A 72,089-nucleotide genomic window follows, 5' to 3' on the forward strand; every position below is an offset into this window, starting at 1 on the left:
CTGTTAGACTGTCTCACAGAGGTATATCACTTGTCATGATGATGAATGATATTTTTCTCCCTTGAGGCCATTTGACTTCATCACATATTTTGACAGCTACATGATTCTGAAGACAGTACTTGCCAAGAGATGTCATTATAATTCACAGATACTTTCTCCACAGAGGAAAAAGTTTAGTCAAAGTTCAAAAAGAAATTAGGAGAGAGAAACTGCTGCATGGCTCTGGATTTTTGGTTGGTGCTTTATTACCACAGATAATATCACAAACTAGCAATTAAACTGAACATCTAAAAACTATTTAACATAAAATTAAGTAAGAATACTCCTCATGACTTTGAAAGCAAGTAAAGAAAAAGGGTGGGGGGAAGATTTCAAGCAAGACTTCACTTGTTTGTGATTTTTTTTTTCTTTCTTTCTTCTTGTCTTCTGGAATTGCAAATTCCCACTGTCACTGCCAGGAATTTCTCTTAGTTTGGGTTAAATTCAGGTGATCTGTACTATGGTAAAATGATATTTTCAGTCTGAAGGACAGAAAAAAACCCCAAGTGGCTTCAGAGCACTGTCTTTCAAAGCTATTACTTTGTGGTTCAGTATAATCTGCCATTTCTTGTGCACAGTATGTTTACAGTTAGCTATTCTGTACTAGCCTATGTTTAATCTGTGACCTCCTCAGGGCAGTGCATTCTTACTTTACCCAAACACCTGCAAGCATGGTGATGCTGGTTTACATTTCCAGCTCTCATAATAATACAAATATCCCTTCAGAGCTATATTTCAACTTGAAACAATGGAATAATCAAACTCCATTTGCTACCACACTGTTGATGTATGAACATTTAATTTACACAGCAATGAAACAACACTGGAATTACTACTGTGAAATGGATCAGAGGATGCCAGGTGTAATATTGCTTTATTGTTTTTTTTTAGTATTATACCCTATGTCCACCTGCACCTTGCAGTGTTTTGCAGAATTCATGTTTGAAGTCAGAAATATCAGTCTATTTGTACTTGTCAGGTCAGAAAACTCCACCTGAGAACATGATCAGTCTCAATGGTTCATTGTCCAAAGTGACCTATCTAGTGGAGAGAATCACTTTGCTGCTCTTGAAGGGCAAAATGCTAAGTGTGGAGCAGGCCTAGTTTACTGAGCATATTTACTTTTTTATGGTAATTTGCAGGTGGGAAGTGCAGGAAAGCAGTCAGAACATTATAATACACATTCCAGCTGAGCAACAAAACAGTAAAAATCCAATTATGCAAAAGCCCCATCTTAAGCCCAAGTACATATTTTTGCTAAAACAGTTCTTAGAATCCTTTCTAATTTACCCATTCTGGAATTTCATATCAAGAAGCTGGGAAGAAAGTCTGAAGCATATACACTGTTATTCCAATATAAAATACCTCAATCTTTAAGCAATTTCTTGTGAGACTTACTTGAAATTCATTCACCCTTCTCTACCCCCATGTTTTTGGGATATCCAGTTAATTCCTTTCACATATTACAACTACTTCCAGGTCATATTCTATCCTGACTACTCCCAACTTTCTCGCCACTTTACAGACATAGAATATGACTGTCTTCTAAATTTTTCACTGTTTTCCTGGACTACTTGAACAGCAGCTGGTAGATGATGCAGTAGCCCTTTCCCTTAGGCATTCAAAAGTTAGGCAGTAAGACACAGAGCTTTTTGGCATTTGGAAGTTTTGATGGTTGGGGAGGGGCAAGAGTGCTGTGGCAAGCCACAAAGGATTGCATGACCACCTGAAATATTTATGAGGTAGAGAAAATTCCCAGGGAAATGCTGCTTGCTTGAAAAGGTACACAGATATTTATGCTGAGATTGTGGAGGTAAAGATTTTCAGTGGTTGTTTCTGTCCAGGGACCAGTGTATACAGCAAAACTGAACAAGTTCTACATACCAAAACACCCACAAAATGCCTTCTCTTAACATCCCTTTTCCAGAAGGCCAACTTACTATCCCACCCCTCACCCCCAATATCCCCTGCTCCTCAGCAGTTTCTTGGGGGAGGCATTTATGTTTTGATCTGATGATTCTGCCTCTCCATTATGAAATGGATTTTAGCTTGCACCTGCCAAAATTGTGATGTAGACAGGACAATCACTACATACTACAGATCACCATATTGAAGACATGTTCAATTCATTCTGTCAGCCTAACATGAAATCACTTGACTTCTCCTCACTCAATAAAGGCTACAATTTTCTTTAAGTAGGCACACTTCCATTATTGAGGATCTCAAGCAGACAAGCAAGAGCTGTTCCACAAGGGAAGGAAGCTTATACAAAACCAGTTTCATAGCAAAGCACCTAACAACTTTATTAGCAAAAAAAAAAACACCCTGCCATTTAGTCTTTTACAGGTCCACTGTTTAAAGGCAACACAAATAATCTGCTGCTTAGAGGGAAGTGTTCATTTAAAAATGCACAGAAGCTAGAGATGAGCTTTTATGATAATGTCAAGCTGGTCATTAAAAGCTGCAGATTAACAGCAGTGAGATGAAAGGTACTCTTGGGCAATCTCAGGTACTGTATTTCTCAGTGTTGCATTTCTCCAAGTGTTTAATGTTTTCCTGGATATAAAAGACTATTTATGACTTCATACATGGTTAAAATTAAAGGGCTCAAAACACTGTTGTTTCTTTGATTAGCCCCAAGGCCTCATTCACTGGATAGTTGTTAAATTCTTGGCCATCTGTAAAGGTGTAATAATAACACAGGTGACACCCCTACTCTTCCAGCATTGCAGCAGTCTCAGCCATATGACAGCCGAGAGCCTGCCCTGGATTTCAGTGCATTTTTATGTGTGACACAGAAAGGTAACATCACACACTATCACCTGTTGTGTGCTCTTCTGGAATAGCAGTTGAATGAACCTGAGATCATGCTCCACAGATTACCCACACGGAGGGAGCTGCCGTCACACACAAAAACCTCTTCTGACTTCAGGCCTGCTGTTTGTCTGAGAAACAAGGGAATTGTCACTTGAGTAAGAATCTGAAATTTATTTCTGTGGTACAATATGACTTCTGATGTCATTTGCGCTATGTAACACTTTAACAATGTGAATGAGTATGAACCAACATCGATGTGAGCTCCATATTCCTTGCAGAAGTCTCTTTCAGCTAGGTAATTCCTACGAATCTCAGTTGACAGTCATGCTAAGGCACCTTAGGCAACAGTGAAAATTTAAAATTCTGAGTTTCAAAGCAGCAAGCAAGCAATAGTATCAATGCCTGTGATTTTATTGAGAATTTCATCGTGTTCTCTAGAGGTTCTGTAGAGATACAGAAACTAGACAAAAAGCTCCATTTTCATGAAGAAGAAATAAAGAAATTTCTAGACTTCCCAGCTGCGTGGGAAGGGTGAAAGACACAAGAGCTGCAACCCAAAAGCTCTGAAAGTAGAGAGAAAACTGTCAAACTGTGCTGTATGTTTTAAGGCATCTGGTGATTTAGGGGGCTTTAAGATGTTCTGGCAAGACTAACAGCAAAAGGGGACTTTGTATGTGACAATGTAGGAGTTAAGAAGCAACAAAGAAGAAATTCACAAGCTGGCTAAGATGCTCAGACCTCTGAAAGTCTTTTGGAGACAAAAAAAGAAAATCCACAGTGAAAATTGGCTGGCATGAAGCCTAACATAATTTTGGAGGGGAAAAAATTACAATAAAAAGCTATAATAATGTGCTCTTGCTGAAACCTAAACCCACTGGGTTTGTGGTCCCAAATGTTGCTGATTTCATCCTGGGTGTTAGCTTAACTTGTTTACTTTGCAACCAAAAGGGAACTCGAAGATAAAAAAATCCTATTTCGGGAAGTAGCAACATCATAATTCCAAGAAAAACTCAACTGGGGACTGTCTGGCTTGTCTTATCAAATATCTACCCAGAAACAGACAGCTTAGAAAAAGAGAGTTGTCTAACATGAGCACAGTGAAAATGCTGCTAGGGGTTGTGTAGATGCACATCGAGGTTACTCACAACACCCCAGGCTGACTTCTCCTACCTGGGTCTGTCTCCTGGCTACTGTGCCTTGGTGTACCACCAATTTCATTCTGCTTAGAAATAAAACTTCTCAGCCACTGTCTGTGCTGTCATTCCTTATACCTTCCTCAGTACCTGTTTTTGTCCAAACAACACCTGTTTTTAGGACTGTATTCAAAAGTGTGAGAGGAGACCAAGAGCTCTCTCCCAGGGAAAGAAAGCCGAGTGACAGAAGTCACATGGGTGAAATACTCACTCTGGACTGGAGAATACAATGCACTTATTTACTCCAGCACACATACCCCAGTACCACCCCTCCAGGTAAATTCATTGTTCTGTTACAATACAGGACTTGTGTCACTCCATTTTACTTTTTAGACCGATAGCAAGTAAGAATTTCAGGTTTCACTTCAAGATGCTTCTTGGTCTTTTAAGTATGCAGCTTTAAACATGGAGTACACCCAAAAGACTCAAACCAGAAATCAAATACAAAAGGACATGAAATTTATACATAACTGTATCACTGTGTTGCCAGATGAATAACTGTTTGCTCAGCTGGTAGGGAAAAGACAATGATTATTTTGTAAAATCACTGGCCTATGGAACTGCATAATGGGTATTATGCTAAACATTAACCAAGAAAGGGAGGTGAAAAATAACTAGATTAGTTGTGCCAACTCGGCTCCATATTTGGGGAAGCAACATTGAGCTCTTTGGGTGGTCAGATTTAACTTCAGGATCAGGAACCACCAGAGACCACCAGAGTGACCCCTGGGACAGAAGAGTGCATGTGCAAAGGAGAGGGAATGCAGGTTAATGACTTCAGGGAAATGATTATCATATACATGTTTATACTGGGAAAATCATTGAATATGTATATAAAATATGGAACATAAACAGGAGCTTTTCTATACTCAGTATTTATGACAGGCTTGGAAATATCCCCCGTGCATCCTGTGCCAAATAAAGAATGCCTGCTTTCTAATACTAAAACCATAGTGTTAGAGAGGTTACTTTTCTGACCATTTTTCAGTAACAAGTGCGCTTAGTGCTATTGCAAAGTTCTCTAGTCTAGAAAAACTCCATACATTCAGTAAATTCTAATTTATTGATTTAACTAACTAAGATCGCAGTCAACACTTTTGCCAAAGCTACATGCCAAAGCTACAATCAGCTACATGAAAAACATGGCTTGGTCTTGTTTTTCCATCCAGCCACTTTACAAGTCATGTGTCAAATTTGTCCCTAGTGCAATTTTACTAATGTGGGTCAAAATCCATTGTGGAGGAACAAGAAGCAAGTTTACCTATCTATATTTCCCTTCTAATGGTCTCTCAGATTGTATTCTGGCCTAACACTACTCTGTCATTTATAATTAATATCTGCTTTAATACCTGACATGGCTGGCTTGTGCCTCTCACCCTCTAGGACACACTGAGGAAGCCTCCTGTAGAAGAGAATTCAAACATCAAACTCCATCCTTGCTAACATCAGTGGGTGCCTGAGAAGCCACCTGATTTAGTACCCAAACTATTCAGGTGGAAAAACATGCATGTTCTTGAAAACAACCGGACAGTCAGCCCATGAGTTCATGAAGTCCTATGTTCTCCAGCATAGGCTTTCCTATGCTCTTCTTTTTGCACTCTACTTCTTAAGTACACGACGCAAATCCACTTGTGCAGAGGCAGTTTTATAGTTTATGATTTTATGTGAGCAGCTTGTAATGCAGTGAAAAGCCAGAGTGTGGTGCAAGTTTCAAGATGCACAATATAACGCTAAAAGCTCACCCACGAAGGTGATCAGGAGACAAGAAGTATTTACTGGGAAAAAAAAAATAATTGAAAAGTGGGTAAGAAAGATGCATATGTTGTGCCTCCATTTTCCTGTTTGAATAGATGTTAACACATTGAGAGTTAAAGATGAGCAAACCAACATTGACTTTCCAGTTAATGCCAGTTCTGACGAGGGGAGCATCAGGAGCCCTGGTGTCCACCATGGAATAAGGAAGCTGCTGGGGGAGGACAGAGCTGTGCAGCCTGATACCTTTTCTCATGGCTGGAGTCGAGCAAACAGAAACAGTACGAGGTAATGGTACCAGGCCTTGTTCTGAGATGAGACCTGCCTCAGAAGTCCTGCCTGGGCCATTGAAGACTGCTATCAGACGTATGTTGCAGCAGACAGCTCATTAAACCTTGTTTTATTTTCTTTAGCTGTTTTTGGACCCCACGACGTAGCTGCCCACAGCCCCGTCAAATTTACACGCTGGTGCTTTCATGCGACCCTTCCAAAACGCCTGGAGTGATAAGAGATGTGCCACCAGGTGTCGGGTTGAACACAGCACAACAAAGACGAGAAACCCCCTCTGTGCGATGTGCAGGCAGAGGAGTTGCCCCCGTGGTGTGTCCACAGGGCGTGGAGACGGCGCATCCTAAGCGGAGTCCGGAGGTAACGCTGTGAGCCCACGGTGGGGGGGTCGAGTTCCCACCAGAAGGAGCCCAAACAGGCTGTACAAGGCTGCCCGGAGCCGGTCTGTGCTGCTCATGCCATCTACTGGCTACACCACGACCTGGCCGTGGCCAGGGGAGAGTCTGCAGACAGGTAGGTGTGCACCTCACCTTCTTCTTGCTGCGGAAAGCTGGCGCGCCTGGAAACCACGAGAGAGCTGACTGTGGGGGACAAACAGCAAAAGACCGAAGTATGCATGTACAGAGAGCCCCTAGCCCTCCTCCATCTGCCCTAGTAGAAGTCTTGGGAAATGAAGCTTAGGAGGGATTTTTTTTCCCCTTAGCTCGAAGCAGCTTCGAACGTTCCTTCCTTATATATGCAGCATAGGTCCACTCATGGGATGCAACTCACCAGAAGTCAAGCTATTCTATGTTGGAAAACTGTGCTACTTCTGAAAAGAGAATCTGTTCTGGCACCTGCTGTTGCTGCAGGGGTGGTTTGAAGCTCTGGCAATGCCCTCCTGGCAAGGGCAGTGGGTGGCACAGTGTGGGCAGCTGGATGTGCTTAGTCCTGTAGTGATCCCACAGCGGGCTGGATGCGGGACAGCGGGGCAGGGGACCACTCACTACTCTCACTGATGTCCAACACTCGGTCACTTCAAGGAGCTCTGAACAAAAAGGCTTCCTGCTGAATGAAAGAAATCTACAGTACAAGCAAAGCAACATTGCAACTTGGAATCAGATGTTAGCACAGCAGCTCTCCCAGAAGAGCAGAGAGAAAGAGGAAGAGCAAACCCGAAGTAACAGGGTAACCAAACCAGCATACACATTAAAGAGAAGATATTCAGACAATGTTAAACCTAAATTACCAGACAATGAAGCACTCCAACAGTGTGATAGAAGAAAATTCAAAGCATCTGGTTTTGAGATTCCATGATCATGAATGACTTAGATTTTCCAGTCAGTTGTACTGAACAAAAGTTTAAGATGTGGTCTGCATGTATCTTGGAAAAGAACAGAGGAGTTCCAGAAGAGTGGTACTACTGAGTCTCATTTAATAATGGGATTCAACTGCTTTTGAGAATGTCTACTCTAAATTCCATTTTGTGACAGTAGCAGTGCTGATGTGGTGATCTAAGGATTTACAGAAAGTTATATTATATTCTACTAGGTGCACCAGCCTCAGCAGATTATACCACTTTGCTTGGTTTCCCACCCCACCTCCCCACTCTTTGCGTGCTGTGTGATCTTTTGCAGACAAATAATCTGGTATCTGGGACAAATAAACTTTCCACAGTGTTGCAGATAAGGTGTCACAGATGTGATGGCCTCAGCTGGTACAACCACTTGTTCCAAAGACAGTATTACATCTCCCTATGACTCTGACCTTACTTTTACCCACAGATACCTTTTTAGGAACCCAGCCTGATCTCCCTAGTACTGCTGGTGCAGCCTTGCCCGGGCTCAAAAAATTCTCACATGAAAATCAAGCTTTATTTATGTATATTGGCTCCAAATGTCTTCAGACCTGGTTGCTCAAGATAATGGCCAATCTCCTACTGTGAACTACAAGATGCACCATCTGCTACACTTAAACTAAAAATGCCTTGATTAAAGAAATGCTAGTAAAATCATGGTAATTAACGAATAATATCGTAATCCAAATTTGTATTGCCTGCCATTCATTAATTGTGCCCTTCTGTCTTTCTCTTTTTTTTAAATTAGGATGCTACCTATATTCTGTTACAAGTTCCTTTATTCTTGCATACTAGCTCCTGACTTACTACTTTAATGTATTGGAATAATTCTTGAGACACTAAGTTGTTGCATGTTATTTTTTCCTCAGCCATTTCCCTTTTCACAACCTCCCTTCTTGCTGTAGTCCATCAACTTAGGCTGACGGATTTGGGCACATAGAGAGAAAATCAAGATGTGTTGGGAATAAAAAGGAGCACAAGGAGAAAGAGAAAGCAGAGTTGGTTCTGCGACAGATTTCTGTCGTGACCTTAAGAGTGCTCCTGTGTCCCTTCACGTTGTCATACCTAACAAAACCACACTGGAACTGAATCATCTCTTAGAATCTACATTTTTAGATAACCGTGTGTAGAGGAATTATGAGTGACAGGAGTCTCAGTACATGAGTTTCTATATCAGTCAAACCATACAATTATTTGATCTGCAATTTCTTGTGATGTGATGGTGCATTAAGCATTTCTTCACATCAGTGTTACCATGTTTCATACTGCATAATAGGGACTCCAAACATTGCCAACAGGTGGTTGTAAGTACATAAACCAAAGTTCTGTGAAACTTCCAATAGCTTCAACACTATTGGGCATGAAAAATGATCCTCAATTAACATGAATCAAAAGCAATTGTGATAAGCCACTTTACCACAGCAAATAGCCCAACATTCTTACAGTTGCATTTTATTTGGTCATGCCTAGTGACCCTCAACATCACTCCAACAAATGCTAAGTTTTACAAATGGCCAAAGGGAACATTGTTTTCTGACACAAAGTGACCTGCCCTGCAACTGTACTTTTAACAGCTAATTTCATGGAATAGTCAATGGAGCAGAAATGATCTACACCTCTTGAAGTTAATGTATTGGGTGCTTACATTGCAAGGTTCCAAGAATCACCTTCATGCATTGTGATCTGACACACACAAAGGTAGAATGTCTGATGGCTGCTAGACCACCAAGGGGAACTGCTCAGGACAGAACTATCCATCACAGATGACCCTTGTTTAAATTTTGCTTACAGACTCAGGCGAAATTAACAGCAAAGCAAAGGTCATCAAGTAATTTAAAGGCATTGCTACTGCTGTAGAATGAGGTGCTGTTAGAGATCATGCAACAATTTGGTTTTATTTGCTGATCAAAAAGCCACTCAGTGAAGATGCTCCTTTCCTTTTTTGGGAAAATAAGGCATTGCTGTGTATTTCTTTGTTCATTTGATCGCTATTTATGGAGTGATGTCTTACTCCGGCTAATAACACATATCTTATAAGAGACTAAATTCAAAGTTGTGATTTGAATACCAGTTTCAGCATCAGAAAATAAGCCATTTCTTTCCCAAATAGGATCTTAGGAAATAGAAAGAGCCAATGTGATGTTGGCTTAGAAACACGAAGATCTGCTAAAACATTTCTGTGCTGGACAATGAAAAATAACAATACAAATTTGCTTTCATACAACAGCACAGGACCATAGATATACCTTCACATTTAGCTGGGACTTTAAAGAAAATGAAGTGTGTTCCATCTCTGCTTCGTAACAGTCTTTAAAACTACATAGGCCAAATCCATCTAAATTTGACTGCAAGGTAAGTTCTCAGTCATGTCTTCAGAGCTCAGTTCTAAAAGATTTGTGAAAAAGAGACAGCAAAATAATGCTGCCAAACACCAATCTGTTCCTCTAGAAAAGGCTGGATAAGTGTATTATGAAGTGCTAGAGAACTTCTACAGGAAAAAGGCTTTAGGAATCCCACAGTAACAGGAAAAGGCTCAGGCGCTACACATTTTCAGACATTAATAAAGCAACCAGAAGAAGAGAGACCTCCTGGAGGGTATCAAAAAGGAGACCAACAAAGTGACTAAAAGTGTCTAGAGCACAGGTCTTATGAGGAGTGGTTGAGGGGATGCTTAGCCTGGAGAAAAGGGGACTTGAGGGAGTCCTTACTGCTCTCTACAAGTTGTAGAGAGGTGGGGTCTCTTCTCCCATGAAATTAGTGATAGAGCAAGGGGAAATAACCTCAAGATGCACGATGGGAGTTTCAGTCTGGACAGTAGGAAAAATTTCTTCACTGTGAAAGAATGGTTAAGCACTGGAACAGGCCAACCAGGGAAGTGGTGGAGTCACCACTCCTGAAGGTATTTAAAAGACATGTAGGTGTGACACTCAGGGACACGGTTTAGTGGTGGACTTGGCAGTGTTGGGTTAATGTTTGGGCTCAGTCTCTTCCAACCTAAACAGTTTTAAGGTCCTATGATACCGTGAAACTGTACTGCTGTTTTTGAAGAAGTTGTGAACAGATCCGTGAGTCCCTGCTCTATAATTCAGTGACAGTAGTAAGGACAGAGATGTACTGATTTCACTGGGCAACAGGAAAGAAAAAATCTAAAATACACAGCTGAGGAAAAGCAGCAACTACAGACAAAACTATAATGGAGAGAAGAGATGTTCTCAGTCCTGGGTCTGAACAAGAAAAGAATGCAGTTTTTCGGGACAGAAGAGTATTCAGACAGAATATTATGACAGAAGTTGGGCTGGACTTCCTGCAGGACCTTAAACTGTCATAGCAACAATCAGATCATCTTTTAAAAGACTGCAGGTCATTACTGTTGTGTTCTACTGTTTGTGACCTTCATCTCACTGTGAACCAAACTTTATCAACACAGACTACCTTTCTACCTTAAACAGCATTTAAAGTCAGGATAACCTTCTAACTGTCATCTGAGCATGAACTAAATATATATATGCACGGCCCAATTTATGGTGATATTTATTCCTGAAAACAATATAATAAAGACACAAAGCATAGTTCTAAATCCATAATAGAAACCAAGGAACAAAAAAACATCTCTGTTCACTACTCACTGTGTTACTGAGGAAAATTGATGACTCCCACACAGTAATACAAGTCACCAGTGCAGTCAGCTTATCAGTAATTAGGCTTGCACAGACATAAAATAAAAAGAAAATTAATTTGTGAGTTCTAAAGCTTCTGTGGTGCTTTCTTAGGGACAAATTGTCTCAGCATGTGGGGATGTGTGTGACTGACAGAGCCATCTTAGTGTTCAAGAGAGTTAAGACTTTCCTTATACATCACTGAAAATACATGGTAACAGCTGATTGACTGCTTGGGATAGAGGAAACCCCAGATTTATATTTCCAGATGGCCTGTGAAGCTCTTTTTCATATGTTCTCTGGGCATAACACCTCAGTATTTGATAACTTCTTATTTCCTAGCTCTTTTTCTGGCTTGCAAGGGAACCTCATACGAATAACTTTCCTAGTGCCATTAGCTCATTTTCTCACCTTCTAAAATGCAGATATTTATGCTGACTTCTTTTGGAAAATTCTTTCAAGTCTGTTAGGTTTTTGCAATCAGTGTTTTCTCAATTACTTACACAAACACAGATATAGATTCCGGTATTTCAGCTTGAAAACAAATTACATGTCTATGTCAACAAAGAGGATGTAAATCCAGTGAAACAAAATCTATAATGAGTATCTTAAAGCTGAGGAGTGTGTTTGTGCAAAACAAGTTTTCAGAAGCAGTTCTGACTCCATCAAAATATGTATTAAAGTTTAATATGTATATAAGTTTAAAAGGCAGTCAACTACATGCAAATCTTCTCTTCTAGCAATGCAAGAAATCTTCTTTCTGCCAAAACCAAACGTATCCCAAAGATCACTTCAGAAATGAGTAAATGCAATAACAGACCAAACATAAGGTTAAAAGTGAGAGGTGGGAGAGGGAGAGCAGTTAATTAATTGCCAGTGCAAAGCATTCAGTCTGAAAAGAGAGGGATCCATATTTAGACTTTTACCTGTGGCTCCTGGGAACCCAATGCCAGTGGTGGAGGAATCACTATGCACAATACTGCCAGAAAGCACAACTTTATCTCCCCCTCTGCTGACTCAAAAGAAAGGATATTTTAGATAGGTGCACCCTGGTTTAACACTCATGAGGGAGGGTATTTCAGTCACTGCTACTTTACACAGATTTGCAGCTGACAAAGCCTACCATTACAAAGGAGATTATTGAGAAATAATGAAGAGCTGGGCCATCCATCTTATCTCTTTCAGACATAAATTTTTCAGACTGTGGGACATTATCTGAGCAAAAGTCTCCCTGCTATCCACAGGCTGCTGATGCTGGCAACTCCAAGTGAAAATGGCTTTCACAACACATGGACAGATACAGGACACTGAGCAATACGAACAGTGAGAAATGATCTTGTTGCAAGAAGTAAAAGGGCTGTTGGTCTTTCAGATTCGAAATTATGTCCTTGCCCATTTAGCACACATGTGAATAATAATAGCAGAGAGTCAGATATGTTAAACATTTGTTGCTCGTTTTGAAGCATTCAGTAAAGAAAAGCTCCCCAAACATCCTATTTGCCTGTCACAGAATCAACTGGATTGGAAAGGACCTCTGAGATCATCAATTCCAACCCTTGATCCACTACTGCTGTGCTTACCAGACCATGGCACTGATGCCACATCCAGTCTCATCTTAAAAATCTCCAGGGACAGAGAATCCACCACTTCCCTGGGCAGCCCATTCCCATGTCTGATCACCCTCTCTGTAAAGAATTTCTTCCTAATATCCAACCTAAACCTCCCCTGGCAGAGCTTAAGACTGTACCCTCTTGTCCTACTGCTGGTTCCTGGGAGAAGAGACCAACCCCCCCCGGCTCCCCCCTCCTGTCAGGGAGTTGCAGAGAGTGAGGAGGTCTCCCCTGAGCCTCCTCTTCTCCAGGCTGAACACCCCCAGCTCCCTCAGCCTCTCCTCACAGCACTTGTGTTCCAGTCCCTTCACCAGCCTTGTTGCTCTTCTCTGGACCTGCTCCAGCCCCCCAAATGCCTTCCTGAGCTGAGGGCCCAGACTGGACACAGCACTCCAGGGTGGCCTCACAGTGGGCTGAGTTACAGGGGAAGAATCACTTCCCTGGTCCTGTTGGCCACACTGTTCCTGAGCCAGGCCAGGATCCATTGGCCTTCTTGCCCACCTGCTACCACAAATCAAAAGCAGCACCTGGTCTTCTACAATATTTTACCTACCTCTACAAATGCACACACGGCCATCCCACAGTTGCTCACCTTGTGATTGGCAAACAAAAAAAGGAACCTTGTTATGGCCAGGTTTTTATACCATGTTTTAAAAGCACACTGTCCATTTTTTTCTCATGCCACCTTAACTCTTGCTTAATATAAGCACTGAGCACATGAATAGAATACAAAACACAGATAATACAGATCGTGTTAAAAATCAGACAGAATGGAAGATAACGTCTAACTTGCTGATGCACAGGCAATTTCCAATTAGTGCTACTGTGCTTCAGTACACCAAATCAATACTTCTTTAAAAGGATATATTGGTACTCTTTTTAGCTCTATACTCAAGGCTCTCTGGCATATTTCCTCCCTCCACTTGCATCCACTTTTTATAACAACAGAGAAGAGATTAATTCTTCAAATTATAAGAAAACACTCATTTTTGGTTATGGATTCCACATACAAGGACTGGCAACTGCACAGGTAAGGAAGGGTCTTAACAGCGTTGTGACTTTGCTCTTTAGGTGAGTTTTGCAATGATTTTAAATCACTAGATGGCGATGTAAGAAGCAGCTTTACAAGTACTGCTGATGCTCTCGAGCCAGAATTTTTTTTTGTACAAGGAAAGATAGCTCATTCCAAGTGAAAGAAGTCAAAATAGGTAGAATGAAAGGGGAGAATACTGTAATTTGCTTTAAGTGAACAGGAATAAAGGCTCCATTTAGATGAAAAATGTCAGTGGAATATTTTGAGTTATTAGACTTCTCCAAAACCTGTATAAAAAGAATATTTTTAATACAAGACCTATTTTTTAATGGTCCTAGAAGGGGCCATGAAGTAACAGAAGAAATACTACTGTTTCTTCTGAAGAAAACACAGAAGCAAACTGTTTTGTGTCACAGAAGCAAACTGTTTTGTGTCACAAAAACAAACTGTGACACAAAGCTTTCCTGAAGCAGACTATGACACAATGACCCTATTCACTTGTGTGGCTGCTCTTTGAAATAAACATGCTTTAAAACAATTTCACATTCCAGAATTCTCTCAGAAACAAGAGACAAAACCAAAATGAAAATCCAAGGTACTTTTCCTTAAACCCCAAAATAACCAATTTTTCCATCTGTCACTCCTAAATTTAGTATAATTGAAGTGATGCTTTGTAGAGGTTAATGGGATAACTTGTGGGCACTCACTTGCCACTGCCAATAAAGAAGGGTTATATGCTGACTTAAACAGCAAGTACTTGGCACCTGTAAATGGACTGTGGGAAATTACTTCTGAGTATGGGACAGCAGCTGCTGCAGGTCTACATAAAACTGCAGAAACCTAAGACTGGGGAAAAAAAGGAAGAGGAATGTGAGGCTCATTCCACAGTGTGAGATGCATACTTGAAACTCAAGACAGAGAAGATGTACTAGAGGCTGAAGTCAAAAGATAAATTATAATTCCACATAACTCAGTATCAGAGAAAGCTACAACCCATTCAGTGTCTGCAAGTTCTGGGAGTGAATACTGTGATTTTTCTGTGAGTCTACTGTGAGCTTCTTTTCTGGGCCACCTAAGGAGTGTGCATCAACTAGGATAGATATAGATGTCTGTCTGCAGACCAGTGTTCTGAAGCAGCAACTCCACATGTTAGGTTCTTCTGGAACACAGAGAAGCAGCAAGTTTCTACAAGGGAAAGTGGAACGGGAAGCTCCCAGGACCAGATAAAGAGGCACATTGTGCTGGCAGCATTCACTACCATCACAAAGAGAAGTCAAATGAGAAGGGTTGTGTAGGATCTGATTATTAATGTCTGTAGACTCATGTCCCACTCTTTCAACTGGTACCATTCAAATAGATCCTTGCCTTAAATATCGTGTAGAAAACATGCATGAGGATGAAAAGTTTTCACTGTCTCTTTGATAGTGAATGCTTAAAGTTTCACCCAGGAAAAGAAGCTTTTGGCTTTTTGTCTTTCTCAGATGGCTTCTGGTAGAGTTCAAGGAGAAGAGTTCAAGACACACTGCTCAACTTCATGCTAAATTATGACAACTAGCCAGTTATTAATGGCTTGTACAGCTGAATCGGCAAGCATTTCTTAAGAAAACTTCTGCCAGGATTCAGCTGACTGCTATGTTCCCTTGATCAGGGGGAAGAAACAGAGAAATGCAGAATCTCCTAAATGTACATATTTCACGCTTCACAGTCTGAAAACCTAAGTTAGGTTAGTGGAGCAAACCAAGGTCATTAATATTTTCTAGTAGCCGAGGCTTCTGAAAGAGAAATTAAGGGTATCCTCCTGTCTGTCTTCTAGTTTCAGTGGATTTGTTCTGACAACAGAGAAATAACACTGAAATCAGTCTCCAATTAGTCCCACCAGTGACTCAGGATTCCAGCACGCTCCTGGAGGTTGTGCTAGAAGTTTGAGAATCACTCCCCAGTGTAGTATGGTCAATTGGATATAGGTGATGTAAACACAAGTGTACTGGTTTGGAGCTACACAAAAAAAAGTAAGAAAATGTCAGTAAAGGAAGGTGCAGAGAGGTAGGACGTGGATTGTCTGCGGTCACTGTGTTTTCATACACAGAATCTGCACACCTCCTGGAATATTAGTACCCCAAAGCACTTGATAAACTTCCTTCCCAGCAACAACTTGCACAAAATCAGATACAGGAGCAGGGCAGCTCTGGGGAAAAGGAGTGAAGTAAGGTGAGGTCAGAAACATCGCAGTTATTCCCTAGGGAAATAGTTAGGAACTGCCTGTGCAGGTGTAAAACCCACATTGTCACCAAATCCCACTTTCTCGTGTTTTTTGAAAGATAGGCAGGTGCTTGAAAGTATAGGAAAACCGATAAAAAGTGATCCAGCTGAGCAGAAAATTTTGGGAGTCCTGGTTCCTCTAACACCCTCTAGTCATCTCTAGGTAGGTCATACGTTCTCCATTACTGTAAAATACAAATGCCTCATAATTTTCTCTCATCAGACTATGAGAGTAGAAGAATCTGTGTATACATTTCTCTGTGACAGAAAAGCTTAAAGGTATTTAAATGCTGGTTCTCACTTACAGATTAGACTAGAGATATGATCAATGATAGTTCAAAACATGAATAATCTGGAGAACCTGAGACAGAGCCCACAGAACCTCTTCAGCTCATATACAAACACTGGAGCTGGCCAAAAAAAACACCAACAAAACCCAAACAAAACCTCAAAAACCATGATTACCAACAAACCCAACAGTATTTTGGTTCTTTAGGTGCTGTTTAGCCACAATATTCTAAGAGTGCTTGGAGTCCAGTTCCCAGGACTCATTTCCACCAGCTCATCTTGCTCCTAGACCAGGTTCCCAAATTTTTTTGTGGTGTGGTATATCTCATTAGATGAAATGGGAGTCACACGTCTCAATATGTCCATAAATCCAATTTTAAATTACCACTCAGCCACTTTCTGTAGATGTCTTTGTTTAACATAGATGCTGTTTTTACTTTCTCAGAACACAGCCCATGCCTCTGAGTTAATTGTTTTCAGTTGTGGTACAGTTGGATCTGTCTGACTTTTTTCTGTGTCAGAAACAAGAATGGAGGATGTGGCACCTTTCCAGAAATCTGTAAAACCAACAGAAGAGGCAGGCATCTCCCAGACCTCTGCAAAAGTGATTTGGAGAGCTCTTAAATTGCTTAAGTAAATTAAGTATTGATCACTTTTCATGCAAATTTTTTTTAGTCTGAATAGGTGGATCAGACAGATAATTAGGATTGCAGTTTTTCTCCTGACTTAACCAGATTGTGTAAATAACAATTTACCAAAGAGGGACAACCCAAGTCTTCACACAAGCTTATAATTTCTGAAATGGAAGGGAAATGTAAAGGGGAGTGAAACAGGAAATCAGCTGCATTTATTCAACATGTGGGGATTAAATTTCTGTGGAAGAAACTAAATATTGTCAAAGATCCAACAAGGAAATTTTCTTTCCCTACCATAGATGGGTGTTGACACACAGATCTCATAACACATGCAGTGATACATCTTTCAGCTGCAGGTGTACTGAAACAAATCAAAAGGTTGAGATTTAGCTCTAACAGGAAAAATTCTGTTGTCAATTACTTCCCCCTTAAATCACTAGTCCAGCAATGTCAAGGCATTTTTCAGCCCCAGCCAGACAAAAAAAAAAAAAAAAAAAGCCATAATCTACATGGAAACCACTGTGGTTTTTTGCACACATTTCTGTTTCTGTTTCTGTGTAGGACTCACAGATAGCCAATGCATGGAGACACATACAGACACATACAGAATTTGGCATAATAGTAGGAAAACCTAGGGGCTGGGCAAGGCACATAACTTGCAAAAATGGTGAGACTTTGTAATATAATGGGTGTTCAACACCAGACTAATCACTGAAACCAAAACTGTTAACAACTACAGGCCAGGTGCTACTCATCACAGCTTTTGTGCCTGGATCATCTCTTTCCTGTACATTATATGGAGCAGAATTCAGCCTTAACAGTCCCTGATAACTCTGACAACTTACGGGTAACCATTAATCTCACAGCAACGTAGGCACACTAAAAAAGGAGACTATGTTCAGTTGTTCAGCTTCACGTTTAAGTACTGAACAGCTGGAACTGATGTGGCACAAATATGCCATTGTTAGGCTTAGGTGATCTAGGTCTCTGACCGGCAATGCAAGGAGGAAACAAAATTGCACAGAAAGGGAAAAGGTAACTAAATTTTTCCTTCTGCATAGGTCCTCAGAGTTGGAGTTTTGCAAGCCTTGGAAAACATGGTGACACTGTATTCTGCTTAATTTTTGGTGAGAACCTTCACCTGTGTATCAGTGGATTGGTATTTCTAGTACTCCTAATCAGCTTTCTTTTTCCAAGCTGATTTTGAAAAAAAATTATACTGATTGATCATATATCAAAATCAACAATTTTTCCACTTTAGTACCTTGTTAACAAACTCCTGCTATTTATATAGTCCAGCAGACTGGTGCAAAGCCCTTCAAGACAGACAGACATAATCGTTATGGACCGACAGTCATGCACCAAAGCTGGTCAAAACTGACCTGTGGGAAAGGTTTCCCTTCCAGCTTGTTCAGAAAGTACTAGTCATGCAGAAGGTTGAGCATTGGTTGACAAAGCCAATTAAAATGTGCTGTTTGCATCACCAGGCAGTATGATTCCCTACCATTTATTCAAAGCCATTCCTCCAGCAAAAGACAGGAAGTGTGACAACTGCAGTGCACACACCTGTCAGCACTCTCCAACCGGTTCTTTAAAGTATTTGTAGTGCCAAGCAGACAATATTCTTACTAGACCATAGATGATAATTGATCTGATAGGATACAAACTAGCCAACTACAGTTTTTTCTCAGATTCCTTCATGATTCTGGGTTTAGCTGCCTTTTCCTGCTTATCTCCTACCTCTAGAGCAGGACTAGTCAGTGCTTTAATAAAAGAGAGTTCATTAAAGCCTACTAAAATCAAGAATCTTTGCTCATTAATTGCTTTGAAATTGTCCAAACTGATTTTCAAGGTGCTTGTACGCACATGGTGAATTATTCCATATTATGTTGCTTGTCATCTTTAAACAGTGATTTAGGCTATTACACAGATTATAAACACAGCAATCAAATATACAATTTGAAACGTGGAAAGTTGCATGAATTCCATGGCTTTTTTCTCTAATCACGATGGGATGATTTATGTCACCAAGCAACTGAAGAAATGAAAATTTTATAATCGGGGGAGGTACTTTGAAACTAGCTTTTTGTGAATCTTCAAGCTCACAGTCCTCTCTTTTTCCAATTAGCTTATGTCCGTATGGGTAGAATATACAGAAACTGGAAAAAAACATTTAAAAAGCATGGGAGATTACCTGCATAACCGAATCCAATTTTTTTTCCAGCATTTCAATTTCCTACATTTTCTATTATATCTTTGGCTCTCAAGCCTAGTGTATAAACATTAAAGGCAGATGACTAAAGCTAAGCACATTAACAAGCCAAAAATATCTTTCATTATTTCAGTTTTGTCTCTTCATTATACTCAGTTCTAGTTCTGAGAAACATTACATGTATTTTTTAATTGGGAAAGAAAGACTTTGCTGTCTTTGATAAGCAATTCCTCCAACATCCCTGTAATGGTAAATTCAAAGTTTCAGCAGGCTGCATTCTGGGAGCAGTGCCAGCAACAGACTGGAGAATCTAGGGTAGCTTTCAGTATCTCTTCACTCCCATATGGAGATAATTCAAAACAGAAGCAGAGGTGTGCAATTTATAGTCACAGTATAGGCTCGGTCCCCCCCACTGAAGTGACACATAGAACTTGGCCACTGAAGGGACCACATGCACCACCCACTCTTCTGCTGTGTTGCTGTTTCCTGGTTTTATTCAGACATCTGTCAGTGACTATTGGCCACAACAACTGTAAAGAGCTAGATAAAATTTCTGTTTAAAGAGTGCTAAGTAAAAGCCCATTTTTGGTTCAAATTACATGCACAGGCTTACTGGGTGAAAAGTAGCTGTCATCATCCAGGTTTATGAGAAGAGCTGTTGAGTGCCTTCTCCTGGCAGTGATGCAGACCGGGCTGGCAATGTGGGCAACATTTCTCCCAAACAGGACACAAACAGGATTTGGCAGCCTCCAGAATTGTTCATCCCCTATCTCCTGCTACACCACAGCTTGCTTGTGAAGGACATGCACAGGAAACCTGCAGGACTCCACCATTGTCTACTGCACACCAAAAGTCTTGCTGTGAAAGGCTGGTGGTATTTTCACCTCCTGTGAGAAGCTTGATTTCATAGCTGGTCCCAGAGTCAGAGAAAAGTGAATAGTCTGCTCTCTCATCAGAACACAGAGGAGGACCAAAGTGCTTCAAAACTGCCTCTGGGTCAGGCCCGCAGCCAGACCCTGATGTTTGCATCTGGCAGACACCTCCTTGTTGTGTCTGTGGCTTTGCCTTTGTTGCTTTTGCAGCCTAGGTGTGCAGGGCTTTGCTGTATGGCTCCTGCTGGTAGTTACTGAAGGAGCACGTAAATCACGCGGCCTCTGCACAGCCCACCCCGTCCTTGGTGCTGGGCTGCTGGTCAGTGCTGAGGGGGGCTCAGCATATGGCTTCAACTCCAGCCACTGAAGAGACAAAGTAAACCATATCCTCATTATCCTGAAGGCTGCACAGCATAGGAGAGAGAAGGGCTTTTTCTTTACCTGCAGGTTTTTTGCATAGATTTTATCCTCTCAGAGTTATAATTTTCCTCATAGTTACAGCTCTTTGAAGCCAGCCTATTTGCTGTGCTAAACCCTGCAGCTCTGCCTATCTGCAGCAGATTTATCAGATACTCCTATTAACATAATGCATTTTAATGTCTTTTGCTGAAGTTATAGGGAGAACAGCACTCTTGGGATGAGCTATCCAAGCCGTGGATAGCTGTGAATATCCAAGCTGTGACATGAGTCACCCCCAGCAGAGAAACAGAACATTTGAAGGTGCAACATCTTTTTCTTCAGGAAAAAGATCAGCTCTGCTGGTCCATGGGAAAAAGCTTTTGGTGCCTGTCTTAGATGTGCAATGAGCTGCACAGCTACTGTGTTATGCTAATTTTTCTATGATTGATAATGGCTTAGCTTAAGAGGAAACCCTTCTGAGAAAAGATGAGGAGGGCTCAAAAACCATGGGAAGAATAATACAGCCTGAGAATATAAACACATGATCTGGAATTCAAAACACTCAAGAAATGAATAACTGTCAGCTAGTAGGACAATCCTCCTTAACATTTCTCCTGCTTCGTGTGAGAGAAACAAGCATAACAATAAATTCCCTCTACAATACTTAAAGATTGGCAAAGGCATGGTTCTTAGCAGAAGATTTAAGGGCCACTGGAGAGCTCTGTGTGAAAAGCATCTCCCATCGCTCACTTTTCAGTATGAAGAAAGCCTGACCTACTCCCTGTCGAAGTCACAGCAGACATCTTTCTCATGGTATTTCCTGTTCAGTTCCCCTGTCAGCAGACCTCTGCAGTCCATCTGGGTCTCTCAGCCCAGGGCTGACAGCAGGTCCAGCTCCAGGGACCAGATGGTTACAATATCTATCAGCAACTGAGGTCACAGTGCCTTTCACCTTCTGTTCTCAGTGCCAGGAAAGCGAGAATTTGCTTTCAAGTCCACAGAGAGTAATAGGAAATGTTTCATCAAATCAGTTGAGTTATTCCATGGATTAAAGACCTAAATAGTGTAATTTTCACTCCAACTTTTCAGGAATAAAGAAAAAGCAATTGTACCAGAAAAAGAGGGGGAGGATCAGAAAAATGCTGTTGCAGGGATGAAGAAAATAAAGCCGAACAGCAAGGGTTATGTAAGCATGTAAGGACTTCACTTATCTGCCTTTCCAGACACCTGGGAAACCTGAGTTTGATTATCAACTCATCAATTCAGCATTCCCGTGCACAAGAAGTTTTCTGAAACATCAGGCATAAATCTAGCTTGGATCCCAACAACAACAACAACAACAACAACAACAACATCATTAGGAAACAGACTCAGAACAGTCCTATTTTGGTAGAAAACATTACTCCAACATGTTCCTTTGGAATAGGATTTATTCAGCAAGTTAGGCAGATTGGTCCTTTGCAAGTAGATTCAACCACCTGTAAGTTCAAGAAGGCAGGCAAGCTACAAGCTGTGGCCACAGGCCAGCAGGTACATCCTGTTTTCACCTTTCCCAACCACAAACATGGCTGTAACACCATGAGAGCTCAGCTCAGTTTGGTTCTGGAACAACTGACAGGAAATGCCACCTCTGGATTAGGAAACTCACTGTCAAAGCATCCAGCTAAGATATCTCATGTCCCATGGGCACTGGGCTTGAAAGTTATTTCCAGTTATCCTCCCTGCCTATTACCCTTAAGCATTTCTCAAACCAAAGTCTACATCATTTTATAACTCAGTCTGTCCGGTCAGTGCTACTGACATCTGATTTTGCCCAGCAAATGCAACACTTGGCAGTGATGTGTGTTGCCTGCCAAGGCATTAAGCAGCTGAGGCAGCTGCTGCAAGGTGAAGCAGGAGAGCTGTAGTCCACTGAGGGCTAATGCCTTGCAAACTGAGTATCTGCGCAGACTTCTGGGTGACAAGAACACTGGAACACATACTGCTCTTATCCATTTCTTCTTCACTTCAAGAAAGTGGGGGCTGAGCAGCAAAGGCAGCATGTCAGTTAGCAAGGATGCAAGAAAACTGTGTCATGGGACAGGACACAACACAAAGCATTGTAAGGCATTCCTCAAGGAATAGCTTGGCAGAAGGCAGGAGGTTTAACACATGTGTAAGTACAGAAAAGATCTTTCTTCTTATATAGTAGAGAGAAGAATATCCTAACGAAGTATTTCTACCTCCAAAATGTTCACAGTGAGCCCCTTCAAACTCATTGTGCCAGCCCAGGAAAAATGCCATGTTTTCTGTCTAATGGCTGCTTATTGGCTTCCATTATTCAACACAGAACAGTGCCATTTTAGACCAGTAATGACTTCAGTGCTCAGCTGCTGCAAATGAAACTTTAAAGGCAGATTCTGGACTTTCCCTGATGGATGCTATTGGCAAAGACTTTTGAAGAGACTCAGATCGTTCCATCGGATGGGATTCACACACACCAACATGTATGTAAAGAAATAATTTGTTCAAGTTCAGACTTTCAATTAAACTGGCACTGTGTGCTTCCACAAGTGTATTTCCTGAGTGGTACCCTTCCCATTTTTTATCTTTTACACTAGCCTCAGAGGTTATATGGGGAGCTGTGAGAGTCTTGCAGGTCAACTCTGAGAAATATTTATAAGTTGTAGTTCTGGTATGGGTGATGCAGCCTCCTAGGACTGATGACTGGATGGCTTAAAGGCTCTGATCTGTGCTTCTGTGGGAGCTGCACTACCAGTGCAGACCAGCTAGACCATCACCAGAAGCAATGTTTGGAGGCAGCTAACTGGGAACATGTTGCCCCGTGGGACTCTTACTGACATTACTGAGTGTAAGACTCAGGTACTTTCTGTGATTAAGCCTTCATACAAACTTAATTATTTTAATACTTTGAAATCAAGGACTGAAACCCAGCTAATTAATGGCAAGCATGAGTTGACTTACTCAAATCCCACATGGGACAATTGTCTCATTTCATTGCAATGATTTCATTAGAAAATGAAAACTAATTACAGGAGAGCAGACCCGAAAATCTGAGAAACGCCTGCCAGAAGAGAAGGTTGGTGTCTCATGGAACATTTTTGGTCTAGAGCAAATGCTGAGCCCAAAATGCTTGTTTCCTGCAGCATCTTGTCCAGAAGTGCAGCTTCAGGAATGGGGACAGTCTTTGGAGACACCCCTCTGGGCTAGCACAGCCCAGATCCCTCGTGTGTGGGTGATGCCTGCATGGTGTGCATGGACCTTCCTTCCCTTTAAAGCAGGTGCTACAGTTTAAAAAGGCAGAGGATTTCAGCAACAGCTCCACAGCACAGTCTGTGGGTTTCTGTCCTGGACTCACCCAGACTGTTTAGCACGACAGTTCTGCTGAGCACCTCCCTGTTCTCCCAAAGCAGTGCCTTTCCACATAAAACATTTATGGTTCAAGGGCAGCAAGACTGATAAAGCATACAAGAAGCATGGCCTAGAATTGCAGGGGAGTAACTGAGCAAATGGAGAGGACAAAGCAGCTGCTCCCCTGAGTAAGGATGCCCGTGTACCACAACGCTGCCTGTGTGCAGCAGCGCTGCCTGAGTGCGACTGAGAAGATTGCTTTGAGGGCATGCTTTTCTGAAGGTGCTTTCCTCAGTCCACCTCCCATTTGCCCATCTAAACATCTACTTTCTGAATTCAGCAAAGTCCTCTGGCGTTGCTATAATAAGCAATGTCAAAGTACTGACAAAGAAATTAATTTATAGCTTCAGTTGTAGGAAGCATTTGTTTGTCCAGATGCAGGTAAGTGTCAGATTACCATAAATCTCTGGGTATATGAGTTCTATCCTCCCATCCCAGATGATGTGAGGGGCAGTGCATTCACCCACTTCCCACATCATTTCTTCCTGGTCAGCCTTGTGCTTTACTTTCAGGGTATGACAGACCTGGGCCTACAAAGCAAGTAACTGAAGCACAGTAGCAGGGACCAGCAAACAAAATCTCCACTGGGAAATCATCCAAAGCAGCACCATACTGGGGATTGCCTTCATGACAAACATTGTTCTTCTAAGACACAACCTGAGACTGAGTTATTTAAATGGCTTTAAACCACAAGTAAAGACAAAGAGAGGTCAAAAATCCAAGCATAAGAGGCTCATAAGAGCTAACCTGAATTCACAGACCACCATCTGAATGCCGCTGAGAGAACACAGCTCAAGCTCAGGAGTCAGAAAGATGTTGCAGAGAGCCCTCTCCTGCAGCAGTGCTTTGCAAGAGAGTTCACACAGCTTGCCAGGGCCATCGCCTCCACATGTGCACAACCCATAACACTACTTTCAAGAACGTACAGGGCAAGCCACACTGAGCTTTGTGACTATAACTGCAGCTGAAGCAGGGAGAGAAAAGGACTCTGGTACTTGCCTCCACAGGATGGATGTTGAGGAATACATCTGGTGCAGGTAGCTCGGTTTGCAAACTGCAGTTCAGGATGCAGACTGTGCTCTGGGCAGGAGCCCAGAGAGACAGGAGGCTGTGAACTGCCAAGTTTTTGCACAGAGGGAACAAACACGGGTGGCACCAGCCAGGGGAATGGACACTGAGAGCAGCAGCCGAGGGGACTTCTGTGTGCTTGGACTGTGGGGGTATAAAAGCCCAGGGGTGTCTTGGTTCAGGGCCCTCCTCGGAGACACCAGCTCGGGCTGTTCCTGTGTTACTGCACACTGAATAAATTGCTTTATGGAACGAGACACCAAAGGCTCTGCTATGGGAAACTAGGGGTCAAACTGGTCAGGAAACCTGGTCTGACTGTGTGAGTGGGGTGTGCAGGGAGTCAAGGGGGGGGCACCCGTGGGCTCACTGGAGCCTCACCTCCTGCAAAGAGGCTTCAGTCCCGGCAGTGACAGTCTCTGACCTTGGGAGTGTGACTGCCAGAGCCCTGTGAATGGTCAGACTGGGAAGTTTCCTTAACATGTGTAATGAAAGTACCACAAAGGTCTGGTCATTTGTTTTTTAAAGAGTGTGAGAGCCTTAAGGGGTCACTTTTGTAAACAGATCAGATACTGCAAGGCTCTGTGAATTGATGCCTTAATACATTTAAATCTTGGAGTCTGTATGTTAGCATCTTGGTGACATCAGTCAATGCTCTGTAAAGCAGCTTTCCACGTGATATTGCTATTTCAGCACTGCCCCAGTCTTATACCTCCCTTCCTTCACTGTTTAATTAACCAAAAAAAGCTCTGCTGCTCTCTAGCATAACCCCTTGTGCTTCCCCTGAGCATTCAAGGCTGTTTGGCTGCCTTTCTACTGCAATCACACCACACTTTATGTGTACAATCCATTTATGAGATCTGTCCTCTCAGGACCTGTCAACACGGGGAATTTATTGTCAAATAAGCTCAGGTGTGAATTTAATGTGCCATCGTTATTCTTCACTAATTGTTTTTATGTGTTATCTAATTTCACCGAAAAATGCCTTTGAGCTGTTCAACTTAATCCACTTTGGAGGAGTGCAAATTGAGCATTGCAACAGAAATGTTTACATAAATAGCTAGTGCTAAAAAGCTTTTTTCGCACTCTTACCATAAGCCAAACCATTACATGTGCAGTCTGGAAAGCCTCTCATCTAATCCCAGCTCTAAACTAAAGTGATGGATCATAAGACCTACTGAATACAACCTGTCAACCTCACTTTTGTAAGGGTTGTCTACAAGAGGGAGGTCAATCTGGATTATTTGATGGTTTAAACTCAAAGAGGAACATAGTGATGCACTCATCACTATGATGTTCCCTCATAGAGACCTGGGGTCAAATAAAAACCCTCCAACCCTACATTAGTGGAAAAATACAAACATGTTTATTTGTAGGGTTCACAAACACTTGTGATAACAATCTAGGATGGCTGCCCTCACCTATTGTGCAACCATTTGTTCCCTTAGATGTGATTGATGATTTTCACTGTCACATGTCTTAATCAGTTTTATTATTCGATGACAGCACAGTCTGAATATATGATGCATGCATTTGAAGGATGTTGAGGCAGGTTTTTTAGCATCCCTGTTCACTAAAATATTCAGATTTGTAAGAGCAGATATTGTTTTTGAGGTAGAGTTTTTTAATTCAGGACAGGTTTGAGAGCTTTGGCACTGCTCACAAAACCTCATGAGTATGTTTCACTGCTTGCTATCCCATTCCTTCTCATGCCAATGCCAGATTAGGTTTGATGAGTTTTCAAAGCTCTGCTGTTGACACTGATCAGTATCAGCTCTGCTTTTCTTCCATTTTCTATAGGTCCCTTAAGTGCTTAAATTGTGTCTATCTTTCAGACAGCACCAGAGAGATTCAGAAGTGGTGTCTTCAGAATTACATTCATTCTTAGGGCAATATTGTTTTTGTTCTTTCTACTGCTGTTGTTACTAATCTATTCCATATTTACCATTTTGCTTATTTTTATCAGATTAATAAAATGTACTTTTCAAAAATATAAAACCCTGGACTAGATAGGACAGACTAATTATCACAGAAGCACAGAATCATTTAAGTTGGAAAAGACCTGCAGTATCACACAGTCCAACCTTTGACTGATCACCACCTTGTCAACCAGACCATGGCAATAAGTGCCACACACAGTTGTTTCTTGGAATGCCACCAGGGATGGTGACTCCACCACCTCCCTGGGCAGTCTGTTCCAATGCTCGACAGCGCTTTCCAGGAAGAAATACTTCCTGATGTCCAACCTGAACCTCACCTGGAGCAGCTTGAGGCTATTTCCTCTTGTCCTGTCACTGGTTGCCCAGGTGAAGAGGTCAACCCCCTCACCTGGCTAGAACCTCCTTTCAGGGAGCTGCAGGGAGTGATAAGGTCTCCCAGAAGCCTCCTTTCCTTCAGGCTGAACAACCTGTGCTCATTCAGCTGCTCCTGATAGGATTTATTCTCTAGAACCTTCCCCAGTTCTGTTGTCCTTCTTTGGACGTGCTCCAGCACCTCAATGTCTTTCTTGCAGTGAAGGGCCCAGAACTGAACACAGGACTCAAGGTGCTGGGTACAGACCACTGCCTTGCTCCTACTGGCCACACTATTTTTGATACAGACTAGGATGCCATTGGCCTTTTCACCTGGGCACACTGCTGGCTCATGTTCAGCCTGCTGTCAACCAGCACCCCCAGGTCCTTTTCCACTGGGCAGCTTTCCAGCCACTCTGCCCCCAGCCTGTAGTTCTGCATGGGGTTGTTGTGGCTGAACCTATTATTATGATGGACAAGAACTCTTGCACTACATCATTGCTGTTCTTGAAACTTGTCCACTATCATTTCTGTAATTACATACGATGGCAAGACTCAAAATGTTGAATGTGCACTAATCATCTTTTAGCATAGAACACTTCAGGAGAACAGCTGTTAATGACTCTGCTTGTACTTCTTACAGCATGGCAAAATGAACCAATGACTAATTCAACACACCAGGTTTCAAAACCTGCACTTCTTTTCTGTGAAAAAATCTGCAGTATGGGAAGACCAAATCAGCTGAAAAGTGTTGCTTGTAGTAAGAAGCATTGTAACCAGACAGAATATATGCATTTTCCTATCATACTAGCCTTCAAGAAATACAGGGGGAACTGTTTAAAAAGGCAGTTCTGTGAACACCTGCCTTAAGGTGCAGTACCTACAGGCAGGACTGATTCATTGCCACTAGAAAGTCAGTACACTGCAGCACTGAGCACTGCAGCTTTAATCCAACCTGATTATCTGAGGCTTAGTGTGGGAGAGACAAACGATCCCACCACAGGAAAAGCATCACTCAGTTCCTCACTTACGAAACCCCAAAAAACCCAAGGAGGGAATGTAAACAAAACTTTCAGGTGAAATTATGTCCTTGTTTGGAAATACGGTATTTATGATGACCTGAGTTATGGATACGTATAATGCATATTAAGCAATATTAATTACTAATGTGATGTGCTATATTTGGACCAAAGTTCCCCAAATGGAAGGCACTGATGGAGGAACTCCTTTCAGTCTTGTTTAGAGTACTGAGTAATCTTGAAATATTTGAAATAAAGTGGATAGTTTTGGGGGATTTATTTTAGAGGTCTGTATAATTTATGTGTAATTATCTGTCACTGAGAGGAAGAGAGGACATGTAACCACCCATTATGAAAACACAGGATAAGCCCAGGATAGCTATATCTCTTAACTGCCTGTTCTAGTGCCAGTTCATAATAATCCACAAATTTGCTTCACCCAGATCCCATATTCTACAGAAATATTTCATGTCTCATAGCACCTTTAATCTTGTAGGGAAACAAAAGTGTTGAAAAATCCCGTGGACAATGACAGGTGCAACAGAACTGTCCTTACAACAGGCACTCAACTATTTCAAGGCACTTGACATCCATGTATCCGGCTGCTCTTGCTGTTTTCTGGTGGTTTCTGAAAACTGCAGCATCAAAAAATATGAACACTCTTTTAACAGATGCTGGCTTATTCTTCTATACTGTGCCATCATTTAGGAGAAAAAGAACACACACACACACTGGCTACAATGCTCTAAATTTAGAGAACTGCTTAGCATTTAAAGCAGTTGGTTCTGTTTATTATGATTATTTTTAGAAATTCCGTGTTGTATCAGGGGGAAAACTACCTGGAAAAGAAAAAAAATAATTTTTGTATGTATCTTCAAGAATCATATTGTACCTCTAGGCTTTAATATAAGACTTAACACTTTTGAGATAACTTGTCTAAAAAACAAATAGTCATTAAGGTACCATTAACACCTCAATAATTATCCTAAAGCACAACATTTTACCCCTCTTCTGATTCCTTTTTATTGTTATTCTGAATAGCTTCAAATATTCAAACAAATTCTGTGTTATAAAAGGTAGACTGTGTTTTGGCAGGTAGGACATGTCTCTAGGACTCAGAGTATCTGCTCCTAGGTGTTAAGTGAAATTGGTTAGTCATTTCACTCCTTCTTGTCTATACTTCTTGAACTTTGCTGTCTTAAGTGTTGGGGATTTATTTGATCTTGACTTAAGTGTTGTGGATTAACAGTACTGTGGTGGAACATTTTTGTCTAGCCTGTGTGGTGTGCTTTTGAACTTTGTCCAAGTGCCCTTTTTTTTCTTCCCATAAATTCATAAAGAAATTCGTTGGGAACAAGCCCGTGGCTCATTCTCTTGCCTCTACCTTGAGGCATTAAAGAACCCTATATCTCTATATTAAACTCCTAGCCGAGCCTGGGAGCTACAACCTCCTTTCAGGTAGTTGTTTGAGCATGAGTTTGTGGTTGTGTTGTGTCTGGTCCACAGGCACATGTTCAAAGAGCCTACCCTTTGCACTTCCTAGGTGCAAAGAAGGTCCTGGTGAGTGCACTGCAGCTCTTTTGTACCACAGAAGGAGGGTGCAAACCTGGAATGAGGCCATGCCACAGTGAAGACAATGGTGTGTCCAGGCAGTCAACATATGGAATGGGAGTGAGAGGACTGTTGCCTCCTCATCCTGTATCTCTGTACCCAGGGTGAAGACATGATTCATGCTGTTCTTCCCCAGCTCCTTCTTCTGATGAAGCTAAATGTTGAGCCCTTGGGGTGGGTTGAATTTGGCTGGACACCAGGTGCCCACCCATCCACTCTATCACTCCCCTTCCCAGCCGGACAGGGGAGAGAGCAAGATGGAAAATGGGTTGGGATAAGGTAGTTTATTAAAGCAGAAGCAAAGTAAAGTGAAAGATAAGATGATTTATTCTCTACTTCCCATTAGGAGCGACGGTCGGTTACTCCTGAGAAGCAGGGCTTCAGCACACATCATGGTTCCTCAGCAGGCAGCCACTGGAGACAATGAATGCCCCCCTTCCTGCTCCTTGCCTTAGCTTTCATATCTGAGCTGATGTCATAAAGTATGGAATATCCCTTTGGTCAGTTTGGGTCAGTTGGCCTACTCATATCCCCTCCCAGAATCTTGCCCCCGACTGAGGAAGGAATGTTACAGTGCTGATGCTGTGCCAGCCCTGCTCAGCAGTAGCCAAAACACCAGTGTGTTATCAACACCCTTCTAGCTGCCAATGCAAAACACAGTGCTGTGAGGTCTACTGTGGGGAAATGAACTCCAGCTCAGCCAGACCCAATATATCCCTGCTAGGGCTGGCCAGCAATAAGGAATCCATGCTTACCTTTCCTCACAGGGGAATGCCAGATGTTTTTGTTCTGCACCTCGGTGATTCACAGAGACAGCTTCTCCAAAGAGAGCACACTGCACATATGCTCCATCCAGCTGCTAAATGCATTTGTCACAAGGCACAAGGTTTACTAAACTTTTCTGACAGGCTGAGACAGAACAAAAAGTAATGTTCATTAAAACTTACAACCCTTGTGAATAAGCAACCTCATGCTGGTGAATAAAGGAAGTGACAGAGGATTTCACTGAAAACAGGAATCCTTTCACAATGAGAAAATAGAATCTTACTCTGTACAGAAGGAAAACTGGACATATTCCAGTCTGTTGCAGCCAATGAATATAAATGATGGACTATAAAGGAGAGGGACTTATCACTAACACTGAAATTGAAATTTTTTGCTTCCCGAGGAGAATTAATTTAAACCTATATGGAGACCTTTTATAGTCTTGGCCCTTCGAAACAACATGATCAGCTTTCCTTTTTTAGCACCTGGCCCAGTTCTGTGCAGGTTTCTGTGCACAAGTAGTCCTCTCACTGAAGTTAATAGGCCTTTTCACATAATTAGCTATTTGGATTTAGGATTGAACTTCAGGGGTGACTTACCGTAACAGTATGAAAAATAGTTTGCTGCATCAAGCAGAAATTATGCGAAGCTGGGTAAACTCTGATGTCAGTGCAAGAGGGTGTGACTAAATACACCTCACTGCCTTTCTCTGCTTCTTTGATTTGGCTCACAGCCAACAACCCCATTGTAAAGTACAATTCTATTTATTGCTTTCTAAGAAAAACACATATATTTGTACACTGGAAACTGTTCTAAGCTTAGATTCAAAGACACCAGGCACCTACTTGAAATACTAGCTGTCCAGTACCTTTCCAGATGTGCCTCACAGCTTTGCCCCAGTCAGTAAAGTCACACTGTCATCACTCAAGTTCAGGAATTCTCACCTTGTTGCAGGCCCTATCAGTGCTGACTGTAAAGTTGTGAGGATACAACTTTGCAGTACAAATATGGCCAATTCTTAAGCAGCATTTTCTCATGGAGCAGGAAGGAAACAGGAAGGAAGTGGCAGAAGGCAAGAGGGAGAGATGGAATCAATGTTCTGAGGTATAGAGAACCCATAAAAGATGAATTGTTGCAAAAATATGATAATGCAACCCAGTGTCCCCCAAAGCATTTAATCCTTTTTGCCACATTGTGCAGCATGCTGTTACACGTGCACAGGCATACGCAAAATTTCCTTTACTTCATCAGACTGCCTTCATGCCTGTATTTTTATAGTGCACTTGGTTCTGCAAGTTGTGCTTCAGATTGTAAACTAGCGATGCTTTTGTAACTTGTGAACTTCCAAGACTTTAACATGCTGTGAGACTCCTGCCTGTTACCAGCTTGAATTGTTCAAATCCATTATTACTTCTTCACTTAGGAATGTACCTGGTAAAAAAAGTGATTACTATATTAGCACTACGAGGGTGCTTACTATCTTCAGAGCATTTCGGGGCATGCTGCACTCTCCAGCTGCTAGTTTCAGTTTTGGCTGCCCAGCTGGCCACCCCAGAAGGGTAGAGAGAAGAAGAGCTGAGCTGCCACCCCCAGGTCACTAACTCACCTTCTGCGAGGTGAAATCACGTCTCTTGCACGACAATGCCTGTTGTGTTACCTGCTCTGCCTTGGCAGTCAATGGTGTATTTCTCTTCAGGATTCAATGGCCTTAGTCCTCCTTGGGAGTCTCTGGTGATGATCTCTCAGGGCCACTGACTGGGGCTGATTTCCCATTCTGCCTGCTGGTCTGCTCAGCAGTGCTGCTGGAGGGAAGTCAGGCAGCGCTGCTCTGCTGCTGCGTGCTGGAGCAGGTGGGAAGGGAAGGGGCTTTAGGACATCCCTTCCCAAGTCCAGCTGAAGCTCAAGAGGTTTGCTGCCAGTGTTGTTGCAGCACCTACATCACCTGGCAAGGTCTCTAAATTTTCCTGGGTTGAACCTTAGTTTCTGCTCTGCAGGAAACCGTTGGTGAGCGTCGAATTGGTGCTGCCTGTGCTGTTGGATCCTCTTGTTGCTTCTTGTCACAAAGTGCTTTGTCAGACACCAGTGACCACGTCTGCTAGTTATGGGTCTCTGTCACGTTTCTAAGTATCAAGAGAGGCAATCAAATCTATTTCTCAAAATAGGGCTCTGCAAAGCCACAAGTTTCTGCCAACATCAAGACAGGTGCTATCAGTAGGCTGCTCTGACCTGTACTTGGCCCACTGACAATCAGCTGGTCTGACCTCATCTGTGACAAAGTGAGCTAATTCTCCCCAGCTCTTCTAATGTGGGAGCAAATAGCTTGCTGCTGATGTGGAGCATAACTCAAGTCAGGTGCTTTACACCATGCCAAACTTTTTCGCAGTAAAGGTAAAAGAATTGACTGATTTTTAAAGCTTATTTTTCCACATATTTTATTTTCCCAGATAACAGAGCTACTCAGCATTCAGTGTGTCAAGGTGTTGGAGCACGACTTTTCAGGGAGAACAGTCGATGACTAGTTTAAGCTATATTCAGTCAGTTGAACACTCATAAGCTTTGACAAAGGAGAGAAAGGGCTTTTGACAGCCAAATCTTGATTGCTAAAGCAACAATCTAAATTCATTGCTGACTAAGCCCTGGTTGGATTGCTTGGGCTCTGTGATTTATTCTCATTCTATTCATCTAGTATCATTGCTGGAGAAAACTCTGCAAGAAACTGACAGTTTTATGCAAGGCTGGCAGATTTGTCAAAATCTCAAGAAAATTCCGTTACTTGATTTTATTTTAAAAACTTGGTGTCAACTTGTTCTTTTCTTGACACATTTCCCACTTCTCACTTTCATGGAACAAAGGTAGGGTAAAAAGAATTCAATGTTCTGAATATCTTCCCTGTCATGAGAAGGTAATCAGTCTGTTAGATATGATGTTCACACTGATCTGAACAAAGAGGAGGTGCTGAGGCCGCAGTGGAAATGTGTCCATGCTGTCCTGCAGTATTAGCCAACAAGCCATGTCAGCTAATGGCAGATCTTCACCCACAGATCTCTCTCTCACACATATTTACTCAAGGAAAGTACTAACAAATATCGAGGAAAGTACTAATAAGTACTACAGTGGTACTTAATGATAAATTAACACTACATTGCTACTGATGTCAGACACTTCTCCTGTCTTGATTAGCAGTGTGGGAGAGCTGTAACAATTGTAAGACTGACAACTAAACACAGTACATATTTAACTCGCCACAGGGGTAATTTGCATCATGTGAGTAATTGCAGTGGGGATGTTTGACCTGCATTACTATGGAGGTCTTCACAGGGTTTGCAACAATCTCTGTTTTAAAAGGACAGGAAAAAAAATAAGTTCTGGTAATGATAATAAGCGCCAGGGTTGTTAATTTGCAGCGTTCTTAGAAGTAAAAAGCACATGTGAAAACATAAATCTAATCAAACTGAAGCTCTAGAGACTATTTCAGAGAACCATAGTGGCATTATCTAAGAAAAACAGTGTACGCATTTCCCATGACTACAGTTTCAGTCTCTCAGTGCTAACATATTTTATTATGCAATTATTCATCTTCAAGTACAGTAAGAACAATAACACCGTGTTGAAATGGCTGGCTATTAGACCTCTGATCCTAGTTTTTGTAAAAGATCTCCTCACAAATTGGTACATTGTTGTTCATAGCAGCGCTGCCAAATACCAGGGAGAGATGTGAGAACTGCTGCAGAACCACACCAGAAGGCTAAAGGATCATCTTCAAATCCTTTGGGCTTTTTTCTTCATTTAAAATACTTACTCCACGACTACTGGCCAACCTGTGTCAAAGGTTGCCCCTTTTAGTCAGATGCATTAATAAATCTATTTTACTCTAAAAGAAAATAATTAACTAATAGCAACCAATGCATACATCTCTGTTAAACACTGGAATTAGAAGAAAGTTGGAACAATTCTCAGCCCTTGTCAGAAGCAAATCAAGGCAATGGATCCTAATTTTAAAATGCTTAATGAAGCCAAAATTTACTTTCTGACTTTATAAATTAACACCACTTTCTGAACAGGAAACACTTAAATGTCGATTTTTCATGATCTACACCAGGTGGAAGATTACAGCAGCCCTGGAAACTTAACAAATGATATGGAGATGAGCCCATTTAGAAATCTACATGGAGAAGAAGAAAACAGCACATGGTTTAAGTTCAACACAGACAAATGTAAGGTCTTGCACTGAAGAAAACATGATCCAGGAGTGCAGCACAGGCTGGGATTTACCCAGCTGGGGAACAGCTCTATGAAAAGGGGACCTGGTGGTCCTGGTGGACAATAAGCTCAACAGGAGTAAACAGTGTGCTGCTGTGGCAAAGAAAGCCCAGAGAATGCTGGGTTCTGTCAAAAATGCATCACCAGCAGAGATTAAAGAAATCATCATCCCACTCTACTCAGTGTTTTCAGGCCACACCCGGAATATTGTGCTATGTTTTGGTCCCTGCTGGACAAAACAAAAAGAATGTGGACAGACTGGAAAGGGATCAGAGAAGGTCCACAAAGATGATCAAAGGACTGAGAAGCCTGCCATGGAGGAAATGCTGAGAGCTGGGTTTGCACAGCCTGGAGAAAAGAAGGCTTAGGGTAGACCTTATCACCACGTTCCAGTACCTAAAGTGTGTCTACAAAGAAGATGGAGACTCCTTTTATAAAAACACTTGCATGGAAAAGACAAGAGGCAACGGGTGCGAGTTACTTCTGGGGAGATTCCTATTGGACACAGGAGTAAAATTTTTCACAATGAGATCAGCCACTGGAATAATTTCCCCAGAGAAATAGTGTATTCCCCTACACTGGATCCACCTGGACAGGGTGCTGTCTGCCTTTTGACCAGTAATTCATCAAGGCAAGATCGGTCTAGGAAGATCCAGCCCAGTGTTCAAAACCACAGGTAAACTCTCACCTTCTGCTCCCAGCCCTGCACAAGGACCTCAGCAGAGAGGACTACACCAGTGCATCCTATCACCACACAAACCCCTAAGGATAGCAGTGGGAACTAGGGGCTATCTATTCATCAGGAAACTGAACTGCACCTTTTCTTTGCAATACTGTCTTTACAACACCCTTTTAGTACAAAGTAGTTGAGTTTGTCCCAGAAACTGGGGAAGAGAGGAACTGCCTGGCTACAGAGTCTGCAGGCATGATGGGAACAAAGCTGTGACTTCCCTTCCCCTCCAGAGCCCCAGTCATTCAGTTACTCATCACTAACCTCAGTTCTGTCCCTGGCATACTTCAAGGCAATGCAAAAATACATATCCTTTTTCTTTCCAGGGAAGGCAACAGTTGGTGTTCCCAGGCTACTGATTTCTTGTGTGCCTAAGTCAAAAGGGTTATTGCTTCTTCCCACTCCTCCACTTCCTAACAACTATTGACAATCTTCTCCTGCTATTGCAAGGTTTCTCATTTTGCTCTTTGCCTCATTACCTCTCACTGGTGTAGAGGCCTGCAATTCTATGTTTACCCTGAACAGTGAATATAACAAAACTCACCCCGACTTTCTCAACATCGTAGTATCATTTCCCCTCTCTGCATGTTTATTCCAGGCATCCAGACAGGCTGGATTTGCAAGTATACAGCTGCACTCCAAGTATTGAAAGCGTTTCTTGAACTCTGCATTAGCACCAGCAGTTCCAGACATGGCTTCTACCACCAGACACAGCAGCAAAATCAATGCAATACAAAAGCAACACAAAAATACACAAAAAGATACCAAGGCAGGACTGCTAGGCCCCATAAAGGGCCTGCCTGAGCTCTAACACCTTAGCATGTTTAGAAATAAGGGTAAGTTTAAAAAGCTTGGAGTGTAAAAGGAATCTACTCTGCAAGAAAAATACTTTGGAGACTCTGTTCTCTGCCCTAATCCCTATACAATTGATGGTGCTACTTAAATTTTGACATTATAATATATAAGAATTTGTTCTAGACTGATGCTGACAGGCTTCAGTTTTGTGGGACTGCATTGCATTCTATTTATCTATACACTGAGTTTTCTCAAACACCGCCCTAACCTCGAGGGATTATATGGGTGGGTTCCTGTGGTACTGGTACCAGCTACTTACCTCAGATCATCAAGACAATACAAAACAAAAAAAAAGGCAAAAAAATTACAATACTCTTTTGAAATAATTTACGTTATTCCTTTCTGCTACCTTAAAAGGCAATATGAAGTAAAAGAAAACACGCTGCATGAAGACATGCGAACAGTCAGGAGCCCCATTCAGAGTTTCAAGGTTTTTCATTTTTGACAGTTCCCTGTGCTACCAGTGTCCCTGTAGCAGCACAGTGTATTAGCCTGGGGATTTGGCTTTCTTCCAGCAGGAAAACAAAAGGGGAAGAGGAGTCACACTTCCTTATGCCTCCGAGGCACAGCCAAACACCAAGTACTTGGCTTTCTGAGCATTCAGGCATTCAAAAGGTATGCTTGCACTTAGTCTGTTTTCCAGGCTGACCAATAGGCAGCTCCCACTGTTAGGAATACCAATATATGAGAAAATCTGTAACTCAAGTATTTAAGGACCTCCCCAATACAGAAATATGAAGCACCAGCATCTGACAGCCTCAGAGTGCTCTAAGTAACCCAGTGCTATCTCTTCTCTTTTATAAATCCAAGATTTGGCCTTATTTCTTTACAAACTTTACTGCCTGTACTGAAAAACAACACTCATTAAAAAAAGACACAAACACTCAAATTCCTTGACTTTTCTTTTTCACATCAAAGGCCTTCCCTGAGTACATGAAAATTTTAGGTATTCATTGTAAGAGCAAGTGACAGCTCTTTCTGTGTTGGGAATTCCAAGTCCAGTTGGATTAATTTAAAATCCTTCCACCTTGCTCATGAAGAGCTTTATATAGACAATTAGACTGAAAATATATAACTGCTTTCTTAATGTGGCAGTGGACATAGAAGGTAGTGATCAGAGATGGAAATTACATGGATTGCAATGACAGAAGGTTGTATTGTGCCTGACTAGTGTGTCCTCATCCAGCCACCCCAACAAACGGTAAACATAATTGATTTTGTCATAGTGACAGGCCTCTGTAAGAGTTATCCACTGCTCTGTTGTGTATTTTTAATAAAAGTGTCTAGATTCATGAATTAATTTCTCTCATCTTCCTTTCCTCCAATCTCCTTTGGTTTTTTCGAAACCTATAAAAATGTATGTATTTCTTTGACACTACTTTGCAGAAACTACTGAGTAAGGATTAGGTCCCAAACTGTGCTAGAACATCCATCCCACGGCTCGGCAGCTAGATCCACACACTGACAGCACTAAGTAACCTTTTATCCTTAGGGAACAACAAACCCTGCCAGATGGGTGAGTGCAAAGGAAGCATTTGTGGACAGGATTGTGGACTGCACAAAAACACATCATGGACTTTGCCATGTGCAGGAAAGGTATGTGAAAAGTTGAAGCTAACTACAGAATACACAAGACCTGAGGACTCAGCACTGCAGTGCAAAACTGTACGTGGCCTCTGGAGAAAGCCCACATGTGTAACCAGAGCTCTGCCTCAGAAGGACAACCAGCCATGACAAGTACTTGTGCTTGTAGACATTAGTCTACAAGTACTTGTAGACATGAAGAAAAATGACTTGTAAGGACAGAATAATGTACCAGGCTTGGCTTTAACACACAACTAAGTGTAGCACTCCCCTCAGTAATGAATGCATGGACAAATTCAAGCTGAAGGAAAATGAAGAATGTTGGTTATCAACTTCTATAGAACTGAGAGTGTATCTGTTTAAAAAGAAAACAAGGAAAGCACTGAGGCTTTCATTTTCCTGATTGATTTGTTGATACTCAGATAAAATCAAGAAGACTATCAAAATTGCACAAAATCAGGTTTCATCCTCTGGCTGCAGTAAATGAAACAGAAGTGCAAGTACTGTGAACTTATTTTCAAATTGTTTCCTGATAAATACCAAGTATTTCAAGAAAAAGAATTTTTCTTCTGGCAAATTTTTATATCCATATAATAATTTGAAAACTGGATGCACTAAGCAGGTTACCACAAGCTGAGTTCCATGAACCCCAACTCAAAAGACACAGAAAAGAAGGGAAGTCAACATCAAACATCTGACTGTTGACCTGGATTACAGCAAAAGGACTACTCTGGTTATAATGCCTACCTTTATTAATAATTTGGTCTGTTCTCCTACAGATTTCTGAGAAATTTTGCCTCAGAATTCAGCCAGAGAGTAGAACAGTTGTGCCTTTCAAGTTTGACTCACTTCTATTCGATTCTCACCTGTATTTCTCCGTTTTCTTTAGAATATACATAGTCCTTAATATCAGAAAAACAAAAGGCTTACTTTCTTCCAGTTACTATTATGTGAGTTTCATAGAATAGAATCATTGAATAAGGTTGGAAAAGACCTCAAAGGTCATCGAGTCCAACTGGGTCATCAACCCAATACTGCCAGGTCTACCACTAAACCATATCCCTAAGCACCACACCTACACAATTTTTAAATATGTAGAGGGACAGAGGTTCCACCACTTCCCTGGGTAGCCTGTTCCAATGCTTGATCACCCTTTCAGTGAAGAAATTTTTCCTATTACCCATCCTATAACGCGCAAAATGGTAAAAAGCTTCACTAAAATTATCTTGTGCATACTTACAGGATTTCTCTGTCTTGGTTATCTGATTCAGAAGCCTGTAACAGAGGCACCTCCATCAGGCCACACATTAGGGTCTGGGATCTGCATGTAACTGCAGGTTTGTTCCTGTGGCCCTTGAGACTGGAATGACTGTCTGTTCCAAATGGCCTTGGTTTAGCTGATAAAACCAGAGCATGCAGGTGAAAGGAGAATGAATGTGAATGAATCAGCCGTAGGGATGTGAGCTCTGTTTTTAAAAGGTGGTGGGAAATCCCCTGTGCTCTTAGCAAATCTTTGGAAAGCTAAAGCCTGCAGTGAAATACAGGGTCTCATGATGTAAACACTGTTAGGGATCCCAAATTAGTGGAGCACTGCTTGGCATGGCACTGCGCTGTCTCCTGGCATTCAGCAGAGACAGGCAGATGCCCTCAATGGTGATTCATCTAAGGACTGAAAACCTATGCCCACCCACCAACAAACTGAGGCACAGGGTCTGAGCTAGAATTTGGGCCATGTAAATACTGCTTGCCTTCCAAAATACTTGATTTTACCTACATCAGAGAGACCAAGTGAAAACTCTGCCTTCTCCACAAGTGAATGATACCCACGTACAAGAAACATTGTGACAAGAAGGAGGTGTATGTGTGACCTGCCACATCCTCATTCGTGTTTTCAACTGAAAAAATTATTTAGGAACCAGAACTCCAGCCTACTCTGCAGGCCATGGTACTGTAAAAATACTGACAGACATTTGAAAAACTATTCCTGCACACCTCTTGTTTGGACATGATATAATGACTTGCCCAGCCATATCTTTGCTTGCCTATTTGAGGAAGTCACATCACATCTTTCAACAGCCCTGAAAAAGATAACTTTTGTGAGCAGCATTATTGTATTGTTGGGTTCTGGGAGTGATCAGCACACAGGCAGCACTTCATGTGCTCAAAAACATTTACAAATGTAGTAACATGCAGTTCACCACAGAAAACCCATAAAGGTCCTAAATATTTTCTATATAACTTCATCTTTGAATTGCTAACTGTTCGCTGCAGAAATGAAATTCTCTAAATGCAAAGATATAAGCCAAGGTCAAAGTGTCTTCCTGAGAATTACCTATTACTGAACTTCCAATAAACTGTTCATTTTTGTGTTGGAATGGGAATATTGCTTTTACTAGCTTGACTTTTAAGCAGTCATGAGTATATTTTTAGCTGGTGTAAATTGTCATAGCAACACTTCTCCCATGAAACCCAAGGCAGATTTTACCACGTGTCAGAATTTTATACCACACTGTTACACAAGCACAGGGCATCGCATTCACATTATTAGTTGAAATGCAATGGATTTCCTGCAAAACCAGTAATTGTTTTTTGATAAATGTGGTTTGTTCCAGGCTCTATGCTCCTTTATAAGAAATTGTGGACAGAGTCTGCACTAGTTCTTTCACACTGTCCAGCCATCTGCTCTTGTTAATTTTTGCTCTAGGCTGGGTAAGAATATGTCTAAATTAGAGGAAGATGTTATCACAACTCCTGAGCAAGATTTGGATTAGCTGCAGCACAGAAAACTGTATGGGTCCTATAAAACCTTCTCAGGACCTGGAAAACCCCATCCACATTGAGTCCTATTCTGATATGTCCCCCAGATTATCAACAAATAAACCAGCTGGAGTCACACCGTTCAGTGTTGATGTGCACATATCATTTGGCAGAGCTATGAATGCATTTTTTTTTTTTATATTATCTCCAGTGTTGACTGCTTTGCCCCTGGATAAGGGGGAGTGAGAAATGTAATAGGTTTCTTAGTTTTCTTTTCAATATTTTTTTTAAATCTTCATGATCTCCTATTCAGTCATCTACTTTTGTTGAAATTATAAGAATGACAAGCTTGCATTTTATTGGCAATGCCTAAATCGATAGATGTTAGAGTCTCACACTAAAATCCAAAAGAACACTTCCTTTTGGGGATAATAGAGAACACAGTGACTTTCTAAATTTGAATTGTGACTTAAACTGTGGGGAATTAAAAAAAACTTTCCCAAAATACAAAGGTGGGGGAAAATATCAGAAGTAGTTCTCTTATTTTACTTTAGTTTTTAGAAATCTGGAAGGACACTTTTTGGCTTTAAACCAGCAAGTTTCAAGGGACAGAAAGTTTCCTTATATGTGTGTACAGCTCACCAGGGAACATGAGCAAGAACATAAGTTTCCCTACATGGACTGTTTTGAACACATTTGCATGAACATCATCACTGCAGAAGGACATGGGAGCTGGAGGTTGTTGACATCAGGCAAACTGTGTGCAAAACAGGTACTGTGGCCAGATCTGAGAGAGGGGAGAGACAGAAGATCAACCGTCTTTTATTTTAAGGGATATTTAAGGGATAATTATTGATCCTTTCATTTACAGGCTAGCCATTCACAGCTCCAGTGAAAATATGGGCCTGGTGCTTAGGCAGCCATAGTCAGCTCACAAAAAGCAGGAGTGGATAGGTCACCTTGTGTTATTCCACTCCTATTTGTGAAACCTTACAGCAAATCAAGAATCTAGTCATGCATAGAGTTCACCTACCCCAAAGCCTCTGCAGAAAAGTATATGCTGAGTAAACTACAGCAGAGTATACTTGCTGGGTTTTTTTGGTCTCTTTCTAAAGGGAACATAAAAGAGACTCTGAGAGCAGAGAATCATGTTCTTTCTGAAATAAAAAAATTAGTTGAATGCTTCCTAAACTAAGCCCTCCTTAGGTCTTCTAACTATACTATACTTTTTCCCAGAAAAAGTGATTTTGCAATGTAAGATCAGATTCAGCCAACTTACATCCCGTGTAACTCCAGCAAAAGTACACATATAAGCATGGGCAAAATGTGTCTCTCCATGCAGTGTATAAAATACCCATGATCTTTTCCAAGATATAAAAAGCAGAGATCTTTAAGCTGCCTCATATGTTCATCCCCTCCCTGTCTTCTTCCCCCTATTCTGTGCGTTTCAGCTTAGACTTTATTTCACTGCTGTGTTAAAGATCCAGGATGCATTTGAAAGAAAACAGCTTTGCAGTAATTAAGTGCTTGGTGGAAGAAATGGGGTTGTTTGCTGACCTGTGTGCGCTGCTCTCGTGTGGAAGTCTGAAATGGAGAGGGATCGAAGGTCTAGATTCAATCTGTCTAAATCTGTGTTATTAATAGCTCAGCACCTTTACAACCCGGCAGCCTATCCAGAGTATGCCTTTTCACTAATGGTGTACAAAGGTTCGTTGAGATTTTGACATGAGTATAAATGACTTGGCAACTTGAAAGAGCATATGTATCTTTGTGACAACTCTGCTATCACAAGAAAGACACCTTCACTTTACAGCCTTCCTATGGAAAGCAGAGCTAGCACGTGTACTTCCGAAACTTGAGAGTGTTCAGGGCTGAGAAACAGCCTTTAGAGATCTAGAGAGACAGCTGAGACTGCAGCACTACCATAGCAACTCCTTCAAGTCAGCTGGGCTTCGTGAGGTTCTCCTCCCTGGATTAAGGCACCACCACGCTTTTCCTCCACAGACAGCACTGTCATGTCGTGAGGAAAAAAGGTGATTGCAGGCTGAAATGCCTTGATATATGTTGTCCGTGTGTAAAGTTAAGAATGCCACTAATTCATGGGTGCTTGACGGGTCTCCTCTAAGCCCACCACAACCGATGAATGGGTCACAACTGGTACAGAACAAAATCCTCAGCAAAAAAATTAACTTGAAAAAATTAATTGCGTTGATAAGAGCATTTCAAAACAGGTTTACATAATTCCTTCACTTCTCCAGCATCCTCTGTCTGTTGTAGGTGAGTGGATAACAAAAAGCACTGTGGTGCTATTTGTAGTCCAAATAATGCACATTAAGGAAATCCTGTGTTCTAAGTGTGTGGCTAAAGTACCTAGACAGTACAAAGAACTTACTGGAATTCAGGCTGTAGGAGAACAATAACATATATCAGCATATAACTGAGGAGACTTTGTTAGCAGAGGGCTGGTCCCTTGTATGTGCAGGAGCAAAGACTTTAACTTCAGACATACAACAAGTTGAAACTCCTTTGAATTTCCCCAAAGACACACTTGCACTGCAGAAGAGGAAGCACAACTGCAGTAGGAGTTCTGCAAGGAGAGCAGGTGAGATCACAAAATACAATCTGAAAACAACACAGACCAAAAGCACATGGGGGGAAAAAGGCCCCAGCTTTCTATAGCCACCCTGCTAGCAGTTCTCATACTTCTGCCTACTGTACAGGAGAGCAAAGTCAGAAACATGGAGAATGAATGTTTTATGAAAAGATGTATTCATCTGTAGCATACACCCCAATTGCAGAGCAAAGTCTATGCAGGTGAGTATCTCTACAATGAACCTCTAGCAGCTACTAATGCTTCTTAACCAACAACCCAACATTTTAAAAGTTCTTTTGCTTCTTTCCACGATTTACACCTAAACAAAGCAAAAGAACCCCACAAAGCACAAAATAAAAAACAACAACAAAAAAAACAAACAAACAAAAAAACCCAAACAAACAAAAAAAACAAAACAAAAAAAACAAAACAAAAAAAAACAAAACAAAAAAACAAAAAAACAAAAAAAAACCAACTTGGAAAGACCTTGAAATATTTACATACCAAATAAGACTTTAAAGCTACAATCTGGTGATGATGGTTGCAGGGAGAATAACAACCATTTCATCTGAGGACCTGAAAGTGCTCATGCAAATTTAGTCCTTACCATATTAACAAAGTCAATATTTAATACAGAAAATGCGTTCTGAATCACACCAACTGTGTAGTCCTCTAGTTTGTCTCCAGTGATGGCAAATGTAAAAGGCCACTTGGAGAGACCTTATCAGCTTACATTTTTTGTTGTACATTCCCCATCCTCCCCAGCAATCACTGGGGAGCGTACATCCCTGCCTGTTGCCCTTAGAAGCTGAGTGAAATATTCTTCAGATTTAAAAACATATAATAATATATTTGGTATAAAATGTTTTGCCAATGATAAAGTAAAAACCCAGATATACTGACCAAAACCATCCTGCATTAATAAGAATATTTTTACACACAATTTCTGATAGTCTGAATTACCTGGAATTGCCCTAAACAGCCATCATGTCAGAAGCCTGTCGATGATGGAGAGAAGATTTGTCAAGCTGTTTGTAAGATGACTGTGACAATGATACTGTTGTTACTATCTTTGGAAATACAGTATTAACCCTTACAGAACATAGTTTTTACTAAGTGAGAAATTAATGACATGGGCATCTTTAAAAATCAGATTCAGAGGTTATTCAGGACCAAATTTTCCTTTCTTTCCAAGAGGAATTAATTTTGTCTATATTAATAAAAATCCCCAACTATTTTCACTCACTGTTTGTTCTGATGAATGCATTAATTTTTGGTTATTATATCTATTTGTGCAAGGTTCTCTCAGGTATAAGCAATACTACTGGTTGTTACTGGTAGATTTTTGTGTGTTTTGTTGAATTTTGTTTCATTTTTGTTTGGTTTGGTTTTCTTCAGAAAATGAACAGGAATGTCCAGCTGTTCACTTTTTTGTTGTTGTTTTCTCCCATCTGTGCTAAGGAATATTGTAACAAGAGAGGATGTACAAAAAGTTTTGGGACAGACTGTGCAAGACTGACACAGAAGAAGATATCTTTGTAAAGATATCTGTGCCTCCAGCTGCCTTGCATTCAGGTGTTCCACTATTTTAATTTGCACATGGCAAGATGTCCACAGTGGTTAACATACCAGCTCTGACCAAATCCTGAGCTTCTGCAAAGAGAAGCCTTGCAGAATCACACTGAAACTAATCAAAGATGATGACCCAGGAAGTTTACCAAGGTTTAGTATCAGTTAATAAATAATGAGAAGTTAGTTGTCCATGTAAAGTGTTGCTGCTGCCAGCAGCTAACCTTTGCTTCTCTCTCTCTACTGTTTTAAAGCCTGTGGTGGAACTGATATATTATAGGGCTTAAAAAATTATTCAAAAGCAAGAGAGCTTGAGAAGAAGACATCTACATGCATGGGAAGACACAACTGCCAGCAAGCATCTCACTGAGAGGATTTGAGAAAGCAGAGAAGAGCATTGAAAGGAGATGAACACTGATAAATGTTAGAAAACGCACAAAGAGGTGGAAACCCAAGGTGAAGAACAGCAGCAGAACCCTTTTAAATCCCTGGGGAAGCAGAGCATAGGGAAATTCTGGTTTGCATCAAGCCCTTCCCTTAAAACACCCCGTCAGTCCATTAAATTAAGATATAACTCAGGCATTTGTTTAACTATAACAAATGCAATTTCTGTGTCTCTCAACCCTGCCCATGTTCTGAGAAGTTGCTTTGCCACTATATTGCATACTGCAGTCAGATTTCCCTTTCCTTGGCTGTGTACAGTTTCAGCTTCTCTGGCTCAGGGTTATTGGGGCAGTCTGACATGGACAGTAATTAAAGCATCTGAAGGCACTGGAGTATGTAGTGGGATGTATTTGCTTTCCTTTCTTAAGCACAGGGAGTTTAAGATAGATGTTGTTAAGCTTGAGATGCAGATGGTCAAGCTTTTCCCCCCAAACATAGAGAGAGATTATTTTTGAAAAAGGAGAAAATAAAAGCAGTAGTAATGGACTCCAGGAGCTGGACTTGTTAAAGAGAAGTGCAGATGATAAAAAGGAAAAGAAGCAGCCATTCTTGGTCCTTGATTCAGACAGGAATTCAATTTTCATTCACCGTTTTTCTGATATAGTTTTTAAATAAAAACATTTCAAAATATTTTTTTTTCACTAAGGCTTCAAAAAGGCTTACCACTTGGCTTCACAGGTGGTAAATATTAAGAAAACAATTTCTCAACAACAAGAACCTGAAACATCCTCAGTTTCATTTCTGACCAGAGAAGATTAAAGTCAAACTGTGGGTGAACACAGCCTCAAGTTTTCTTTCTGATTTAAACAAAGATCACATCAGTCCACAACATGCAATTTTAATCTTTGAACTTTGGGTAACTGAATACAGGTGTATAGTGTTGACCTTGTTAACATTCGTTTGGATGGCTCAGTAAGAAAAGAACCTAGTTTTAACACAGATAGCACATCAAAATACAGCACTGAGGCTTGTCCCTGCTCTGCTCTAGCTTCTCATACAATTAAGGTGAAATTGCTGCCTCCCAAAGCTCTTCAGTTCAAAGCCTGAAGACTTCTAGGAGCGCACTGTGATGAAGAAACCTTCTAGAAATAACTTTTCCTTCTACTAGGCTGAGCTATGGGAATTTCAGTGTGGGGCACAGCAGCCCAGAGATCTACCTGTACGAGAGACCAAGTGCAGCAGAATCAGTGAAGAAATGTTCCTGCTGCTAGACTTTGTGAAAGGTCATAATACTGACGCCTAAAAGAAAATTCAGGGAGAAAAAAAACTCCGAGGCAAATTAGTTTCGAAGGTGAGATAAGGAAAGGGTTTTAATTCGTGTCTAGGCAGAAAGTTACAAGACGCCCGTGTAACATCTCTGTTACAGATGTTACAATTTATAATATGGTCTGTCCGATCCATGATGTTTCCACCCTCTGGCTTTTGCCTTGATCCACCCTCGGTCCTGCCCCTGAGGAATTGGGGTTGGGGTCTTTAAGACCCTCTTACTTTATCCTTCTAGTTTTCCTCAGAGCACAAAGGGCACGCAGTTACCCAGAGTCTGGCTGTACTCTGCTGTTTAGGCCAAAGTACAAGTGTTCTCTAAACAGAATAGGCCTACCTTGACAAGAAAACAAACATTTTCTAATGGAATTCAGGGGATAATTGATATGGGGAACATGGAATGGGGTAATAAGGTTGGGGAATGAGTGTATTTTCTGGGCTAAGGGTAAGGGAATAAGTGCTGCTGCTTCTAAATCTACTTCTACTATATAACTACTTATAAAGCTTATAAAAATTAGAAAAATTAAAAAAACAGATGGACCTTAAGGCATTAATACAAATGTCACATATTGGAGAACTGGATATCAATGCATTTCTTGACCCAGCTTTAAATGTACTGATTTTTCTCATGACTCTGGTCAAGTCCTGAGTACTCTCTCTTTCATGGGTTTTCAACCATCATCTGAGAATTCAGTTTCCTGCTCCACTGCTGTATTCCTAAAAACAACCACAAAAATAATGCTCATTATTCAAATAGAGGCTAAAAAAAGCCTACTTGCTACACGGTGCAAGTCACTGGTTTCACAGGAGTGTGAGGAGCGCAAATGGTTTACCTGAACACCCAGCAGGGGTGTGTTGGACTGGTCAGTTGCAAGAGGTCATTTCCAATCTCAGTGACTCCACAGCTTAGCCCAGCCCTGTGCCATAGCTTGCTATTCCTCAGAGCTCAAACCCAGGTGACTCTCACTCACCCCAAACCCAACCGTCAATTGGCTTTTAAAATATTTCGTATTTAAAATATTTGCATACAAATGCAGCGTTTGCATTTTCACAAACTCATCTTTTCAAAGCCGTGTTATTACCCTAAGACCTCTCTCATTTGATTAAAAAAAAAAAAGAAATGTGGGACATTGAGGGGGATAAGCTAGCCATAACCCTGAGGTATGGTATTTCCTACTCCAGTGTGATTTACAGCTGAGATATAAGTCCTGGTCCCAGGCAACTTATATGGGAAGGCTTGTATGAAGTGACACAATTGTGGCTGTTGCTGCTGAATCTCTCTGTTCATACTTTCTCGCTTCTGCGTGGCATCTCCCAAACTTGAGTTGCTCCCACTCTCTCTTTTGTAAATAAACAGTGCAGCTGAGGAGAAAACACACAGGACTTTGCCTGGACTTCATCTCATAACACTTCTGCACATTCATACCCCACAGCTGAACTACTTGATCAACTGATGTTCCTACCATGGGCAAATAATTAAACTTAAAGACTTCTACTACCCCCATGTCCTTTCTCTTTTCCATGTCGTTTTTTGGTTTTTTTTTGTAATGCATTTATTTTTTCTCAAAATATTATCCCAGCTCTGCTATAACCAGGTTAAAGAAAAAAAAGGAGCAAAATCACCTTTCTAGGTTTAAGGCAGAGTGAGCCTATAGCTAAAGTCTGAGTAATTCTTTCTCAAAAGCATCAGTACTGTGATTCAGGAAAAGACCACCTTAAGAGAACTGGTGATGATCTAAGTTGCAGCAGTTGAGCTTTGTCCAGATCCAGTCTGCATAAAACCAGAGATAAAAAAGACAGGTCTCAAGGTAGGGTGCAGAAGATGCTTCAGCTCTTTCCCTACCCTGCAGCTTAGATTACACCACTTAACGTGGGCTTGAAACCTCCAAAAATTGATATGGAGTGAACCTGTCTTCAGAGTGGTCAGATAAGACATACAACAAGCACCATCTTCAAAGGACATTAAAAAAGTAAAAGAACTAGACAAATAAATAGTATGGGCTATTCTTCTTAACCCAGAACACTCCTGACCCTCAAATATGCAGTGCTAGTGGGCTTGAAAAGATAAAAGACTAACATAAAAAAAAAAAGTAGAATGTAGAGAGTCAAAGCATGCCCGATCTATTGTTCCGTGTAGAAGTTGTTGCATTAATTAGTCATGCCCTTTAATTTCACCTATTCTGCCTTGGGACAGAAAAAATCACTAAATTGAAGACTGCAATGACCTACCCTGGGGAAGGGGTATGCTTTGGAACAATCTAATTTTAGAAGACCATGTAATTTTGTTGACTATGTTAATAAAAATGTCCAAATGCTCACTTTGCAGCTCAAAAATACTTGGAAATGGATTTGCCATTCTGGTGGGAAATTAGCTGGAACATTCCTTTTTATTTCTGAAATTAAAAATTCCAAGCTTCTTTAGCAGCTAGTAGCATAAAATATTAATCAGATTCTGTATGAATGTCCTTCTGGGCAAAACATGGTCTCCATCAGAGATACTATTTTATAGAAACCACTCTGCTAAATTACAGTAGCTGCCTCTTGAAAAACATATCAACTGAAATTAAGCTAAGCCAGGTCACATCAAGTAGTCTCTGGATGGCAAAGGGGTGAGGTCAGACAGGAGCAGGCCTGCCCTTTGATGACGGGTAAGGGGATGATGGGCATAAATTTACAACCTCTGAGGATATACCCTCGCAGCTTTTGCCAACTTCGTTGAAGAATATTAAGCCTATCATCCTGGGGAGAAAATAAATGATGAAGTAACAGAATGAGAAAATAAAATAATCAGGTCTGGGCTCCAAACCATGGCACTGCAAATAGAGGACAACCTGAATGTGTTCTGATTAGCAACTCCACAGGGTAGCTGTAAATCCAAGCCTAATCAGAGGGTTGCCTGTACTCTGTCTCTGACATGCCTTCCCCTTTTGGGCCTTTTTATTCATCTAACTTACTAGCACCCAGATTTAGCATTTTCTTCCAAGACACTTACAATTTCACCATAATACTCTCTTCCATGTTTAAGTACATGAACTCTATTATCAATAACTTGAGCTTAATATGATTTTTAATGCCTGGAAATTAAATACAAATTTCTTAAGGGTTAATAGATACTGCAGTCCTATTTCACGTGAAGATGGCAGGCAATCAACAGTCAACAAACTCAAAATATTTTCTCCTTTATCTTTACTTGAGTGAAAAATATCCACTTGGTTTGATATTTCTCCCCTGGTTCCCCTTTTTAAACCAGTTCTTACAGTAACCTAAAATGACTCTCAAAATGTATACTGGAAAGACATTTTTTAACTTAATACAGTTGGATGAGCTGTGTTGTAAGCTATAGCCTTATTCTTTACTGGTACACAGGGAAAGCTGTTCCTAAGGGAACTGTATAAGCTGATCCTTGTTTGGAAAACAGGTACAAAATTCTGTAGGTGTCCAGGTAGTTTATCACTATCTTTCCAAGAAAAAAAAAGAAGTAATACACTGATAAACACTCAAGAAATACCTAATAATGTTGATCAAATTATTTATTATTATCTTTGACCCAAACAATTTAGAGATAGACTGACCAAACAGTGTCAAGATAGTCTAGCTGCCTTTGGATTTTCAAATCTTTACAGATTAAGAAGGTTAACCTCTCTTGGAAGTTTATGAGAGCCCATGAATTAAAGGGATTTAAAATTGCCCAAGAAGAACAGATGAGTGTAGTACCATTTCTACAGTAGCACATGTTAAGAGCTAAAGATCATCACACAGAAAGGGTGTGTTGTGATTTTGATGAGTCAAGTCAATCATGTGGGTATGTACCTCAGTTTTTATACATTGTCAAAATAACAAACACATTTCTTCTTAGTTATTACTCTGATTCAAAAGTATCTGATACTGCAGTGTTTTTGTAAAGAGTCTGGTGCAATACTACTAATAATAGCAACAACAATAAGAACAATAAAAACAATAATGTGTATTTTTGAGCCATATTAATGGACACATACAGTTAGCATGATAGACTTGAACTTGATGTGGAAAGCACTAACTCAATGCTCTTCAAATTAAGAAAAATTAATTTATGAGGAAAAGAGTAGAGCTACATAAGAACGCAGAAAACAGACAGAAAACAGAGTGTAACATAGGGCTAAATGAATCCTCCAAAGAGGTCAAAACACAGATTTGTTTCTGAACTGATTTCTTATTCCTTCCCCTCCTAATCCTATGACTTTCCTATTCCCTCACTATAGAATTTTTCTTTTAAAAAAGTAAATTAATATACACTGGAGTATTCACCATTTTTAGACAGCATAGAATTATTTTCCAGTTACCCTCCTAGGACTTGCAAAGCAACATATCCAGATAGATCCGAAGAAGAGACTAAAGAGAAATCTATTGAAAGACATTGAAGACTATGAAGAAATAGTGGTGGTTTCTAAAGATCAGATTCTAAAGATTTTGCACATTTGCCAAAGCAGAAGCATTTGGCAGGTACACAGAAAGTAGCTCGTGTATATCTAGTATTCACTCCTGATATACTTGATCATCTCATTTTCAGAAGGTTTTGAAAGATGGGATGCACACTACAGTCTTGGAATGGTTCTGCTGAGGCAGGAATCATCTCCAAAGCCTGCTACTGTATCTTGAGCCACAAGCTAGTGTGGTGCCAAAACAGCAGCTGTACTCCAACCAATTTTGACACTCTCAGCTTTCAAACTTCCAGTAAAGTAAGTGAAACATGAATGGTTTTAAAAAGAATCAAAAGTTAAGATGCTCTGCTATGGCGCCAGAATTGCTTTGAACACAAACATCTGAGGCAAGAAATTTAGCTGATTTAGGGATAACATAAGAACATAACAACAGAAGAGAATCTGTCTGGAAAGAGCTTCTAATAAAAGCTCTGGTTTTGAAGTGAAAAAACTAGACCACGGACAAATCTTTCTCAAAATCATACCCAAGGAGTCAACTAAAAATGCTGTGTAATTGTTTGCAATAAAATCTGATCTGTACTATATGCTTTTATTCCTTAAAAAACAAATATTTACAAATCTTTTCACAATTCAGTAAAAATCTGTTTACTGCATGTTTCTTTCCTCCTGTTATTTCAGTCCATTATGTTTATTTTATTAATAAATTATTAAGACCCAAATTTTGACCCAAAGGTTTCATGCTGCAGACACAAAGCTAAGCACCTAAAATATCCATCTGTTCTCCGGAGATTTGTATCCTCCCTGAGTCCCTGCAGTTCTCAGAACACCTAGTTCACTCCCTCTCAGCATCCTGTATTTCACAGAATCACAGAATCATGGAATGTGTAAGGTTGGAAGGGACCACAGTAGGCCATGTGACCCAACCTCCCTGCTCACACAGGGTTATCCCAGAACACATGGCACAGGGTTGCATAAAGATGGTTCTTGAATAACTCCAGTGAGGGAGACTCCACAACCTCTCTGGGCAGTCTGTTCCAGTGCTCAGTCACTGCACGGTAAAGAAGTTCTTCCTGTGCATCAGTTTCTGCCCATTGCCTCTTGTCCTGTCGTTTGGCACCACCAAGAAGAGCCTGGATCCAACTTCTTGGCACCCTCACTTCAGATTCTTACAGACATTGATGAGGTCCCCTCCCAGTCATCTCTTCACAAGGCTGAACAGGCCCAGCTCCCTCAGTCTTTCCTCATAAGAGCAATGTTCCATTTTAACTACTTTTTTTCTTTTCTTTTTTTTTTTTTTTAAATTTGTTATTATTGGAGCATTTTACTGAGTAGTCCTGCTTGTAATGATACATCATTCATATGCCAGTCCTTTACCTACCACTATTATTGTACATAAGGAGAAAACAAAATTCTACGACATGTTAAAAAAATTGGGACTGAAATGTTAAGTGAGTCCAGATGAATTCTAAGTTTTAAAGTTGGAAGCACTTTCTCTCATGATCCCATAAAAAGGTTTAGAATAAAGCTGTGTTTTTGTGTGAATTTTCACATAGGCACTAAAAATTATAAACCCATTACGTGTATTAGACAAGGATTTTTATCCTCCATCTGTACTTTGAAACTTCTGTCCCTTGAGGTTACTTCCCTCCCTAAAATGGTAGAAGCAAAATGGCATCTTGTTGTACTACTAATAGTTTGGGAGGTATATTTTTGGAGATTAACTTCTATATGCCAGACTAGCTGCTGCTTGGCTGTCTCTGTACAGCATTGACCGAAAGTTCTAGTCTGTACAACGACTCTGTTCATTCTCAGCACTTCTTACCACAACTAAATATGTAGGTTACTCCGTGATATATGACAGTTCTCTGAAAGCAGCAAATAATTTTTCAAACAGAAAACCTTTTCTGCTAGACATTCATATGCTGTGAATGATGTTCAGTGATCTAATAGAACTCTCGTATCAAATGGAGACACAGCTTATCAGTTTCAGTCCCACACTTAGAACTTTTGTCATCAGGACATTTTATGATACTGCTTCCGTCCTTGGCCATGAGGAGAGCGAGGTGGAGTTTTTCTGTAGGGAACAGAGGACAGAAATTTGCTCTTTTTTCATGCACATCTACAAACTTTCTGAAGTTGTCTGGTCTGAAAGCTTTGCCTGTAATGCAAGCACTGACCGCTACAGAAATGATCCTAATTGATTGACATGAAGCTCTTCCAACTCTTACATGTCTTTCTGTATCAGGAAGCATAACAAGCCCACTAGCTAAAAGAGTGACTTACTCCTGCTTCTCTGCCAAAAAAAAAAAAAAGCTCATTTTAAAGAGCTTAAATTTGAGGCTAAGCTTCTGAATCTTTTGGCAATGTTTTTTTGTTTATTTGCATTATTTTTGGGGTGGGTTGTTTGTTTAGGTGTTGTTTTCTTGAGGGGGGGTTGCTTGCATGGGTTTTTCTTTTTTTTTTTTTTTGGAGGTGGGGAGGGAAATGTGAGTTTGTTTTTTTTTTAAGTTCCAATTTTCATCAGACTTCACAAGAAATCATGCAAAGTAGCTGCTTTCAAAATGCTTTTTGCTGTCCACTAAGCTGGACCATAGGGGACATATTCCTATACTCCTAAGGGCAGTTAGTTGGGAATATTATTGCCAGGCACTCTCACAGGAGGGAAATGGTATTGTTTTCTGCATGAAGGGAAAGGGGAGAAGAAGCTGAAGGAATGTAAGGGATAGCAGAGAGCAGGATGAGGTGACTTCTCCAACCCTGAAAGTCCTCCCAGCGTGCAAACATGCAGCTCACCTCATTGTTGCCCAGTGGTGAGAAACAGGGAAAATCCCAGTGTAAAGGCTGCTGAGGGAAAGGGGAAAGTGCAAAGAAAAAGGCCACTGCCATGCTTCTGAAATGTTCAGTACTTTGAACTGAATTCAGAGATACTAGAAGGATTTCCATGTCTCTTCACTGACTCAGTCCATAAGCTGAAATGTACCATTTGACATTAAAGATTCATGCAATTAGACTTTTCCTTTATGCATCTGCCAAAACCGCAAATCTGCCTTTGCCCCACGTTAAAATGATACTGGACTCTTACTCCCTGTTTTCCTGTAGCTATTGTGACTTAGGAACCAATGCTATGCAAAGATCTACTAGGAGCAGATCTAGTTGCTAAGGCACAGGTGGAATGGCAAAACAATCATTAGAAAATTAGCCAGTTACTAACCCGTGTGAACATTTTACTTCAGAAAATGTGGATTTTTTTTTCCACTGTTAACGTCTCCCTGTGGCACATCTCTGGCCTTCAGAGTGGTTTTGACTTAATTTTCTGAGGAACTGAGAGATTTGGAAACATACTCAAGCAATTTGTTTAACTGACAGTTCATCCAAGCTACTGTCAACCAAGTGCTGGAGATTAAAGGTTTAATCTTTTGCATAAGTACTTGTGCTCTAATAAATCATTTAAAGTATCTGCCTTTTGGGAATTCTTGTGAAAAATAAACAGTGATGCAACACAAAGCATGTGTCTGAAATGGAGGGGTAAGAAGACGGCTATGTATAAGTAAACTGAACACCATTTCATTCATTGTGCTGATCCTGGGGGATGAATGAAGATGTCTCTGAACAGCTCTGAAGTGAGTTCTGCAGAGAGTAAACAGGAGAGGGAAGAAGCCTTTGAAGCAGGCTGTCCTCAGAAATGTTCTGAGGTCAGAACTGAAATGTATGCTTCTCCTGATTTTATTTGTTTTTGTGGCAAAGAACAGTACAGGATAGTGCTGAAAGCCATAATACCCCGCCTCCAGCTGAGGTGTTCAGCTCCAGCTGATGGTAAATAGAAGGGATACCTATTCCTGAATCCGTGGTGCCACAAGGTGATGATGTCCTGCTGCATACGGCAAAAAAAAAACAACAAAAAAGTGTCTTTTCCATGAGAACTGCTTAATAGAAGGTTTTTGGGTTTGTTTTTGGTTTGTATGTTTGTTGCAGTTTTATTCCCCCCCAAAAAAATTTATAAAAATCTAATTCACATTGACATTTGGGACTGGGGTTTTAAGACACTTGGATACCCTTACTTCCAACATCCTCACCCTTTTTTTGGGAGGGGCTGGTTGTTTGTTTCATTGGGGGTGGGGAGACTGGTTGCTCTAAAATCCAAAGCTTTAAGTAATACCTTTTAAAAATCAGCTTATCTTCAAAGTTATCCTGTGAAAAGGAAAAATAAATAATCCAGGCTTTACTGAACCTGGCAGAGCATGAAAGGAAGATTTTGTGCCCCCAGCTACTTGGTTCTGCCATGACCTTAGCTGTGTACAGTAATAATTTCGATCCTCTTGTGTAACTAAATCAAGTACAGTTACTTTCTCAGGTGCCAATTCAGCCTGCTGTTATCAAAGAATAGACCTTGATTATTCTTTGGATATAGAGAGTTGCCAAAACACCTCATTTAACATTAATTACAAATAAATTCTGAAATGCTTCTCACCTGAATTATTAAATATTGAACAAGCTGATTCAGTTTCGGCTGGGCTATGAGAGTACAAAGGCAGAAAAACTCCTACACTGGTATATAAAGCAGGTGCTTAAACCTTGGAGAGATCATAATTCTGATAAAATATAAAAGCATAAGTCATAAATGAATGGGTTAACTCAGGTTAATAATTCTGAGGAAACCCTCTCCTCCACAGCTCCAAAGCTATGAGATTTTCTACTCATTAAAAAAAAAAAAAAAAAAAGGCAAAAAAATGCAGCTGGACTACATGTCACAGATTTGTTTACAGAGCAAAGCATCTTTTTCTGCAAAGCTTTCAAAGGTAAGTATTGCACAAATCTTTGCATGCATGGAGTAAAGCAAAGTTCATTATAGGTTATATCTACTTTTGCATTAAACATCATCTGAGAAGGGATCAAGAAGGGAAAAAATGCCATTGTCAAACAGTAGGAATCATGAAAATTTCTAATTAAAGCAACTATTGCTGAGACACAAGGAAGAGAAAAACTAGTTTGCATTTGGATAGGGTTGTCTTATTGTACTATTTGAGTTATTCCCATTAAACCACTGCAGTGTGCTCTGGGAGAGGGAATGTTTTCTAAATTCACCTTATCATTTTACCCACTGGTGAAAGAACTGCAGGACTGTTTTTAAATACTTAAATGAAATCAATACTCACAGACAAAGCTGATATTTTCAAGACCTGTAATAAATTATCCCAACAAATGAAAAACAAGCCTATAATTGTCCTTTTTGCTTTGTAGATCGTCCCACTAGAACATACTTCATTATGTATAAAGAGTTATCAGATTGAAATGAAACTAATAAAAGAAGAAATGGAAGAGGAATCCACTGTACTTGATACACTTATATAGCATTCAGATGCCACACTAAGAATGGTGTTTTGACTAGAAGATATATCTTACTTGTTCGGTTTTTAAAATTATTTCTTCTTTTATGCCATTTTCTTCTTAATTTCTCTTGCTGTCATATGTAGCTAACTATATACCCTTTGTAAGCCCTTTAAATTGGTGAAACTTTAGTGGAACAGATCTCCACAAATGCTGTCCCAGTAGAATGCAAAGAGTGACCTACACTGGAAGTGAAAGAAAGTATGCTCACTTTCCTTTTGCTGAGACACCCATCCATCCATCCATGCATTCATTCTGGAGCCTGCATAGCTGTAAGGAACTGATAATTTGGGTAAGGATAGGTCAGTTCATTTTCCCAGCTTTTTGTATGATGGAGTTTATCCTATTTTGGCAAGTACAGTGAGGTTTTCCATCACCTTGACATTTCCTGCAGCAGAAACATCCTTTCTGACTTAGCACCTTCAACCGTATTTCTGAACCCATGCCTTCAATATTCAGAGTTAGAATATTCAGAGTTAGAAAGGCCCCATTAGGATCACTGAGTCCAACTCCCTGCATAGGACACCCCAAGAATTACACCAGTGCCTGAGAGCACTGTCCAAACACCTCTTGAACTCTGTCAGTCTTGGTGCTGTGACCACTGCCCTGGGGAGTCTGCTCCAGTCTCAGCCACCTTCTGGGTGAAAAACCTTTTCCTGATATCTGACCTCTCTCAACTGGCTGGTGATGCTTTGCCTGATGCCCCCAGGACAGGGTTGGCCCTCCTGGCTGCCAGGGCACTGCTGGCTCAAATTCAACTTGCCATTGACCAGGACCCCCAGGGCCCTTTCTGCAGCACTACTCTCCAGTCTCGTTCCCTAGTCTATACACTCAACCAGGATTGTCCTGTCCCAGGTGCAGAATCCAGCACTTGCCCTTGTTAAACTTCATATGGTTACTGATTGCCCATTTCTCTAATTTGTTGAGGTCTCTCTACAGGGCATCTCTGTCTTCAAGGGAGTCAATGTCTCCCAGTTTAGTGTTGTCAGCAAATTTACTTAGTGGTCATTCAAGTCCTGGGTCCAAGTCATTAATGAAAGTGTTGAAGAGCACAGGGCCAAGGATGGAGCATGAAGACAGGTGCTGCCATTCTCAGCAATGTCTGAGGAATGAGAGGGTGAGAGATCAGCATCCATGCAGACAGTATCCTGCCCTGAAGCTGGGCCCCAAACATAAGAAGGACATGGACCTATTGGAAGGAGTCCAGAGAAGTGTCACAAAGATGATAAGAGGGCTGGAGCTCCTCTCCTATGAAGACGGGATGAGACAGTTGGGCATATTAAAGGGAAGGTTTAGGGGAGACCTTATAGGAGTCTTCCAGTATTTACAAAGGGCTACAAGAGAGGTGGAGAGAGACTCTGCACAAGGGCATCTAGTGATAGGACAAGGGGGAATGGCTTTAAACTGAGAAAGGGCAGGTTTAGATTAGATATTAGGAAGAAGTTCTTTACTGTGAGGCTTGTGAGACACTGGCACAAGTTGATCAGAGAAGCTATGGATACCCACCCCTGGAACTGTTCAAGGCCAGGCTGGATGGGGGTCTGAGTAACCTGGTCTACTGGAAGGTGTCCCTGCCCAGGGGGTTGGATCTAGATCAAATTTAAGGTCCTTTCCAACCCAAACCCTTCTATAGTTCTATTAATCTGTGATATGATTTCTACCCATCACTACCTCTGTTCCTACAGGCCTGACTACCTTCTATTCCCTGCTGCTGTTTGCCATTTCTCAGGGACCATGATCAATGCCCCTAAGAATTTCATGTTTCAAGCCTTCTGATGGATTAAGACCCTTCAGGAGCTATCAGGTAACTTGCCAGAAGCTGAAGCACAATTAAAGAACTTTTCCATTTCCGGGCCAGCTAGCTAATACTTCAGTTGGATTTCATGGGGTCAATGTTAAAAGTTTGTCTATATTTCCCTGAACGTCAGCCTCTGTTCTGCCCCACCTGTAGCATAACTATGAAAAGCACATTTGCAAATTTAAGCATTATTAGCTGGTAACTCAGAAGACAATACCTTTGATACATTTCGAGGTCAGTCTTGACAACAACATCAGACAGGCAGCCACAGCTTTCAAAGGATAAGATTTTCTGTTTGAACATAAGCCCTTGTATCAAAACTCTCTGCATAATGCCAAAAGAATTGATTTCTTGGGGCAACACCCAGACTGAATGGATTCTCTCATAGCCTGTAGAGTCTGCACATTACACATTTCATTAAAACCTTGCATTCTGTCTACATTCCCTCAGTAGACTATTACTCTCTGTAGTCAAGCTCACTTTTTTCTTGTTTGACAGGGGAAATAGGATTTTGTAGCAGGTGATTTTATTGCTTGTTCTAAAGACAAGTTGTGAAGTTAAATGAGACACAACCCAGGCACAAATGAAAAATATATTCACTTGCTCTGGTCTTGTTAGATACACTGTCATGTTCTGTTTCAAAATTCAACTTTTAGTCCTTCCCAGTATCACAAACCCACTAGCGAGTGACTTTTGCTTTGCACATTTTTTACAGGAGAGCTGTTATACACTAGCTGCACAGTATTTGCTCCTACTAGAACTGGACTGAGCCATTTTGTTTTGTACCAAGTTGCAACCAGAATCACTGCAGGCAGGTACAATATCTGCCCCTTGTTTACACAGCCTTTATGCTCTGCCCATTTCCTTCCCTTCTTAGAAGCAAACTGCTTGGATGCAACCATTTTAATAAAAAAGTGTCAAATTAACAGATGTCCTCATTAGTTAATGCATTATTCACTATATTGTGCTTCCTATTGAAGTGCCAAAAATAAATCACATCAAAATGCTGCTATTTGTGGAATGAAGAGAGAATAAAAACGTTAGTGTTTATGCCTGGGAAGCTACAGTCTAAACACAAGCCTGAGGACACTCAATGCACACAAACAGCTTGAGGTGGTGAGAAAAACACACACATAAAGGAGTGCCAATTGTCTCTAGTGCCAGCTACCTTATTGCTTTCTCTCTCTCTCTCTTTTTTTTTTGTCTTTTTTTTTTGTCAGGACAGGTTTTGCACAGATAACAGTATTGATTAAGTTTCTGAATGATTTTGGATAATGACTTCAAGTCTTCTCTATGCACAAGCAGGAAGGGACTGCCGTGGACAGTCCTCAAATGCATCAAGGATAAGAACTTTACAGGCCACAGAATGTTCTTCCATCCGAAAGAATCTGGGAATCTTCTAGGTTACAGACTCCAGGTGATTCACTCAGGTGTTGGCAAAGCGTATCAGATTTATGTCTTGCCTCATCTGGAGGGACTACAAGGACCAGCAGACATGTAAAAACATTCTGCCACTTCACTAGGCAGTGCTGGCATAAAAGGTAATTACCTTTCAGTTGGCTGGATGGTAGACAACCAGAGACGACCTGGATTCCCTTCCTTGTTAATGGACCCAGTGATCTAACATCCCACCAACATTTCTTTTAACCTCTGTAAAGATTTTTGTAAAGATGAGTAACAGACTAGCACACTGCTTGAATATCGTTCTGTTTCAAGGGCACATTAACAGCCACACATCTAACCAGACTTGCACTAAAAAAAATCTGTTGGGTTTTCTATCTTTTTTTTTTTTTGAAGATGAATAGAAAATTTATATGCCAGTAGGCTGGCTTAAATAAGCTATTTAAAAAAATCGAGGTACCGCACTTTTCAAGGTCATCACCTCTGTCTGCAGAAATTATTTTTACACTTTAATAGGTAATGGCAATTTCTTTTTTTTTTTTTTCCCCTTTGGGAGAAAAACTCAAAACATGTTCCTGAAACTTTCTATTTAATAAGAGAAAAAAATTCATAAACCACTCAACAGAGGTAAAAGTCAACCCAAGAAGGCACTATTCTGAGACTATGTTTTATACAGCAGTCACAAAAAAATATTTATGTTGAAGAAAACTGACATCTTTTATTCACCTAACCTGAACAGTCGTAAAAATAAGAACACTGTACATGTGCAGTATTAATTTCATTTTAGAAGCCCTAAGCAGAAGGTTGTTTTGCATACAAAAAGTGTTCCTTCTTTATTGTTATGGAACTGAATTTCTGATGACTGCTGTGGAAAAACAATTGGATTATACAATGCTTTAGGGGATAAATTAAAAAAAAATAGAATCAAAATTTTCTTGCAGGGTTCTTTTCTGGGATGTTTATTTATCATGAGAAAAATAATATATATCTCAACTCTTCTATCTTCCTCCACCCTCCCCAGAAACTCATGTGAGAGATTACTGGGATATAAAAAAATTTAGAAAGATATTTGATCAGATAAAAGTAGCTAAGGTTCTAGCTATTTCAACTGTCACAGTTCTTCATCTTTCAAAATGATACAAAAAGAGAAATTAGATAAGAAAGAGAGCAAACAATCCTATTCATAGCAAAAGTATAGTAAATTTTGAAAATATGTTGTTCTGAAAGTCATACACCCATGACTAGCTTATTTCAACATCTGAGGCATTAAAAAGTATTGATTGTGATTTTTGAGTTTCTAGATCTCTGCCAGCTTATAATATCAGGCAATCTGCAGAAATGCAATTTATAAAAAATCAGTCATTTTGATAACTCTACGTTAATTTTAAAGGGGTGAGGTAATGCCAAGAGTTGAACAAACTGCTGCTTTTCTACAGGAGTGCTCCACACCGTGCAGCCAAAATGATATACAATTAAGCTGAAAGCTTCTTCCTAACTTATATAGAGCTTGCTGAGAGAAGGTGGCCACATAAAGAAGTAAGTTCAATAGACACTATTCTGATCTATAGCAGAAAAATGCAAATGACCCAATACCTTTGGTGGAATTACCCTTATTTTTTAAAGGGTAAGCAAGAAGAGAATTATCCTCTAACTCTTCTATAAAAGACAGCAAAATGGAATATCCAAAATTAAAATGAATAGGCTTTCTGCCACAGGTAAACAAACCAATTGTTATGCCTGTCATCTTTATGCATAATAGAATAATTGCCAAGCACTGTCTTGAATTATGATTCACAATTTAACTTCCTCAAATTACAGTTTGCAATAACCAGTGTTGAGGTATGATTATTGGATTGTAAATTATTTCAGCGTGCCAATAATGTATTTAACATCACAGCAATGTTTCTTTATAAACCCAATTTCTTATTATTGATTCCAGGTATTACAAATATGATGCAAGAATTTTAGTAATAATAAAAAAATGCAGTGACTCAAGACAGCCATTTAGTATTTGTCAGAATATTTTTCCCTTCTCTTCTGTTTTCCCATCAGACTACACATTTATTTATTTTACTTTATTAATAATTGCTGCATGAATTTTTTTGCTGCTTGGTCCACCAGAGAGTGTGTCTCCTGGGAGTTTACCCTCACTGTTCCCCACGAGACAGAGTGAACTGAACAACTGAGGACCTTAATTGTTCAGGATAGTATCAGAAATCCTAAGGCATGTGAGCTCTAAAATCTGATGAGCAATTCAGGCAGCTTGTCAAAACTTTAAAACCTCTAGCATGTTTGTTTAACTAAGCACTTGAGGGGGCTTGAATGGTTTTCACCAGGTGACTGCTGGTGGTGTGTCCACTGCATCACAAGCCTTAGAGGTAATGAAGAAGATGTTCCTCTCTGCCTCATACCACAGCCACGTGCTGCTGCTGAACGGTCTGGCTGAGAAATTGCTTTGTGCCTGTAGACTGGTGACATACATGATGATTAGTCACATCAAGCAAACATCCACCCGCTGTCAACGCAGTTGAAATGCCAAAGCTGCTCCTGTTGGTGCGTTTTCATAGTACATCACCCAGTTCTTGGGGACTCTTCCCCCTTACTGACAGCTCCAAAGGCTTGCAGGACTGGGGATTTCATACTGCTGGGAGGTCAGGGGAAAGACATGATGTAGGAAGGAGCTGCTGGTCTGAGTGTGGAGATTGCAAGGTTGCCTGCTTGATAGGAAGTTCCATGGCAAAGCAGAGCCCAGAGAGGCTTTCATTACTTGTGTTGGAGTAGCCCTAGGTTGTGTTGAAGCAGCTTTTGGTCTGTGTCTGTCTGTGGCCACTCTACAGTGGTGCAGCTGTGCAGGGCACCATTGTGCACGTTGTCTGACAGGCCTGGGGACTGAGCCAAGACTGATGGGGAAAGGGCAAGAGTCTCTCTGAGTACTAAGTCAGGGAAATACCAAGGAGATGCTGATCCCTGCTCTGCTGTGCAGCTTGGAAAAAAGATGTTAAAGCCTGGAAAAGACTCAGAGGGAAGACATGTAAAAGTCTCATCAGCCAGAGAGCACACTTTTTCTGAGGGAAGGAAGAAGGCTGATTTATCAGCTTACTGAAGACAAAGCTGAGAAGTAAGTCCTAGCCTGTGTGAAGAAAAAGCCCAAGTACTACAAGACAGGACTTCTGTCTGACATCAGGTCAATAGCCAGATGAGGTCCAGAGGCAGGGAGCTCAAACTAGTGTAGTTCAAACTAGGACTCACAGAAGACAGAAAAACATGGACAATAATTACCTGCTAGATGAGTACAGTGGGAGAATCAATCTGTTTTTCTGACTCTCAGGCCTTCAAGTTATGTGGAGGAGGAGCAAATGTCCTTGCAAAAGAGCTGTGGCAGTTTTGGAACCTATTTGGGAAACTGCGGGAATCCGAGGTGACATGATGCAGCCTGTGCTGTTCAGGAGGTCAAATAAATCTTCATCACGCTGCCCTTCATCCTTCCATCCTTCATCCAAGAGGCATGTGACAACATCTAGTTGCCCATTTGTGCCAGACGAGTTCAAACAGGTTTTGCTGTTGTTCAGCAGTTATTCCCAAGTCTGCAGGCAAAGGTCCCACAGAAAACTAAGGCTCCCGTAATGGACACTGCTCACCATGCAGACCTTTGTTCCTATACTGTCCAGACCTATACAGTTTATAGGTCATTGCAGTTATGGGCACTTCTAGATGCCCCAGCTCACTGTCACTGCAGTATTGCCCACTTTTCTCTCCCATCTACTTATTTATTTGGCTCTCAAATTGCTTAATTGCACAGAATTGGTAAAAACAGGGTTTGAGGAGGATCAGAAACTACTTCCATTCTGCTCTCAAATAATACATTTATCCAGTGCAATGTCTTCTGCTGCAGAGTCCTCTGCCTCTGTTCAGTGCTCTCTCACAGATCTTTCTGCAAACACCAGCAATGGCAGTTTTGTCTAAATATATCCCTCAGCACATGTTCACAGCTGCCTCCCGATGGAGTTTTCTTCCTATCTACAGACAAGCCTGCCTGTGTCTTTTCTTTCTTTTCCCTCTTTTTATTTTTCCACTTTTTTTTTTTTTTCCTAAACAACAGAAACACTTCTTCAGTTCCTGCTGGAGATCACCTTTTTCTCATTCCAGTCCTTGGCAGTCTCTGGGAACATAGGCAGTTCAGGAAAACAGATGGGTTGCAGCCTGCTGGGTCATTCAGTCAGTGGGAAATTGAATGTTTACACCACCATTTTTCTTCCTTGCTATTTAAAATGGCTCAGTAATTCTGTGGTAATCATCCTGATGCTAGTGTCAGGGCTGAATTGTCAGTCCTGTAATTGTAGTTACACTGGGAATGTAAATAGAGCCACAAAATACATTTAAAAAACCCTGTTAGTTGCTCTTCAGCTCAGTTCAGAAACTGCTCCATGTTACAAGTAGAAAATGAGTTTGGCATAGACTGGCAGTGTTGGCCAACTGTTGGATCATAATAATCCTTAGGGAGGACCAAAGGACCTGCATTTTATTCCTATATATGCCTGTGTATTTGCATATGACAATGACACTCCACAACTGGGTTTCTGTTGTCACTTCTCTCACTCACAGTAGCAAGGGCTCTAAAAACAAAGATTTCTCTCCCAGCATCTTCCTTCAGTAGACCTGTGGGTTTTGCTGAGGCTTCCTTTTTGCCTCATTGTCAACAAGTATAAACAATCACCCTTTGATTAAGCTTTTCCCATCTTCCTATTTATTTATCTTTTTTAAAAATTTATTTTTTTGCATGTACCTGAGATAACTGCTTTGGGCACCCTTCTTTAACCCTCACTGAAAGCAGCATACAACAACCTGCACAAGCAGAATAGTTTGTCTACACAAAGACAACAACATTTATTGACTTTCCAAAACCTCTGAGCGTTGCATTGCCCCTCAGCATCACCCAGAGCTGATGCTGCATATCCCACCACATTTAAGAAAAAAAAAAAAGGTAACATTGTTTTAAAGAGCTTACAGCAACTTGTTGTCTTTTTGTCCCATGAGCACACAAATATCAATGTTCTCAGTAAACATGAATTCAGTCACTTTTCTTCACAAAACCCAGGTAATTCTAACTTCCAAAGGGACTAAACAAGGATCACCTACTATGGAAAAGCTAAGATTCACACCTTAGTTCCCACCTGACTGATAGCAAAGGGACAGTTGTCACAGGGTTGAGAGATTTCCTAATATCTAACCTAAACCTCCTCTGGCACAGCTTCGTGTCATTCCCTTGCATCCTGTCACTGTGGTCATCAGAGTGAAGAGATCACTGCCTGCCCCTCCTCATTCTCTCATGAGGAAGTTGTAAACTGCAGTGAAGACTCCCCTCAGTCCCCTCAACCCAAAGTCTGTGACTCACTTGCTTTCTCTACAGTGAAAGCACTCCTCCATTGCCTGCTGAAGGGCAATAGGGTACACTGAATCAAAGTACCAAAGACCAACCCCTTTTCCCACCCCACTGAATTAAAGCGAAGGATCTTCACAGAGATGAACAATTTCCTGCAATTTTTCCTTGCAGCTGGTGGTTTGTTCTATTCCTACCCACTTCCGTGACAGGTTAGTGAAAAGTGCTTGCAACAGTTCTCAAGAAGTAACTCCGGAGACAGCATCAGTTACTATCAGCTCTGGATCTTACAACCCACTATCATGTTGCAACAATCAAGGGGCCACCAAGAGAAACCAGACCTGTGTTAGCAGGAGCACAGAGTTGTCCCAGACTCTGGAATGGTGGAGATGCTCAAACAAACTTTCCTCTGCTGTTCCCACAGCCTGGAAAAGAGCATGCCTGGCTACCCCCTCAAAGAAGAGGCTACTGGAAGAAACACGGGGTGGGGACAGTTGGTTGTTCACTGGGGACAAGATTGCTTATATTCACCTGCCCAGAATTTCCCATTCTGTGACATGTTGGAAAATCTTGGTCACAGGATTTATCAACCTTGGCAGTGGAATGAGTCTCAGATCCCTGCAGCTCTCCTCCCCCAGCCTATTGATGCCCTTAGACATCACCTAGCCTTCAGGACAAGGAAACATGACATGGTCTACACACCCCCCCCTTGCCTCAGATCTGGAAGAACAGACCTTTCTTCCTCACCCCATGCACGTGATTCTCTTCTCTGTGCTTCCCTCTTTCAACACTGAAGGTGGCACAATGGAAAAAAGACTATAAATGTTACCAAGTCCAACCTGTCAGATAAAAGTTTTAAAGTTCCCGCTTTGAATCCCCTTGATTTTTATATTTTATGTAGTCACAGAAGATCTGAAATCTTCTGGAGGGTCAGAAATTCCAGGCACTCTGAGCCTATTCCCTCATGTCATAGCATGGTGGTTGTCAAATGCAACACTTACTTGGAAGTATTAAGTCTCTTCTTATTAGCTCTCTGTCTCCAGGCTAACTCCACATAAGCAAAAATTAGTAAACTAATTGCAATGAAACATTAGCAAAACCACAGTTTCTCAATGCATTCTCATCTTGGCCATTACAAGTAAACGCTATTCCCTCAAGGTTACTAGTCAATTCCTCTTAGCTGATTTCAAACAGATGACTCAGAGGCTGAATGCAAGCGTGGCTTTCCTACTGTTCTAAATTATTGTCAATCCTCACTGTTTTCAAGAGCAGTACAGCAGATGTTAATGTACCACCACAGCATTTCTCATAGCTTCCTAATGTCTTTTTCTGGTGGTGTGTATTTTCAATCCAAATATCTACAATTATTGTGATCAGATTATGTCTACAAACCATCAATTACTGGCTGGCTAGAGATGTATCAACACAATGCTGTTTCTATATGTGAAGGTCACAGTTTCGTGTGCTTAGACTGCAAATAGGAGACTTGAACCTTTCCCCACTCATCATCTCATCATTGTTTGCCAGCCTTTCATAAATAACTTTCTCTGTGCCTGGGGTTTGAGGGGAGAGGAGAAGAAAGCCATACTGTACAATATCTGCTACAATGGCTTTAATCCGCAACTCACAAGAAAGCAGACTACGTCCTATATTAAGACTTGATTTCATCCTCCTTTAGCGTTTGTTTGCTTACAAACATCCATAGAAAGACACATATCTCCATTCTTGTTTCATCCAGATCCATGATGAGTTTCATAGAGTTCCTTTCCCAATGCCTTACAGACGTCCAGTGGTAGATGAAGCCTGACTTCATAGCTTTTAACACCTTAGAGGTGCTGCCATTTTGATAACCTTGGGGAAAAACAGACCAACACCGCCAAATATTTTTGTGACAGACAGCAAAGCACAGGGTGACAATGCAAACAGGAGCCCTAGAGAAGAAAGGTATCAAAAAATATTAGAGCACGGGGCAGCATCTGTCTATGCAGGAAATCCAGCCAGGTCTTTCAAAATGTCTGAATTACCATATCTTTACCCAGAGGACAACTTCAAATAAGATGCATTTCAGGTCAGATCAAAGTGTGGTTTTATTTCTGCCTTCTGTGAGAGAAGTCTCCATTTGTTTCAACTGACCATTTTTGGGAACTGTTTCTCTTAAGTTCCCTTTCAGGCTTTAAAACTCTGTCCTCTTGTTTTCTTAAGCAGTGTCTTACTGGAGCAGGGAGTCCCTTTTCTGTATTTACTGGTGTGGTAATTGGCACAAACCCACCTGTTTTGGGCACAAGATGCTATAAACAGAAAACTTCAGAAATGTCTAGACAAAGAGGAGAACTCAGACATACAGTGCCTAGTACATGTTTTCCTCTGATGGAGTGCTGAGAGAAGACCCCAGCAGCCAGATGGAAAACATAAGAGCATTGTGACGTGCATCCAAAATTCAGGAAGAAAAGCATACTCCTAGAAAGACCAGAGTAAGAAGGGTTCCAACTACATCCAATTGTTGTTTAAACTTTACAAGTTTTCTGGTGGTGTGAATCTCACCTGAATTTTGCAAGACAGAGAAACCTAAATGCAGTTCTACACTACAGGTGCCAACTTTGAAATAAACATTTTTGTGAGCTCCAGGGACATCACAATTGTTGATTTCTGCACAGCTTGTAGGAGCAAGTTTCAGAACAAGACTATTTGGGTTTTTAACCCTGCTATTTTCACATGATGCAAAGTCAGAGAATCACAGAATGGTTTGGGTTGGAAGGGAGCTTTAAGGTTATCTAGTTCCAATCCCTGTGCTGTGAAAAAAAGAAATCATGACAATTCTGAGAAACAGCATCGTTCCACTAAAAATCAGTGCTGTCTATAAATTAGTGATATAATTTGCAAAACCTTTGACCACAAGATAATCTAATCCATTCTGATCTGTTTGATGTCCATTGCAATGACACTGAAATAACTCATGTCTCAAATACCTCATCTCTCAAAAAAACCCCAACTTTCAAATTACTATCCTGTACCACCTTGCTCTTAAAATATTTTCGATTCATCATTCAACATGAGAGTTAACCAAACTTATCTTCTGCAAGTGCAAAGCTTCCAGTGAGATATTCCACATGACCGAGAGCTTTTAGAACCGCAAGTTGAATTGAATCAAATATACAAGCAAAATAAATCTTTCAGTGTAAGATGGCGTGTGAAGAAAAGGAAGCGAAATAAAATTTAATTAGCCATCCAATTAAAAGATTCTACAGTTGAGATGGAAATTTAAGAAACACTTTATACCGTTTTGCTTTTCAAGAAGATGTTCAGCTTGTTCTTTTCTCGCCACATGCGTTAAACCCCATTTAAATGCAGAGAAAAATTTAGAGCTAACATTGCTTCCCTGCTCAAATCTTGTCACAGGGAACTTCCCATGGAGAACTGCGTGACGTAGCTGCTTCCAGCAGGTTCTCCTGCAGCTGCAACTTCTGTGCAGAGATTGCAGCAGGGCTTGTTTTCAGGTTCTTTTATCTAAATAGTTCTTTGAATTTCAGGCATTTCAGGGTACTCTGTCCCTAGTTTTTTTTCTTCTTTAAAATTATATCTTCATCTAAGCCTTTTAACAAAAGCATTTTTGTAGAATCTGCCTTTTTTTTTTTTACCTGGTGATAATATCATAAAACCCAGTTTGCATAAAGAATTACGAGATTTGTGTTAGAAGGACAAAAAAATGTATACTTGACTTCCAGAAAATAGCACAAAAAATACTGACACATTTTGACAATGAAATACTGGATTTTCCTAGGGAGGGGAAAAACAGAGAATTTTTTTTTTAATAGGACAAATGAAAACATAGCTTTCACAAACTCCTTTTTTTCTGACAAATTGTCCCCTAATTAAGAAAAATGTTTTTTCCATAATTTGCACAAGTGTTCCCTGAAAATGTTTTCTAGAAAGAGAAATCGCATTTAATGGAATAACTCAAGTGCTAACAAGTGAAAATCATTTATATGCTTAAGTTCTTGACAGATGTGAGTTTGAGTGCTTTGCTCAAAGCAATTCAAGAAGCATTTGGCAGCTTTGTAGGTCACATCAAAGGCTTTTGTGTCTCGGGGGTGATAACCAAAACCTGTCCTTTCTTTGTTGTGCCCACATTCTTTACTCTGCATTCACTGGTAAGAGCTACTATATGATGCTTCCATACAAGAAGTTATAACACATTTTCCAAGAAGTGACATGAACCAGTAAAACTCTTAAAACAGTATTTTGTTTAAAATTCCCTTTATATCACCAACCTATCTTCTTTCACAACTTAAATGCTTTTTATTTTTTTAATTAGGGCTGAATGACAAAGCTTCCCTTCCTTTTTCTTTTTTTTAAATGTAATATGGAAAAAAAAGAACTGTCACTTGATTTTCAGGAACCTTAAAGCAGAATGACTTACTATACAGCTACATGTTGCCAGACAAAATATAACCAAAGACAATGGGCTTCAAACGGAGCTACTGGGTGTAAAGTGACTAAAGTAGTGAAAGACAAAGATTGTTTCTTATACATAATCATTTATTCACATTCACTTCAGCATTTCTGTTGCTTTGGGATCAGCAGCAATGGTGCTCAGAGATATCAGCCTTTCAACCCCATCAACCGAATGCATCAATAAACTGAGGATGTTTGTTATTGACCATCATTGTTTTAAGGAGTGCCTCTCCCCAAAGCTGCTTACAAGTGCTGAGCTAAATAAAAAAGCAATTTATCAAGCATTTTAAAATAATATTTATGAAGTAATAGCTCATTTGCTAATCTGTCTACTAATTCAGCTCTGACTAACAGCTCGCTCTGGGACTTACAACCATTATTTCTCACCTCTTAGCAGTATCAAACCAGTGTCTTTCTTATCTGTGTAAACCTCCTTATTCCTACTTTTGTTCTTCCCATTTTAAGAAGCAACATGTTTATCAACAGATCTTACAAGAGGCAGGTAGAAGTGAAATTTCAAACGTCCTCAAGAAGCCTGAAGTGTGGGAGCTTGCACACAGCACAGCATAATGAGATTGTAACCTGTCCCATGATTGTTCATAAAGTGTACAGAAAATTAACAAAACCAAAAAAGATATCTGGATCTTTAGAGTAACCACTGCATAGGATTTCACAATGGGTACAAGTTTGCTCTTATATTCCATTTTATACAGCAGTTGGTTTGCACTCGTGTCACCATGAACATGAGTTGTTCCTCAATTTGATGAGAGGAAAACCTTCAGCCAAGTAACTGAAAGATTACTGAGCAGACCTTTCCCAACAGCCTTCCTTCTACAGCAAGCAGCAGTGAGAAAGCATTTCTGCTTTCCCACCTGCAGGAGGGCAGGGGATGGAAAAAATGCACAGCACACTGCTCAAGCTTCCTGTTCTAGGAACAGAGGCACTGCTAAAATGGTCACCAGGTTTCAGAAATGTGCCTTAAGTGCTGGACATCACATTGGATTTTACCGAAAATGACGGATACATAACAGTGAAAATACTAGACAAAATCTTAATGTAATTGCTGACAGGATATCCTAAGACATCCTTGCGGTGAAAACCCCTCTAGTGTTCTGTAGACCGCAAAAAAAAAAAAAAAAAAGTTTTTCGAGAATGTATATCTCTCCAGTTCTTATTACTGTTTGCAAAACCCTGACAGATCAGAGTTATTCAAAGACTAGTGCTTCACAACTGCTTTTCCTTCATTTTGTTGCCAATAAGGAGTGCCTGAATCCAGTTGCATCAGAATCTGAAAGCTCACTAATTCATGCTTTTTTCTTTTGGCAGACTCTGGCATGCATTCCCTTTTATCTGGGAGTTCCAGTGTCTTGTGCATTATCTAACAGTCTTAGGTATTTTCTTGCTTAGATTAAGATCCCAAATAGGTAAGAGGGCTCACACAGGGTCCTACATGACTAGCAGCAGGACTAGACTCTATTTCTGCAGAATTTCTGGAAGCGAGCATAATTTGCATTCACTGAACAACTTGAAGAATGAATTGGTCAACAGAAACACAAAACTTATTTATTCATTTTAAGTTAGAGGTAACAAAATGCTTTGATTCTGTGATGGAAACAGAAGGAGTAGACTGAAAAATCATTGTTACATCTCAGGCAGCACAAGGGCCATACATCTCACACTATGCCAACCTTGTTGCAAACCAGCCATACTGTCTTACAGTCTCACAGTTGGTAAAAGCCCATTCTCTGAGGAGATGCTCTTGTCAGTGTTGATGGTTGCAAAATACTCCAGAGCAATTTTCTTTTCAAAATCATGATGTCAGGTGACCTTCACTTCTGTGCATGAAATGATCAAAATCTCATAAAAGTATTCTCCCCTGTGGTGATCCAGAAGACTTTTTCACATTTTTTTTCCCACTGTGGCTTTTACAATAGGAAGTGGTTGAGGCAGCTTGAAGCAGCCTCAAGGTCACAGTCTCTGGTTCTTGTGGGGGACAATAACCCTGACATCTGGATGAAACAGCAAAGCACAAACAGTCCAGAAGGTTCCTGGAAAGCATTGGTGACACCTCTCTGACACAGGTAGGGGAGGATCCCACAAGTAGTGCTGTGTTGTTCAACCTCATACTAACAAACAGGGAAGGCCTTGCTGGAGATGTGAAGGTTGGAGGCAGCCTTGGCTGTAGTGACCATGAGTTTGTGGAGTTCAGTATTGGGCAAAGAGGAAGCAGAGCAGCAAGCAATCATGGACTTCAGGAGAGCTAACTTTAGCTTCTTTAGGGATCTTGAAAGTATCCCATGGGAACAACTCCTGCAAGGAAGATGGATCCAAGAGAGCTGGTTGATACTCAAGCATCATTTCCTCCAGGCTTAAAACTGATACATCCTGATGAGAAAGAAATCAGGGAAAAGGGGTAAGAGACCTGTGTGAATGAACAAGGAACTCCTGTCATTTCTTACACATAAGTATGATATACACAGGAGATGGAAGCAGGGTCAGGTAACTTGGAATGAATGTAGAGAGGTTGTCAGAGTAGGCAGAAATGAAACAAGGAAGACCAAGGTCTGGAATTAAATCTGTCCAAGATGTCAAGGACAATAAGAAGGGCTTCCTCAAATACACCAATGACAAAAGGAGAACAAAGGACAGCGT

The 72,089-nt window shown here is 40.8% G+C and overlaps 1 long non-coding RNA gene across 1 annotated transcript; it reads right to left on the bottom strand.

The window, feature by feature from the left end:
• Positions 1-30,090: 30,090 nt before the first annotated feature.
• Positions 30,091-32,096, bottom strand: LOC108641960. The gene is made up of 3 exons (XR_001922354.1): positions 31,983-32,096; positions 30,542-30,645; positions 30,091-30,255 (listed from the first exon to the last, which is right to left on the bottom strand). It is a non-coding gene; the product is annotated as an uncharacterized LOC108641960 (long non-coding RNA).
• Positions 32,097-72,089: the final 39,993 nt, after the last annotated feature.

This window comes from Manacus vitellinus, unplaced genomic scaffold (genome assembly GCF_001715985.3).
Source record: "Manacus vitellinus isolate BGI_N305 unplaced genomic scaffold, ASM171598v3 scaffold_9_pilon, whole genome shotgun sequence".
In the NCBI taxonomy this organism is placed as follows: Eukaryota; Metazoa; Chordata; class Aves; order Passeriformes; family Pipridae; genus Manacus; species Manacus vitellinus.